Consider the following 72,089-nt stretch of genomic DNA (forward strand, 5'->3'; position numbering starts at 1 on the left):
AAATATAAATAATGTACTGGAGCTAAAATCCAGGTCTTTCTTATCATAGGTACATTTGATCTGGGGAGAAAATACATTATATTGGAGAAAAAAAAAGAAAAAAATCAACTGTCAGCCTATGAATCTAGCTCGGGCCCATAAGTTTGCTTTCCCCAGTCACGATTTTACTTGTGGTCTTAAGTCGTTCTTTCACTTATACAGACATAAGTCAAAACTTCAACTTCCCCCAGAAAGCAGTTCAGTCCTCAATAGAAAGTTAAATGACCAATATGCTTATGAAAGAATGTTTTAACCTAACTAGTTATAAAAGAAATACAAATACAATAATGGAATTTCATTTTTCACCCATAAATTGAAAACACTTTAAAAATATTGATTAAAGGTAAAGGGAAACAAAATTCTCAAACAATAATAAATAGGAATAAACCAAAAATCAGAGCCATCATGGAGAGCAGAATGGCAATGACTATCAGAGGTTTTGAAAATAGTGGAAATTAACATTTGTCCCTATAGTTCTGCCTGATAATTGTATCTGTTTCTGAAATAATCAGAAATGTGCACAAAGATTTACATGACCGGTCATTCTCTATTGCCACAATTATCATGGAGGAGACTTGAAAATAACCTAAAGGTTTAATAAAATGAAATTCTTGAGAAACTTAAATGTATAATTATATGATGAATATTTTAAAGTAATTAGAAGTAAAATCAAATATACTTATGAACATAAAATATTGAAAATATATGTTTAGTGAAAAGGGAAGTTACCAGACATATATACAACATGCTTCCAATAATATAATAAAAGGATAAATGCATGTAAACAAAAAGGATTCACTTCTTATATGGGTAAAAAATATTAGCAAATAACTTCTGATAAGATTGTGAATGAGTTGTTATCTTTGTATTTTTATGGTTTCCAATTTTTTAAATAATGATACAATATTTTACAGTAAAAAATTGAAATAATGTGTCTTTTTTGAAAGTTTTCTCAGATTTCTCAGTAACCTACCTCTCCACATTAAGTCATTTTGAACTCCAAAGCCTCAAAGCTAAAAGAAAGTAACTAAAATTAAGTTTATCTCTTTCAAACAATAATTCTTCATTAAATCAGTTGATACAGATAAAGTTAAAGAGAATAAAAACTGAATAGTAGCACAGAAAAGACCCACATACTGCAGATTACTATCATGCCATGTTCCCAGCAGGGTTGGTGTTAGAACTGAAATACCTGAAGCATTTGGCGAGACCTCATAAAGCTTGTGTTCCAGTGACAAATAGCAAGAGTAATCAGTTCGGATTTAGCAACAAACTCAAATAAAAGTTAATTAAGACAATAGAGACTCTTTACAGGCATTTAGACGTCAAACCAATTGCTGGATAATGGGAACACTAATGTAAACAAGAATCAGGAAAGAAGCCTTCGGATTGGACCCACACCCTCTGGGGAGGTATATAAGAGCCTCAAAGTGAGAGGAGACATTTGAACCTCAGAAAACTCATCTTCCTAAGAGACCCAAAGCACACCTGACTCCCTACACCATGGCTTGCTGTATCGCCCGCTGCTGCAGCGTCCCCACCGGCCCTGCCACCACCATCTGCTCCTCTGACAAGTCCTGCCGCTGTGGAGTCTGCCTGCCCAGCACCTGCCCACACACCGTCTGGCAACTGGAGCCAACCTGCTGTGACAACTGCCCCCCACCCTGCCACATCCCTCAGCCCTGTGTGCCCACCTGCTTCCTGCTCAACTCCTGCTACCCCACCGCAGACCTGGAGACCATCAACCTCACCACCTACACTCAGCCCTGCTGTGACCCCTGTGTCCCAAGCTGCTGCTGACCAGTGGCTGCTTTGCTCTGTCCCTGCCTTTGAAAGAGTCCACCCAGAAGCTCTAGCGTTCACCTGTCTCAGCACCTGCAACTGGCTCCCTCTGCTTTAAAACTGGAACCCAGGCAGCACTACCACTGATAACACAGCCACCACCTCCCGGCAAAAAAGAGGCCAAGAGATTTTCAATGACCATGTAGCTATTATCGGTAGCCAAGTGCCATTTGAATAAGCGGAAGCCTATAGCTTCCCAAAGTTTGATTCCTCAGTATTAAAGCGTACCTGTCTTTGGTTGTTTGGGAATTCTGTTTCCAGTCTTGGGTGGTGTCTTTCTAAAAAGTGAAGAACTTCCTCATGATCATCTTAATAAATTTCAGGTCTCTGGCATAGCACAAATGTCTATGATTACTTTTGTTTGTTTCTATGAATTTTTTAAATGTGTTTCCCAACTCCCAGTGTTGGCATTTGAAGAAAAGCCAGGAATATCAGTAAAACTTAAAATCGTAGTAGTACAGACTTAACTTCTGGCTTTCGTTGTACTTGCTATTTTAACAAGCTACAGCTGCATATAAGATGCATGAAGATGGCCCAGAATATTGGCAAACTTTAGAATATTCTTGACTTGTCCTCCCCTGAAAAAAATGTTTTAAGAGAGGTTGGGAAATAGTGAAATGACCAATTATGACAAACAATATCAACTAACCAGGTGACCTGATAGAATTATGAAAAAAATATTCATGATATAGCCATGTCATTCATTGAACTAACATTCACCAAATATCTCTTATGTATCCTGTGCTTAATTGTCCCTGCCAAAAATGAGCTCACTATGGATCAGGTTTGGAGGATACACCATGATTGTTTATTCCTTCACACAGTTTGCAATTATTTATTGAAAGTCTATGGCTGTGTTGTAATGAAAAGTTTGGTGCGCTCTACCAGTAGCATTAGTAAAGTGCGGCGGGACCACAAAGTGGAGAACAATCAAGATTGTTGCCATGGAGAGAAAGAGGGAAAGGACACAGTCAAGGGAAAATTGATGGGAAGCTGTGGCCAAAGGGATATGGAGGAGAAGGTTATCAAAGAGACCAGACCATTCCCTTTCGTGACCATTGCTGAAATAGCATTGGCTAAAATAAAGTTCGATCCTTTGGTGACTTCTGACCGAAGCAAGAACCCCAAAAGGCATTTCAATGCACCTTAACGCACTTGCAGGAAGATTCTATCCTTCCCTCTTTCCAAAGAGCTGAGACAGAAGTACAATGTTCCATCCTTGCCCATCCGAAAGGATGATGAAGTTCAGGTTGTCCGAAGACCCTATAAAGGTCAGCAGATTGGCAAAGTGGTCCAGGTTTACAGGAAGAAATAGTTCATCTGTATTGAATGGGTGCAGCGGGAAAAGGCTAATGGCACAACTGTCCATGTGGGCATTCACCCCAGCAAGGTGATTATCACCAGGCTAAAACTGGACAAAGACCGCAAAAAGATCCTGGAACCGAAGGTCAAGTCTCGCCAAGTAGGAAAGGAAATGGGCAAATACATAAAGAAGAAACAATTGAGAAGATGCAGGGATAAAGTAATCATATTTGCAACCTGCATTAAAAACTGCTAAAATGAAAAGAGAGAGAGAGAGAGAGAGACTGGACAATGGGGTTATGTCACCAACTGAGTTTGGAGCAGAGAAGGAAGGAAGAATTCAAGAGGGAGATGCTGTGTGCTCCACTCCAGGTACGTCAAGCTTGATAAGCACACATAGCTTATCTAGTTGGAGTTTGGACAGCTGTTCTGGAGAGGAAGATGTATGTCCATAGGAGCAGAAGTCTGTGTTAAAGCCTTGTTGAGTACTTGCAGAGGGCTGGGCTGCACTTGTGCTGGATGAAATTCCATGTGCACAGCAGAGAGCTGCTGCTGGGTATTAGAAACTGAATGGAGATACTGGAGTGTTATGGTTTAGATGTGAGGTGTCCCCCAAAAGCTCAAGTGTGAAACAATGCAAAAAAGGTTCAGAGGAGAAATGACTGGGTGGTAACAGTCTTAACCCAGTCAGTGAATTAACTCCCTGATGGGATTAATTGAAGTGGTAGGGAGTGCCTGGAGGAGGTGGGAACTGAGGTGTGGCTACGGGGTATATTTTGTATCTGGAGAGTGGAGTCTCTCTTGGCTTCCTGATGATGTGAGCTGCTTCCCTCTGCCACACTCTTCCACCATGATGTTCAGCCTCACCTCAAACCCCAAGGAATGGAGTCAGCCTTCTATGGATTAAGACTTCTGAAACCCTGAGCCCTGAAATAAACTTTTCCTCCTCTACAATTGTTCTGGTCAGATTTTGTAGTCACAGCAGCGAAATAGCTGACTAAAACCCAGAGGTAATTTGCCATTTATGAACATTGAAGTTCCAGCCCAACTAGAGTGGAAAAAACTCTCTGAGTACCTGAAACATCAATTGATATTCCAGAAAGGATGCACTAAAAGGATAGGATGACTACCTTGAATAAGGAACACACCAAATCACACCCAATCTAAGTCTAACACTAAGCCTGAGAGGATCTCAGTGCAGGTTAGCATAGTTGGTTGGTTGGTTTTGTACCAGGGATTGAATCCAAGGGCACTTAACTATGAAGTCACAGACGCAGCCCTTTTTATATTTTATTTTGATTCAGGGTCTTTCTAAATTGCTGAGGCTGGCCTCCAACTTGTAGTCCTTCTACCTCAGCCTCCCAAGCTCCTGGGATTAGCGGTGTGTGCCCCTGCACCTGACTGCAGTGTGGTTTTGATGTGCATTTCCCTGATTGCTAAAGATGTTGGACAATTTTTCATGAAATTGTTGGTCATTTGTACTTCTCCTTTTTTTCTTGTTTTTAATTTGTTCCTTATAGGTATACATGACAGTAGAGTGTATTTTGACATATTATACATACATGGAATATAACTTCCCATTCTTTCAGTTGTACCTGATGTGAAGTTACACTGATCCTATATTCACATACAAACTTAGGAAAATTATGTCCAATTCATTCTATCATCTTTCCTACTCCTAACATCACTCCCTTCCCTTCATTTCCCTTTGTCTAATCCAGTGAACTTCTATTCTTCCCTCCTCCTTGCTTATTGTGAGTCAGCATCAGCATATCAGAAAGAATATTCCACCAGTGGTTTTTTGGGATTGGCTTTTTTCACTTAGCATGACAGTCTCCAGTTCCATCCACTTACTGACAAATGTCATAATTTCATTCTTCTTGACTGCTAAGTAATATTCCATTGTGTATACTGTATTTTTCCTTTTGAGATGTGTCTGTTTGGGTCATTTGCCCATTTATTGGTTGGGTTATTTTTGTTGTTGCTATGGTTTGTTTTCTGCTTGTTGTTTTATTTTTGGTGTTGAGTTTTTAGAGTTCTTCATTTATTCTGGATATCAATTGTCTCAGGGAAAAGTCACTCACTGGCAAATATTCTCTCCCATTCTCTAGGCTTTCTCTTCGTGCTCATGTTTCCTTTGTTGGGCAGGAGCTTTTTAAATAGATGCCGTCCTATTGGTTCTTGATGTTATTTCCTGAGCTACAGGAGACCTGTTGAGGAAGTCGTGGCCTGCCCCTCTACCTTGAAGGATTTTCCACTGTTTCGTTCTAGCAGTCGCGAAGTTCCTGGTCTTATGCTTAAGTCTTTGATTCATATTGAGTTGACTTTTGTTCAGGGTGAAAGATGAGAACCTTGTTTTATTCTTCTACACGTGGCCCTCCAGTCTACCCTGAACCCTTTGTTAAAAAGGCTGTCCGACGTATGTTTTTGGTGCCTTGGTAGGACAGTATTCTTGGTCCTCCACCAAATTTCCTCCTCCTTGACTGTTAGTTTTTGTGGCAAAAAAAAAAAAGTGTCAAAACAGAAGTCTCCATTAAATTCAGTGGATGTATTTCTAGCAAACATCTTTTAACATATTGAATCCCATATATATCACATCCCATGCTTAGGACAAAAAGACAAATAAGATACACCTGTCTTAAAGGAACATTGTAAAAAAATGCACAGGAATTACTCTTTTAATTTTTATTTTTACAGACTGCATTTTGATTCATTGTACACAAATGATGCATAGGAATTTTAAAAGCAACATGAGTGCTCTCTAGTGGAAGCCTGTGCAGAGTGCTCTGGGGACAGCCCCCAGCTCAACAGGAGGGCGCTGAATGGCACTTCGACTGAGCCTTGACATTCGTGTTCATCCAGGAAAGGGACAGCAGGAGAAAGGTGCCAACCAGTCTGAACAGTGGCTGGAGTGTAAGTTAGTGAGACTGTCGGGAGATGAACCTGGAGGGGTCAAGTAGCACCTGGTGAAGGAAGGTCCCATTTGTTGATGTAGAAAGTTTTGACCTCATAGGCCGAGAGTAACTAAAAAATAGATTTGTATTTTAGAAAAATGATCTGGCAGCAGTAGTTGGTGCATGCTCTGGGGTAGAACTCATTACAAAATGAAACAATCATGTCTTTCTATCATGCCCTTTCAGGCAACTACTTATTTTCCTCTATTCCCAATGTTCCCCTCTTCCAAGGATGTTGTGCTATAGAAATGAATCCTGGCCAATTTCCATACTCCAAGATGAGCCTGCCACTATTGATCATCACACAACCCGAGTAAATTAATCAAGGTCAAAATAAATAGTACTACTCGGTGTTTATACACCTACAACAACCAGTAACCACGTTTTCCAGTTAGAAATTAGTTCAAGACAAAAGGAAATATTTCTTATTTTGCCTTAAGTCACTTTAAAATAATACTTCACATAGCACCACACCTTAATTAGCTGGAACATATGATGGATAACCAAGACATGGGTTCTCTTCAAAGGTATTTTTCTTTTGACTCATTAGGTTACCAAAAGGTTACAATTTTCTTTCAGAGATTTGTGATTTCCAAATGTGTTTTTGAATCCTCAAACTCATGTCCTTGACCAAACAACATTACTACATGAGAACCTCTAATAAATTTTAACATGTGTTGAAATGTAAAGAAAATCACTACCTTCAAACCCATCTCTGCCCAGTGAATAATAAATCCTAAGAAACTCCTTTAATCTACTTGCGTATGTTCATTGGCTTTCACTGCTTCATTTCTATTAGTGGCTACAAAGAAATAGTGCTCAGAGTTAGGGTGAAAATTAAATTTATTTTGGTTCATAAAATTCTTAACTTTGTCAGATTAATGGGGGATTATCCCCCCATAAAATTCTTGGCGTCAAATGTGGCCATAATCCCAGTGGCTTGGGAGGATGAGGCAGGAGGATCACAACCTCAGCAACTTAAGCAAGGTCCTAAGCAGCTTAGTGAGATCCTGTCTCAAAATAAAAATTGTTAGAAAGGGCTGGGGACATGGTTCAGTGGTGGTTAAACACCCTGGGTTCAATCCCCAGTTTAAAAAAAAAAAAAAATTCTTAGAGATTTCAGAGGCAATTTTTCCTGTGAATTTTGAAAATGAAATAAATACAATTGAAGCCAAGCAAAGTGAAATCGATTATGCTTTATAAGGAAGATGAATTCAAGAAAGAATGCAAAAAAGTTACATCTCAAGTCCCTATCCCCCTGATCCCTCTGGATCAGAGATTTTATCCAATAGGATTACTAGTTTGGGGAATTTTATTCTAATTTACAGAATTTCATTGCCCAAGTTTCAGTGTTTTTAATTTTCATAAAATCGAGGCCTTTGTAAGTAAATAAAACAGACTCCGCATCTCAGCACATAAGACTCCTGTGACTTCCTCATCTCTGCTTAGACGTACAAGCAGTCAGGTTTTCCCAGGACACTAAAAGATGGTAACTTAGAATTTGTTTCACCCTTAATAGGAACTAGTAAGGGCTAGGGGTACAGCTCAGTGGTAGATCATGTGCTTAGCAGGTGCAAGACCCTGAGTATGAGAAAGAAAAGAAAAAAGAAAGTGAAAGAGAGAGAAAGAAAGAAAGAAAGAAAGAAAGAAAGAAAGAAAGAAAGAAAGAAAGAAAGAAAGAAAGAAAGAAAGAAAGAAAGAAAGAAAGAAAGAAAGAAAGAAAGAAAGGAAAGAAAGAAAGAAAGAAAGAAAGAAAGAAAAAAAGAAAGAAAAAAAGAAAGAAAGAAAGAAAAAAAGAAAGAAAGAAAGAAAGAAAGAAAGAAAAAAAGAAAAAAAGAAATTAGTGTAACTCATCTAAAAATGAGACATAGGAAATAGGGAGAAGGCAAGTTTCAGGAATTCAAAGATCACAACCACAGGTCTTGATGAGAATTTATTCCCCTTAGATATGTAAAGTGACATTTCAATTTTCACATGCAGAGTTGTGGTTCTTACACACTCACACATACACACACACACACACACACACACACACATGCACACACTTCAAACCCAGTACATACCTTGCTCCTCATGATCACAAAAAAAGCATTGCAAGACTGCTGATCCGAGTGATCATCTTCATGGTGGTGGCACAAATAAATGTCATTTAGTGAGTTACAATATTGATATTTTTAAAAAGTAGACACAAGTAATCAATGCACAGGATCAAAATCTGGGGTATATTATTTTCCTTATTTGAAATGAGTTGTATCTCTAATTACCAATTGGCCAAATTTTCTTTTTTGTTCCTTATTCTGTCAAAGGACAATGCCTCCTATGTCCATTTACTGAAATAAGTCTTTTATCCTCCCAGCCTGTGGAAGTGGTATAAGTCCTGATTTAGTAACCTGAAGTTATCCCTCTTTTATGAGGCATAAAACTCTTCCTCTGTAAATAAACAACATAATGAAATGTTAGTATGAAAACTGGCACCAACAGTGATAAAGAAAACATCCGGTGCCGTCAGTAAACACCCATTTGGGGGGACTCTATAAAGGTCTCAGGAGGGAAGGAGAGGTTTGGAGACGAGGTACCCAGACTATTGCAACACACCTCTGTTCTTCACTTCCAAAAGGATGACCTCTGATGGTTCTGAAGCTTCCCCCGGGAGCTGCTCTTCTGAGTCCGGTGCCCAGGCTCCCAGCTGTGCATCCGCTTCCACCTGTTTCCCCCAACCCAGTTGTCAGACGCCATGCTTCCTGTCCAGGTCTCACCTGCCCACCGGTTGCCTCACACCCTGCTACTTTGCAGGGAGCTGTAACAGTCCATGCCTGCTGGGGAGCTGTGCTTGGTGTGAGGATGGTGTGTTCAACAGCAACGAGAAGGAGACAATGCAGTTCCTGAATGACAGACTTGCCAACTATCTGGAGAAGGTCCGCAGTCTGGAGCAGACCAACGCGGAGCTGGAAAGCAGGATCCAAGAACAATGCCAGCCAGATACCCCGTTGGTGTGCCCGGATTATCAGTGTTACTTCAACACCATTGAAGACCTCCAGCAAAAGGTTTGGTGTCTGGAATCTCTAATGCTCCACCTTTCCAATCTCTTAGTGGTTGTATCCCTATACTAGAAGGGGCTGTTCTATGGAAGTAAACCAAGGGAAGGCAGAATTCCAAGAGTTAATGTAGTACAGAAGCAAGGACCCTGAACTAACTCAGGACACCTGAGTCCCAGCCCCAGGGTGATCAACAAAGTTGAGTGACAGGTCAAGTCACATCTGTAGACTTGACCTTTATCATCTATAGGACGGAGGGAGACTACTTTTATATCAAAAATCACTTCCATCTGTAACACTGTACAACTAACATTGTGTATAAATATTCTTTTACACGTGGATGTTGAATGTCACCTAGTTGAATTTCACCTACCAATCATTTTCTTCTTTTACTGATGAATTTCTATTATTGGGGATGGGGATATAAAAATCTTTTTACTAATAAAAAAAAGTTTTTACATTTTCAACTAGCAAAGAATGTTGCAGAAAGTCTTAGATCATTTAAAAAATGAAACTCTGGGTTTCTACATTTTGTTTCTAAATTGGCACTGGTTTTTTTTTTCATGAAGTGACACAGTTAATAAGAAAAGCGGGCAAATCAATTGTATACTTTCTTACAAAGACTTTCAGAAGATAACGAAAGGCATGGTTGGTAAAGGAGTAGATATGCAGATTTCAAAGAAGCATTTATTTACATAACTTGCTTCTCAGATCTTATGCACGAAGGCGGAGAATTCTAGACTTGCCGTACAGCTTGACAACTGCAAACTGGCCACGGATGATTTTAGGTCAAAGTAAGTTGAATTTTAATTTGATAATAACCTAAGGTTCTCCCTCTCCACCTGCCTTGTATCTCTATCTCTCCCCCCAAATCTTCTCTGCATAATGATTTTAAGCTGAGAGTGCTTTAATAGTCTTGAACTTACCATTATTTGGGATGTGAAGGAAATCACAGCAAGTGGCTCCTGTGACCCCTGCGTCACTCACTGGTGCACTCAGCACTGTTCCGTGTGTGGCAAAGCAGCCACTGCGAGTCTCACTCTTGCTTGACAGGTATGAAAGCGAGCTGTCTCTTCGCCAGCTGGTGGAGACAGACATCAGTGGCCTGCGCGGAATCCTGAATGAGCTGAACCTGTGCAAATCTGATCTGGAGGCCCACGTGGAGTCTCTGAAGGACGATCTCCTCTGCCTTAAGAAAAGTCACGAAGAGGTGAGGAAAATGGCCACAGCACTGAAGAACTCTAAGAGTGATAGAGTTCAAGCATCTGAATTTTTTTTTATTTATTTATTTTTGGTACAAGGGGCGCTTAACCACTGAGCCACATCGCCAGTCCTTCTTTTTATGTTTTACTTAGAGACAGGGTCTCCCTGAGTTGCTTAGGGCCTTTCTAAGTTGCTGAGGGTGGCTTTGAACTTGCAATCCTCCTGCCTAAGCCTCCTGAGCTGCTGGGATCACAGGCAGGCACCACTGCGCCCGGTTTCATGTATCTAAATTGAACCTGAGATGTTGCTTATGCTGGACTAAAGTTTAAGGTGTCCTCACATGCATCTGGATCATTCCAGCGGGTCTGAATGTAGATGTACATCACTATATGCAGCATGATCCCTGGCCAGTGCCAGAGGTAGAGACCACACTCCTCCTCTCCATTGCTTTCCTGAAGGTGTTAAGTCACCCGGCACGTGGCTCTCCTTAGCAGCTTGATGCCACCCCTAACTCCAACCCACAAGGTATGAAAACTGAGCCAATCAACACAGACTGTGAGATCCCACTCCAGAAAGGAAATCAAGAGTCACACAATATTTGGACTCAAATTTTTAAATAGTCTGCATTTTTAAATGTTTTTAAATTATAAAATCTAAGAGTACCATATTGATGAAGTTTGAAAATGAAAAACTGATTTAACCAAGTATATTTTCTCTTCGAACCTTGGATGATGATTAAGAACTAAACCTCACTGAGACCTTGCTATGTGCCAGGCTTTTTTGACATTATTTTTGTGTGTATTAACTCTTCTGTATCCCACAACAACCCTCCAGAAAGGAGACAATTATTTTAGCCATTTCATTGATGAAGAAACAGGGGTACCAATAAGTCAGCCCAGGCAACCTGATTCAAAAGCCCACACCTTCATCACCTAAACCAAAAACTGAAATGGCATGGCACTGGTGGTCCACTTAACTTTCTCTCCCCTACCACCCTGTGACATTCTTTACTCCACCTCCTCTTTCAGGAGGTCAACGTGCTTCGGGGACAGCTTGGAGACCGACTCAGTGTAGAGCTGGACACCGCCCCCACCGTCGACCTCACCAGGGTCCTGGATGAGATGCGATGTCAGTATGAAATGGTGCTGGCCAGCAACCGCAGAGACGTGGAGGAATGGTTCGCCCTGCAGGTCAGCACCCGCAGCAGTCAGGGGGCAGCCTCCAGGGCAGCACTTTGCTGGGTTCTCTAACCCGGCCTGTGTTTCAGACAGAAGAGTTGAGTCAGCAGCAGCAGTCCAGCGTGGAGCAGCTGCAGGGCTGCCAGACGGAGATGCTGGAGCTGAAGCGCACGGCCAACACTCTGGAAATCGAGCTCCAGGCGCAGCAAAACCTGGTGCGTAAGGCAAACACAGGGTCATCTGCCCAACCCCAGGCAGGGGCAGTGTGTGTGGCAGGTCTGGATTTCTGGTTTGCAAGGACATCATTTCCTCACCTTTCCTAAGCACCATGTTAACCCAGTTGGAAGCAAAAGTGACAGGTCAACAGCTTGTATTGTCCCCCTAAAGGTACCTGCCTTTCCTTTCTGGGCCTGTGCATGATCCTGCAGTACCCTCCAGAGATAGGAAGAGGAGGGAGGTCAAGGCAGGGGGAGCCAGTAAGCAATTAAGCATGACAATGGACAATGGATTTTTACTCTCTTTTAATCCAGAACAATTTTTCAGGCTCGCCATCACATCTAAAACAAAGTATAGCTTTCGAACTTTTCATCCTACAACTATGGTAAAGTTTCCTGGGATCCACATCTCATCCTGACCCCACCCCACCAAAGCCACAGGAATTCCAGGCAGTTAAGGTCACATGCACCAGTTCCAGTCAAGTACTGAAGTCCCAGGAGAAACCCTAGTGGATAATAGCTAGGCATTCATTCCCTGAGAGGCACAGTGCAACGTACGCCTCACCGTAATGTTACAGGGTACAGACCTTTACTAACCCATTCACCGACGAGGAAACTGGGGCTCAGATTCAATAATTTACAGGGGTTTCTGCAATTTTTTTCTTTTTCTTTTTTCTTTTTTTTTTTTTTTTTTTTTTTTTTTTTTAAACCACTGAGCCACATCCCCAATCCTTGTTTGTATTTTATTTAGAGACAGGGTCTCGCTAAATTGCTTAGTCTTGCTAAATTGCTGAGTCTGATCTCAACATGGGATCCTCCTGTTTCAGCCTCCCAAGCCACTGGGATTACAGGCATGTGCAAACGTACCTGGGAAGCTCCTGCAATCAAAGGGGAGAAAGTGGAAGCTGAATCCAAGTGTTTCAAACCCAGAGCCTCTTCTCTTATAACCACACTATACCATCCCTCCCTGCCAGAAGCCCAAACTCAAGGTTTCCTCTCACATGTTGTGAATCCTCCTTAAGCTACACAAATAAATCTTAGGTGACAGTAGTCGTAGAGGTAGAATTACAGCTGACACTTTGACAGGCCCTAACATTGTTCCAGGTACTGTTCTAGTTGCTTTCCACATATTATCTCATGTAATCCTCAGAACCTTCCTATGAGGAAGGAACTTTACAGTCCCCATTTTATGCAGAATAAAACTGAGTTTCAACAAAGCTAATTTTCCTAATGTCATCTCGCTAGACGAGGGTAGAACAAAGACATGAAAACAGGCCAACTGGCCCCAGAGACCGTAGGACAGGATCCTTTTGACGGTATTTTCTGTCTGCAGACAGAATCTCTGGAAAGCACTGTGGCAGAAACGGAGGCCCAGTACAGCACCCAGTTGGCCCAGATGCAATGCCTGATTGATAACGTGGAGAACCAGCTGGCAGAGATTCGCTGCGACCTGGAGCGGCAGAACCAGGAGTACGAGGTGCTGTTGGACACAAAGGCCAGGCTGGAGTGCGAGATCAACACGTACCGGGGCCTGCTGGAGAGCGAGGACAGCAGGCAAGTTCCACAGTCACTTGCGAAACCCCTCAGAGTCACAAAGAGGCCAAAAGAGAGAATCCCATTTCCCTCAAGGTTGGACCAAGGTCAAACCTCCTTAATCTGTTAAGGGTTCTTCTTAAAAGAGTAAGGAAAGAGCCTGAAGCTAAGCTCACGACCGTGGATGTTCTAAAATATTCTGATGTTCTAAAGCAGAATGATTTTCATGTATAATATTTCATGCTCAGGGTATTTCTTTGCACCTGTTTTCGTATAATATTTCATGCTCAGGGTATTTCTTTGCACCTGTTTTCCACTGAAGGGAAATCTGGAACATGCATTAGATGGCATTTGCAAAACAAAGAAAATATATTAAATACTATTCAACAGACACTGCTATGGTGAATGTGTAATATCATTCTGGGTTGGGTCTTAAGCTGAAGGCTGTTCTGCAAGGAATTTTCTGCAGAACATAGTTAATGGGGAAAAATTTAACATGTCTAAGTTACATTTTGCCAAGATTTCCTTGTTAAACCCAGTTTAAAACTAATTTTCCCCAGGCTGGCCTGTAACCCCTGTTCTACAACATCCACGTCAAACAACACCTGTGAGCCGTGCTCAGCATTCCTCATTTGCACAGTTGAAAACTGTTGTGCTTGAACCTTAAACGCCCAGCATGGTGGATGGGAGAATGGAAGCCAGCAGCGTCCTAGGAAGGAGATGGGCCACCAGACCAGAAGCACGAGCCCAGAAACTTCCAGATCCTCTAAGCAGTCTTGGTGTATTTATCATTTCCTCTCCTTTAAGTTCATTTGTGGTATTCTGGGAGCTCATAAAGCCTTCTTGCCAACCTCCAAATAAAAGGCGTCTCCTTCCTTTAACATGGTAAATACAATTTTGTGGCTTGTTGCCATGGATATGATAGCCATTTAATGCCAAGGGAATTGTCTAAACCCAGGACTCGAGTTTGACTTTGTACAAAACCAGACTGAAAATATGATAACTCGTCAAATACAAACAGATTCATCAATACAAAAGGTTGTGTGTCATCAGAGACAGTTTCTTTCTCAGAGGAAATTTAGAAAGCAAATATAATAAATTATGTTTACTTTACTTTTAGTTTTTAAATTTGGCATATTAAGCCGGCTGCAGTGGCACACACCTGTAAGCCCAGGGGCTCGGGAGGCTGAGGCAAGAGAACTGAGAGTTCAAAGCCAGCCTCAGCAACTTAGGGAGGCCCTAAGCAACTCAGAGAAACCCTATCTCTAAATAAAAAATATAAAAGGGCTGGGGATGTCGCTCAGTGGTTAAGCACTGCTGGGTTCAATCGCTGGTACCAAAAAAAAATTTTAAAGTGTAAAATATTAAAGTGTAAAATATTCACAATTCCATTCCCTAAAAACATCCAATGTCAATATTTTGAGGAACTTCCAGTTCATTGTTTTTTCTTTTCTTTTTTTTTTTTTTTTTTGGTGGGGCTAAGTACTGGGAATTGAACCCAGACACTTAACCACTGAGCCACATCCCCAGCCCGTTTTTGTATTTTATTAGAGACAGGGTCTTGTTGAGTTGCTTAGGGCCTCACTAAGTTGCCGAGGCTGGCTTTGAACTCACAGTCCTCCTGCCTCAGCCTGCTGGGATTACAGGCGTGCACCACCATGCCTGGCTTCCAATTCATTCTGATAATTGGTTTTTCCACTTAGTTATAAGCATAACTACATATACATACAGTTTTCTCTTTTCACTTACATCATCTAAGTATTTTCAAACCTAATAAAAACATAAGATTGTCTTGAGGCCGTCATCTTAGTAAGTGCATAAAATATACCATACAGTACATTGCTCTGTTATTGGGCATTTAGGTTTTAAGAATAATTATACTCAAAAAAAAAAAAAAAAGCAACCAATAGAATTTTCACTTCCAGAAAGATGAAGTAGATATACATTTCCTTAGTCCCCTTCCTGAATACAACTAAAAAAAAATTACATAAAAAAACAAATATAAGAAGAAGTCTAGAAAGTGGAAAATTTTGAGGCTCAAGGAATCACACCATAGTGCAATCCCTGGATTTCCTTCTGATCTCTTATATCCCAAAGTGGGAGCTGGAAAGATCAACCATCCAGAAACACCAAAAGGTACAGAGGAAGAAAAAAAATAATTGCCCAAAGAGCATCCTCTCATTAGCTAAAGAACCAGAAAAGTAGTCACCCAGCAAGGCAGAAAAACTTTAGATAATAACCACTCTACCCAGCCAAACACCACAAAATAAAATCATTTTGCCCACTACCGTCCCCACCAGGAAAGGCCAAGAGGGACGTCTAGGTTTCCATCCTTCCCAGACTGTAACAGGGCACCCAAACTCCCCCACCTGAGAGGAGTCAGAGAAGGCTGAGTGGAGAGACTCGGGACTTGCATTCTCACTACAAGATTCTGAGACCCACCACCACCACAGTGTCAGTGGAGACTCTCTGGGGGGCATGGACATAACACCACCCAGTAGCAGGGAGGCACTTCTTTCCCCTGGGTGGTGTCAAAGAAGGCCTATTGGAAAGCCAAGGTAATGGGGCCACTACCATGCAGTGGAAGCCACATGGAAAGCAGTAACCAGACACCCTGTCCAGCCCATCCAGGTAGTATCCAAGGAGGCCAGGTGAGCAGCCTAAGTCCTGTACCTCCCAGCAAGAGTGCCCGTGGGTGTGAAGGAGGTGAAGTGGAGAACCTGGACTTCCACTCCCACCTGCCCGTGTGAAGCAGCACCCACCTCCCCTTACCAAAGCAGGGGCAGGGAGACCTGCTGAGAGCAAAACTGAAATAATATCCAGAGTTGCATAACCTAATTCCCCAAAGGCAGGTTTCTAAAAATCGCTCTTCATACTAGGAAACCAAAAACTTAACTTAAAAATGAAAAAATAAGGGCTGGGGAGATAGCCCAGTTGGTAGAGTGCTTGCCTCACATGCACAAGGCCCTGAGTTCAATCCCCAGCACCAAAAAAAAAAAAAAAAAAAAACATGAAAAATAAAAACAATCAACAGATCCTAACACCAGATGACACAGAATTAGAATTAGCTGGCAAGAATGTTTAAACAGTCATCATAAAAATACTTCAACAAGCAATACCTCAATGAACTCTGGTAGCAAATGAAACAAGTAGAAAGTTCTCAGCAAAGAGGTACAAGATATGAAGAACCAAATGGAGGTTTCATAACTGGAAAATGCCATAAAACCAATGGATGGGCTAAACAGCAGAATGGAAATATCGGTGGAGGGAAAATATCAGTGAACTTCATAATAGAATAATAGATATCACCCAATCTGAAGATAAGTCTTAAAAAACTGAAGCATCTCAGGGAACTTTGGGACTATATCATCAGATCTTATATTCTTGTCATCAGAGTCTTTAAGAGGAGCAGATGAAACCTTAAGAGTTGTTTTAATTTGCATTTCTGTAATTACTAGAAATGTTGAACACTTTTTCATATATTTGTTAATCACCTGTATATCTTCTTTTGTAAAGTGTCCAGTTCCTTAGCCCATTTATTGATTGGGTTCTTTGTATTTTTGGTGTAAATTTTATAAGTTCTTTATAAATTTTAGAGATTGGTGCTCTACCTGAAGTGCGTGTGGAAAAGATTTTCTCCCACTCTGTAGGCTCTCTTTTCACATTATTGATTGTTTCCTTTGCTGAGAAAAAGCTTTTTAGTTTGAATCTATCCCATTTATTGATTCTTGCTTTGATTCTTGTGCCTTACTCCAATTAAATTGGCTATTATCAAGAACACAAACAATAATAGATGTTGGTATGGATGTGGGGAAAAAGGCATACTCTTACATCGCTGGTGGATTGCAAGTTGGTGCAGTCACTCTGGAAAGCACTGTGGAGATTCCTCTGAAAACTTGGGATGGACCAAATCTACATTGTGTTGGCTTAGGAACTGACTTCCTTAAAAAGACTCCTAAAGCTCAAGAAGTAAAAGTGCAAGAAGTATCAATAAATGGGGCTGTATCAAACTAAAGCTTCTTCGCAGCAAAGGAAGCACTCAAGAACGTGAAAGGAGAGCCTGCAGAATGGGAGAAAATCTTTACCACGTGCACCTTAGATGGAGCATTAATCTCCAGGATATAGAAAGGTTTCAAAAAACTTAACACCCAAAAGATTAAGTAACCCAATCAATAAATGGGCAAAGGAACTGAACAAACACTTCACAAAAGAAAAAATACAATCCGTTGAGAAATACATGCAAAAATGTCAACATCACTAGCTGTTAGAGAAATGCAATTAAAACTGCACTGGGCTGTGAATATAGCTCAGTTGGTAGAGTGCTTGCCTTGCAAGCACAAGGCCCTGGGTTCAATCCTCAGCACCGCAAAAAAAAAAAAAAAAAAAAAAAAAAAACTGCACTGAGATTTCATCTCACTCCAGTCAGAACGGCAATTATCAAGAATACAAGTAACTGTAAATGTTGGTGAGGATGGGGGGCGGGGAAGGCACACTCATACATTGCTGGTGGGACTGCAAATTGGTGCAGCCACTCTGGAAAGCAGTATGGAGATTCCTCAGAACACTTGAAACAGAACCACCATTTGACCCAGTTATCCCACTCCTTGGTCTATATCCAGAGGACTTAAAATCAGCATACTACAGTGACACAGCCACATCAATGTTTACGGCAGCTCAATTCACAATAGCTGGATTTTGGAACCAACCTAGATGCCCTTCAACAGATTAATGGTTAAAGAAACTGGCATTTGCAGGTAAATGGATGGAACTGGAGAATATCATGCTAAGTGAAATAAGCCAATCCCAGAAAGCCAAAGGTCAAATATTTTCCCTGATAAGTGGATGATGATATATAATGGGGTGGGGGGTGAGGGTGAGAGAAGAATGGTGGAACTTTAGATTAGGGAGAGGGAAATGAGAGGGAAGAGGGGACGGGGGTATGAAAGATGGTGGAATGAGACAGTCATCATTACCCTATGTACATGTATGATTACACAAATGGTATGAATCTACATCGTGCACAACCATAGAAACAATAAGATATACCCCGTTTGTGTACAATGAATCAAAATGCAGTCTGTAAAAATTTTTTAAATAATAATAATAAAAGAGGAGGAGAAAGAAAGTAAAGCACAAAATGGATTCGAAGAAATAAAGACTGAATTTTTTCCAAATTTGACAAATGAAAAAAATCTACAGATGCAAGCAGCCATGCCAACCCACAAAAGGATAAATCCAAAGAAATCCACACCAAGACATACCAGGACAATTTTCTGAAAACTAAAGCCAATTTTTAAAAAGTTCCTGAAAGGAGTCAGAGGGAAACAATAGCTGACCATAGAAAGATAACAAGTCACATGATGGTAGATTTGTCACCTTAACCATGGAATACAGTAGGAAGAAGTACAAGTGCCAAGAGGAAAGAAATTGTCAATCGTATTTCTCTGCCCTCTGAAAACATCCTTCAGGAAGGAATGATCAAAAGATATTCTCAAGGGAAGAAAAGTTACAAGAAGCTGCCACCTGAAGACCTACCCTAAAAGAATAAATTAAAAGAGTTCTTTGGACACAAAGGCCATGATGAGATAAAGAATATTTATTAGAACATTGGGAGAAAAATAACAATGACAATTAAAATATGAATAATATAAATAGATTTCCTTCTGAGGTTTCTGAATTATGTTTCATGATTGAGGCAAAAAGTATAGCAGTCTGATATGGCGCTCAATGTATAGAGAGAAAAATTTTAAGACATTTATATTAAAATGGGATACAGTAAAGGGGGTAAGGTTTCTACAAGATATCAAACTTCCCATTCTTGTGATCGTACATGATGTGAAGTCTCACGGTCATGTGTTTATATGTGAACATAAGAAAGTTACATCTGATTCATTCTACTCTCTTTCCTGTTTCCATCCCCCTCCCTTCCCTCCATTCACCTTTGTCTAATCCAGTGAACTTCTATTCTTCCCTCCTCCTCACTTATTATGAGTCCGCATTTGCATTTCAGAAAGGATATTCAGCCGTTGGGTTTCGGGGATTGACTTATTTCACTTAGCATGGTAGTCTTAAGCTTCATCCATTTACTGACAAATGCCATAATTTCATTCTTCTCTATGGCTGAGTATTATTCCATTGTGTATATTTACCACATATTTTTATCCATTTATCTGTTGAAAGGTACATAGGTTGGTCCCATAGCTTGGCTATTGAGAATTGAACTACAAACATTGATGTGGCTATATCTCTGTAGTATGCTGATTTTAAGTCCTTTGGGTTTATGCTAAGGAGTGGGATAACTGGGTCAAATGGTGATTCCATTCCAAGTTTTCTGAAGAATCTCCATGCTGCTTTCCAGAGTGGTTGCTCCAATTTGCAGTATGACCAACAATGTATGAGTGTGCCTTTTCCCCCACATCCTCGACAACACTTATCATTACTTGTATTCTTGATAATTGTCATTCTGATTGGAGCGAGATGAAATCTCAGTGTAGTTTTAATTTGCATTCCTGTAATTGCTAGAGAGGTTGAACATTTTTTCACATATTTGTTGACCAACTGTATTTCTTCTTCTGCGAAGCGTTCAGTTTCTTTGCCCATTTGTTGACTGGCTGACTTGGTTTTTTTGGTGTTAAGTTTTTTGAGCTCTTTTTGTATCCTGGAGATTAATGCTGTATCTGAGGTGCAGTCTGCGACCTGTTCTCTGCCTTTGCCATGCTTTTTCTGGTGTTAAGAGTGTAGCCAAAGCATTTCTCTAACAGTTTTTCAGCACATACAGCCCTTTCAAATGAACTCTATTCCATCTTCTTATCAAAAAATACCACCTCTACCTTCCATTATGTATGATATTTTGTACAGTCGGTTTATCTTTTTGTACATAGAAAGTTAAAACTATTTTCACCATGGGTTTATGTAAAGTCAAAGTGGAATCAAAGTAGGAAAATATCTTTAATATTAGGTAGCCACCTGGGGACCCCTCATGTTTCCTTTAGCCCTTTACAGCTATCTTTGCATAGTATTATACTAGAGATTACATTAAAGACAGGTTAATTCTAAATCCGACAGGTTCTTGGGTTATGCACCTGCTCTAAATGGTTTTAAGGTTGGGGCAAAACCGTTTTGGCTGTAGTCCACTAGGACAAGCCAAATGACCTTTACCTTCCATACTAAAATACTAAGGCCATTAGACATATTTCTACTTTGACAGTAGTATAATATATTTATATTTATATGCCAATTCCTATATGTTTTAAGTTTGGTTATTGGAAAAATATAAACCAAAATTATTATTGATATGAATCTGGATCACTGGGTAGTTTTTTTTAACCTTTTTTGTTGGTGCATTATAATTATACTTAATAGTGGGATTCACTATGCCGTCTTCATACATGCACATAATATAATTTGATCAATTTCATTCCCCATACCGTAGTTTTAACTAATCCACAATACTTTAATTGATGATGGCAAACCAAAAATAAATTGAACCCACTGAAAGCTTTCCAGATTGGAGAAATTGTCACTTTTTCCACGTAAGTATGTGGAGTAGGCATTCCTCTGAGTTGTCAAGTGTTGAAATGGCAATTGCACTTCTTGGTACAGTAACGAGACCTCATTCAGTAAAATCTAGAGAAGTCCTAATCTTTTGGTTAAGAACATAATATTTTCATGGCATTCATAATCCACCCAACAAGAAGTCAATGATTTTAGCACTTGGTGTCATATAAAAATGCTAATCACTCACAGCCAACAACAACAAAAAGCCTTGTATTCTAGGCTTTGTGTACAGCCCACCATGAGGACTCTCATGGAAAATAGAGGCCTTGAGCCTCACTTGCAAGAAGCATCCGTGACTCATGGGACTGTTGCTCCCCACAGTGTGTATTTAGTATCTCCCTGTGCTCCTTAACGACGGGGATACCTTCTGAGTAATGCGTCATTAGGAGATTTTTGTCCTTGCAGGAACATCATAGAGGGTGCTTACACAAACGTAGAGGTACTGAGCAATCACTCAGCATAGTCTCTTGACGCAATGAAGAGATGCAGTAAACGTGAGATATGAGGCTGCTTCCAGGGCAGCATGGCGTGCGGCTTTACAATAAATGTTGGGTTTTTTTTTTTGTTTTGTTTTGTTTTTTTTGGTAAGTAGAAGAAACACATTCTAAAATAATGATGAAGTGCATAGCATAGTACATACAACCAGGAACAGGTGTTTATTATCATAACAAATACCATACTTAATTGTAGGTGATATAATTTTTAAGGCTAACAGTGGAGTAGGTTTTTTTTTATACCAGCATCGCCAAAACACACAAGGAACACTCTGTGCTATGACATTTCGAAGGCAGCAATGCACTAGACAATGGGATTTTTTCAGCTACAATATGACCTTACAAGACCACCATCACACATGCCATGCATCATTGACTAAAATCTCCGCATGCCGCACGTGACTCTATTTGCCCTTCATGGAACCCTCGCTGCATCTGCGGAGACAGATTCCCTCCCTAACCCTCAGCTATCAGTGACAGGCTGGGCCCAAAGTCTTCTTCCTCTGTGCTGCACAGTCCCGTTCCCAGAAGGCTCTGTCCAGGACAAAGAGAGAGAACTCCTCTCCATCTCGCCTAGACTTGCTCTTTTAGGAGTGAGTGTGAATTTAAGTTTTATAGCTGAAAAATACCAAAATAACATTTCAGAAAGCAGAGAAAAGCATTGTAACTGCAGCATCTGGAACGTGTTCCCTTAGTCGCTGGGGCAGGGAAAGAGTAGTCAGAGGATCTCAAACCAGAAATGAAAGGCTGGGAAAGACCCTGCCCAACTGCCTGGGGATGAGAGAGCTCATCTTCCCAAGTGCCCCCAAGGAGAGCAGCACCAGGTAAGTGTGAGTCCTGCAGTTTCTCCCAGAGCAGCCCCGGAAACCCACAGAGGAGCCCAGGTGGAGGGAGCTCCAACCAGCAATGTGCAGTGGAGGGACAAGGCGGGGAAGCCTCATGGATGGCAAAGGAGACAGTTTTGCTAACAGTATACAGCAGGCACAAGATCCATGGATACGAGGTGAAGCTGGCTGGGTCAAGATTACAGGGGGCTTTCATTGCCAGGCAGTCGAGAATTTGAAACTACGTGGGAGCAGTAGTACCTCCTTAGAATCCCAGTGACTCAGGAGGCTGAGGCAGGAGGATGGCAAGTTCAAGGCCAGACTCAGCAACATAGTAAGGCCCTAAGCAACTTAGCAAGATCCTGTCTTAAAAAAAAAAAAAAGTACTGGGGATGTTGTTCAGTGGTTAAGCACCCCTGGATTCAATCCCAGGTACAAGAAAAAAAGAATTTGAACCTGGCTCTGTAGGAGGCATTGAAGGTTCTCTGCAGGAAAAGGGGGCTATCGTAACATAAATAAGAAAGCTTTTCAAGATAGATTATGTGGAATGGCCACAGGATAGCCAGGTTGCCAGAAATTAACAAATGAGTGGGCAGTGCAAAAATGAAGGTTACCCACTGCTCTATCAAAAAGTTCAGTAATGAAAAGAATGCAGAAGCTTCTTCATGCAGAATGTGCTTCATAGTTAAGGATAAGACGTACTTTAGGAAACAAATATGTTTATAAGGAAAGGAAAGTTGATCAAGAGTAAAGAAGAAATGAAAGAGGCAAGAAAAGGGGAATATAGTTCATGAGTCATGCCAGGCCTGGTGGTGAACACCTGTAATCCCAGCCACTCAGGAGGCTGAAGCAGGAGGATCACAAGTTCAAAGGCAGCCTTAGCAACTTATTGAGGCCCTAAACAACTTAGTGAGAACCTGTCTCAAATTATTTTAAAAGGTGGGGGTACTGGGCATATGGCTCAGTGGTTAAGTGCCCTGGGTTCAATTCCCAGTACCAAATTATTAGTAATATTATTAGTATTATTAGTATTAATGACATGACCCTGAAGGTATCATAGGGAACCAAATCAATGGTACAAATAAAGAAGTTGGTAGCAGAAGAAAGGAAGAGCTCTACCTGTGAGATGCCAGAGGAGAAGAAAAGTGAAAAGACAGAAAGATGTGGAAACATGAATGATTTTTAGGCTTTTTTTCCCCTGATTTTGAAAGTGATACAATTAATTTCTGGAACACATAAAAGCATACAGAAGAAAATAATCATCATTATTAATAACTATAAATGCAAAAAATTCAACTCTTAACCTTGTTACATATTTACTTCCAGTCCTTTATTTTATGGAGTCAAATTCCTCAATTTTTATGGTTTCTTAATTTCGAATCACTGTTGCAAAGACCTGCCTCGTTCTGCAATTTTAAAAGAAGCACACTTATGATTTTTCCATTTTTCGTGACAATGCTTGATCTATTTAGAAGTTAACCTTAGGAACAAAGTAGTGAAGCTTTACATAGCTACCCAGCTGCATGAAATCTTAATTTTTAGGTCAACTATACTTTATTAAGGTTTAATTTTCATACAATAAAATACATCCATTGAAAGTACACAGTCCTGTGAGGCCTGAAGCACACCAGCCCTGCTGTAATCATGAACAGATCGAGACAGAACAAAAGATGGAAATGGAGAACATCGGCCTTGAAGCTTCCTTCACGCTGTTTCCAGCCAACCCGCCTCCCCCACTTTTCTGATGTCCAACACCTCGGACAAGTCTTGCCTGCCCTCGAAGCTGGTATAAGTGTACACCACACTGTATTTCCTTGTGCCTGGCTTCTTCGGCTCAGCACGTTCCTGAGATTCTTCCATGCTGTTGTGAGAGCGGTGGTTCCTTCTTTATTGTTGTTGGGTGCTAGTCCACATTATATAAATACGCCACAGTTTGTTGATCCATCGTCCTGTTTATAAGCAGTTGGGTTAGCTCCATGTTGATGCTATTAAGAACATAGTTGCAATAAGCATTCCTGTACAAGTCTTTTGGGGTATGAATGTATTCATTTCTCTTGGCCACATTCCTAGGAATGAAATTCCTGGGTGTTGGGAGAGGTCTTCTGTTGTCAGGTGTGCATGTGTAGATAAGACAGATAGATAGATAGATAATAGATAGATAGATCGATAGATAGATGATAGAATATGAATATACTGAGAGGGTCACAAAAGGTTTAAAACAATTTTTATGTAATAACTTTTATATTTTATATTAATAATATATATATAGAAAAGGAATGCTTTAACTCAGACTGTGTCTTGCCTTTTTGCTTTCTTAGTTGTTTATTTGGATCAGCAAAAGGTTTTAATTTTGATGATGTCTAATCTGTTTTTAACAGTGTCCTCCATGTGCTAAGAAATCTTTATCTAGTATGAAGTTATAAATATAGTCTGTACCTTCCTATAAAAAATTTAAACTTGCAAGTTTCACACTTAAAGTGATTCATCTTTTTTAAAAAATATTTTTAGTTGTAAATGGATATAATATCTTTATTTTATTTACTTATTTATTTTTATGTGGTGCTGAGGATCAAACCCAGTGCCTCACACATGCAAGGCAAGTGCTCTACCACTGAGCTACAAACTCAGCCCAAAGTGATCTACCTTAAATTAAAAGAATTGTTGAACATTGGTGAGGTTGAGATCAAGATGTAATTTTTCGGGGCTGGGGATATAGCTCAGTTGGTGGAGTGCTTGCCTTGCAAGCACAAGGCCCTGGTTTCAATCCCCAGCACTGTAAAAAAAAAAAAAAAAAGATGTAATTTTTCCTATATGATTACCTATCTGATTCAGCAACATTTATTGAAAGGGCTTTCTCCTTCGCATTGACTTGCTTTGAGAATTTGTGAAAAATCAACTGACCCGAAGTATAGACACCTATAATCTCAGTTACTCAGAATGCTAAAGCCAAAGGATCCAGAAGTTTAAGATCAGGGCAAATGAGACCCTGTCTCAAAATTTAAAAAAATAAAAAGAGCTGGAAATGGAACTCAGTGATAGAGCATTGCCTAATTTGCCCTGGGCTTATTCTCACTGCCACGAAAAAAAAAAAAAATCAACTAGACCCTATATTCTTTCTCTTTGATCTATTGCCAATCTTTATGCCAATATCCCACTCTCTTAATTATCGTAACATTATAGTAATTGTGTGAATTTATATTCCCACAAGCAATACATTTGTTACCAAACTTTGATTTTTCCCAAACATTTTGATCATTCACAACCTTTTATTTTCTCTAATACAAAAGGTGAAAGATAAAATAATATCTCAGCATAGTTTAAATTCACATTTTCCTTCATATGAGTGACATCAAGCACTTTTTCTTGTTTTAAGCATCTTTTGTATTTTCTCTCCGGTCACTCTCTGTAATATTGTTGCAAATATTCTTTCCCAGTTCTTCATCTTGTCTTCTACTTTATATGTCGTGTTCAATCACTTGTTATTTTATATACTCAAATTTGTCTGGTTTTTTTTTTTTTAATTTCCTACTTTTCAGTCAGTCATTATTGGAAAGTCTGACTGTAAATTTATAAACGTCCTGCGTTTTCTCTGAACACAATCATTTTTTCACATCTGAGTCTTGGATCCACTTGTAATTTGTCCTGCGATAAGGCTTGAGGTGTGATCTTTTCATTTCCTGCACCCTAGAGAGTGATGTGGAATCATCCCCAGACCACATATGATGGTCTACATTTTCCAATTGATTATAAGTGTTCTGTTTATCATATACTAAATCCCAATATGTTTGGGAGTCTTTTTCTAGACTTTTCACTCTATTCTTTTGATCTGATCTGTCCAACAATTCATGCATCAATATTGCACTATTTTAGTTATTGAAATTTCAAAATATGCTTTAATATTTTGAAAGGACTATTTTATCAGAATTTTCCTGGCTATTCCTATTCGTTTAATTTTCCTCGTAACACTTCAGAATGATCTTGGCTAGTTGAAAAATGACATCTACTTGTGGAGGATCTTAATATGTTATTGGAACCTAAGTTAACATAGAGACAATTGGTATTTTTATAATGATGAATACTGCATTTCCATCTTAGAACACGATATATCTTTCCACTTATTCTAGTTTTCTGTCCTTCAGTCTATTTTAACATTTTATTTGCATAAATCTTAGACCTTTCTAACTACATTTATTCCTACATATTTCATATGTGTGCAGGCAATCATAAATTGTGGGGATCATGGCAAAGAGGAAGCAAAGCTGCTAATCAGTCGACAATAGAGGGAGATTATACTGAGTTATCTGGGTGGGCCCAATGTAGTCACAGGGGTCCTGAAATGTGTAAGAGGGAAGCGGAAGTTGTCTGTGTCTGAATGATGTGATGTGATAAGGACTGGAGGAGTCCTTATTGGCTTTTTAGATGGAAGGGAGTCACAAGCCAAAGACTTTGTGTTAGCTTTCCATCACTGTCAAAAAACACTTGAGATAAACAACTTATAAGAAGGAAAAGTCTATTCTGGGTCATGGTTTCAGTCTGTGGTCAGTTGCCTCCATTGCTTTTGGGCCTGAGGTGAGGTAGTACATTATGGTGGGAGAGTCTGGCAGAAGAAACTACTTGCCTCATAGCAGCCAGGAGGTTAAAAAAAAAAAAAAAGAGTGAGTGGAAGAGTTCCAATATCCCATCCAACAGTATGCCCCCAGCGACCTTATTTCTTCTCAGTAGGCCCCACCTCTTAAAGTTTCCATTTTGAGTCATTATTGGTAAGACCTTCTGACTGCAGATTTATAAAATAATTATCTTGTGTTTTGTCTGAACACATCGATGATTCATTTTTTCACATCTGAATTACCTCCCACTAGCACCAAAGGCTGGCCTTTGGGGAATACTTATCCAAACCCAAGCACATGGGCAGCCTCGAGAAGCTGGAAAAGACAAGAAAATGATGCCCCCCTGAAGCCCCCACAAGTGATCAGAATCAAGTAATTTTTTAAAGAAAATGCTCAGAAAGAACACATATACCTTTCAACAGATCATATTTAAACATCAACTATAAACCAACATCATGACAATTGTAAGCTCATGGAATACCCCAGCAAACACTGAGCACTAAACGTGCTATAAAATGTGGGCTTTGGACAATCAAAAAGTAGTTAGCCTCTTCCAAGAAATATCTTGTTAACCTTCAAAGCCTACCTAGAAAGCTAAAACACTAATTTGACAAGGACCTTTAAAAAGAGCCTAATTTAAAGGCTGGCAAGGTAGCTAGTATGTGTAAGGTGCTGGGTTCAATCCCCAACATTGAAAGAAAACAGCAAAGACAAAAACAAAAAAAAAAAAAAAAAAAAATTTAAGAGCCTATTTAAGATTAACATTTTAATCTACATTTACCATGTCCTAACAATGAAAATGGAAAAATCAGCCAGGCAGAACAAACTAAAATCCTATTTTCTAAGTTCACAAATTATTATTAGATATTATTAGTTTCCCTTTTCTGCTAAAGAAAGGAAAAGAAGGATGGACTTCTTCCTGGTCAATTCCAGGTGGTGAGGTCAACAAGGATTTAATGAACTTAATATGCTCACACCTGCTTAATAATGGATGCTGTTGGGACTGTGACGACAGTTCCTTTTGAAGATACAATGTAAAGCTCTGGATCCAATGACAAGTAGTAGTTGCGATGGGTAATAACTTAGTAACCGCCTAAATGCACAATTTTATGAGACAAGTAACTCTTCTCAGGCAAGTAAAAAGCAGACTAATGAGATGTTCGTATGGGATTTGATATAAACATTAGAAAGGAAAACATCCCACCTATTGTGACACCACCTCTAGGGAAGGCTATATAAGCACTTCAAAGAGGAAAAGCCAACAGCTTGGAATTTAGACTCAGTCGAGGGTGCCTGAGCTGGTGACCACAGACTGCAAAACAAACTGAAGCTGGACACACGCCGTGGATACCAAGGGCTGAAGAACAACTCTTTCTTCTTCCACCCCACCCCAAAACTGCCCTGGGATTACAAATTTTAGGACCATGTCTTCTAACAACAGCTGCCATCGTGGTGGTCTTGAAGCCAACAGCTGCCAATCAAGTGGCCATGTTCCAAGAACTTCCCAGAGCCAGGTATGCCAATCCACTCTTCGCCTTTGTCGCACCCCCATCTACCTCATAAGCAACTTCCGGGTCCATCCCTCTCTGGAAGACAGCAGCTGGATCGGTGAAGGTATCAACAGTAATGAGAAGGAGACCATGCAGATCTTGAACAACCGCCTTGCTAACTTCCTGGAAAAGGTGCGAATGTTGGAACGAGAGAACTCTGAACTGGAGTGCAGAATCCAGGAAGAGTGTAACAAAGAGCTCCCTGTCCTATGTCCTAATTACCTGTCCTACTACACCACAATCGAGGAGCTCCAGCAGAAGGTAAGACTCTCAGCCATCTGTTTAATCAAGTTGTGAAGGGATGACCTCCAAGCAATGGTTATTTGCTAAACTTTCACATTTTTAGTTCCTTTTATTTGGGGGAAAAAAAAAGTTGTTTTGAGGAATAAGAAAAGCCCTTGAGTTAAATGTCATCTTCAGAGAACATTCAGATTTTACAGTTTTTCCTTTTTCCAGAGATAGTTTTGACCATTATAACTAGATAGCTCAGGACCCAATCAGGCTAACTACCAGTGGTTATCATTTCTTTTATACAAATAAGAAAGCAGGGCTCTTAGAAAATAATTTTTTCCTTAGTAAGTTTCTAAACAGTTTAGTTTTTAATCCATGTTGGAACCATTCCACCTTTTTCTCCTCTTGTTTTGTCATCTTTACATTATTCAAATAGTTTGTTCCGACACCTAAGTTTCTTACTCAGAGTGATATGCTGCTGTTACTACACATCTGGATTTATTCAGTTTTATCTGTTCAATAAATATTTACAGAGCACCAACAATGTTCCAGACATTGTTCTAGGTTCTGGGGAAAATGTTGGTGAACTGAAAATATCCCTCCCTTCATGGAATTTACATTCTAATGGGGTCTGGTATGTTAGGCATATTTAGGATAGATTTTATATTTTAACAGAAAAACATAGGCAAAAGTTTTTTTAATTCTCCTCTGAGGCACCAGGGATTCGAACCGCGGCCTTTGCGCATGCTAGGCGAGTGCTCTCCAACACGAGCTATTTCTTCAGCTCTAGGCAAAAATTTTTACTTAAGTAATTTTTTGCTGATCTTTTAAGAAAATAACAAAAACTTTGGTTTTCCCGATCTCTCAGGCTTCTTGAACATAGCTCTGGAGATTAATAAAAAGTTTAAATTGCCTTCCCCTGTTAATTGAAACACACACAAATCCCTTGGTTCTTAAAAGAAGAAGATCCTGGTGTTTGTCTCATTTGTGTGTACAATTTCTTAATTCTAGATCTTGTGTACCAAGGCTGAGAATTCCAGACTGGTCTCACAAATTGACAACACCAAACTGGCTGCAGATGACTTGAGAGCCAAGTAAGCCCACCCAGCACTGTCATGGTGACAGAATTCACCCTGAGTCGGACCTAAATACTCCCAATACGATTATCCCTGGGTCTACTAAGCCTTCTACTCCAGAGCATGTAGGCACCAGCCCCAAAAAGACCTTCAAATTCAGTAAATAATTAAGATTGGGAACCCTCACATGTATATGTGGTACCTACAGTTCTAACGCAAGAACTATCGGATTACCTGCATAACGTCTTAGTAAAATAGGTAGAGTAAATATGCTGTTCTCTAGTTTAAGGTGAGAAAACTGGTTTCATGAGAAAGTTACCTATCCAAAGACATACAAATAATGGAAGACACAGCCGAAATGTAGACGCCAAGTCCCTGATTCCTAACTCAGTCCTCTTCTCACTAACACTGAACTGCCTGCAGGGGCAGAGGAGGAAGGATAAATTCCCTCGTCTCAAAGAATAGTACTGTAGCATCACTCCGACCAGCTAATTTAGGCATCATAACTAAGTTATGATATTTACCCAATGATACTTATCACTTCTAAAGAGAATAAAACTCTCCCTAGAAATAGAGTGAATGAGAAGCCCAGGAAGGCGTGGAAGGGAGTTCTGCCTGGCTGGATCTGCACTATCTGCTTTTTAATGCCTTTCTTTTCCTGTCTGGCTTTTGAAGCTATGAAGCTGAGGTGTCCCTACGCCAGCTCGTGGAGGCAGACGCCAACAGCCTACGGAAGATCCTGGACGCGCTGACCCTGAGCAAGGCCGACCTGGAGGCACGAGTGCAGTCTCTGAAGGAGGAGCTCCTCTCTCTCAAAAAGAGTCACCAAGAGGTTAGAAAAAGGCCAAGAGAGTCGCCACACGCTGAGCCTCTAACATTAGCATGAGTTCCTTTGGACTGCACTTGACAAAGGGCATCCCCATTAGATACTACCCTGGCTTGTAGCCTGATCATCCCAACTGTACCACGAGTTCAATGTACCTCAAACTCACCAGCTGCAGCACAGTATCTGAAGTCACTTGGATAGAAAATTCTCTATTGTTGCAATTTTCCTTTCCCCATATATAGATATCCCTGAACAGACTTCTGCCGCCTTTCATTGGTACAAACCCAACTGGCGCAAACCCACATAGGTATCATAGAGACCATGGGCTCTCGTTATCAACCCCACCTTTCTGCTGCTTCCTCCATTACCCATCCCTGGAAATTATCTAGATTTTTTGGAACTATAACCTTGTTAGTCAATTCCTTTTAATTTTGGCCATACTTGAATATATAGTCATGTTTGAAATAGCTGTAAACTGTTTTATGGCACATCAAATACTACCTATAAGTCATGTCTTCCTTTATTGTATTGACTGTACTTTAGATCAAGGCAGTTTAGCTGAATTCTTGCTCTTGGACCAAAAAAAGACATAAGCAGGTCATCTATTCACCAAGTAACTTCACATTCTTTTTCTTTTCGTAGGATATTGATTCCTTACAGGGCCAAATTGGGGACAGACTCAACATTGAAGTAACCATGGCCCCTTCAGTTGACCTAAACCAGATTCTACAAGAAATGAGATGTCGGTATGAAGCCATCATGGAGACGAACCGTAAAGACGTGGAACAGTGGTTCAACACACAGGTGGGGAGGATAGAAAAGTCAAAAAGCAAAAAGCTGATGCATTTCCAGAGGCTCTTAGTCCGTTAAGTTTTCCTTCCAAAATTCCCGTGGACGTTTGTGTTTCAGATGGAGGAACTGAATCAACAAGTGGTGACCAGCTCTCAGCAGCAGCAGTGCTCCCAGAAGGAGATCATAGAACTGAGACGCACCCTGAATGCTCTGGAGGTGGACCTGCAGGCCCAGCACCGAATGGTACCCAGCATGCATGCTAACCACGCCTGGCACAGCAATGATGGCAAGAACACCTGTGTGCCGCACTGCTTCCCAAACTGTGCCCCTCAGAACAGTTCCTCTGTGGGTTAAAGGATCAATGGCTAAGAAAGGACTTCATGGTCAAATAAGTGGGAAATGCTCACTTAAGCAAAGGTTAATCAGAGTGGCTTCCTGCAAGCCTTTAATAAGCTGATAAACCCCATGAAGATCCAAGAAAGGGGTGTATGATATTGAGCATTTCAAAACTTATTTGACTATGGACCCTCTTTTTTTTTTTTTTTAAAGCATTTCATGGTAATGATGGAGTACACTTTGGGAAACAGTAGGAAAGCATTTTATTATATGCAAGGCGTTTTTACAAGCTAACATATTAGAATTACAAAACAATCTTATGAGGGAGGTGGTATAATCATTACCTGACTTTACAGATGAGGTTCTAAGAACTAAGGTGATTTTTCCCAAGCCAAACCTAAAATAAGTGTCATCTCACCTATTTTACATATTAAGACACCGAGACCCTCAGGCATTAAGTAACCTGTCCAAAGTCACAAAAGAAATGAGTCTGAGCCACAATTCAGATTCCACAGCCAATACCACTTCCGCCCCATTATGCTGCCTCTCTGATGTAGGAAATTACTTAAATGACCTACTAGGAAAGGTATTACAAAGACCTTGCCCCAAGCTGGTTTTGTAACCAGCGAGTCATATGATCTTGGGCAACTCATTTAACCTCTCAAACCTCAGTTTTCTGAACTAAAAAAAAAAAAAAAAAAAAAAAAAAAAAACCTGGAGTATAAATATTTGGTTACTAAAACTGAAAATCTCACCATTATCCACATGTTTACAGAATGATAATACAGGAAAGAACTTTACTCATCAGACTTTCAACTCCTATATTTTGCATAAGGAATCCATTCAGTGTGGGAAAATATCTGTGGTTAAAACATTGTTCACTTCATTTTTCAGCACGAGAACTTATTGAATGAGGTCTCAAGGTGATGCTTTTTGGTTTTTTTTTTTTGGTCCTGGGTATTGAACACAGGGATGTGTAACCACTGAGTCACACCCCCAGCCATTTTTATTTTTTATTTTCGGAAAGGGCTTTGCTAAGTTGCTGAGGCTGACTTTGAACTCATGATCCTCCTGCCTCAGCCTCCCAAGCCACTGGGAGGTGATGTATTTTTAATGCCGGGGTGTGTAATGATATTTTTTCTCCCCTAAGTAGTAATGTGGTAGGAGATTATCAGTGATCCAAAAATAAGAGGAAGAGAAGTAAACATGAAGGGGTGGGGGGAGGAATGGTGATAAAGGAAAGAAAGCTTTAATATAATTGATCATTTTGCTTTTGGGTTTATTTGGTTAGGAGGTAATAAAAGGGCTTACTAGTGTCACAAAGAAATCATTGTTTTAAATGTCCTAAACAATGGCCTGGGCTTAAAGGAGTCATCATTTGTAAATCCTACTTTCCTCTTCCGTGGCAGAGAGATTCTCAGGAATGCATCCTGACAGAGACTGAGGCCCGCTACACAGCCCTGCTGGCCCAGATCCAGAGTCTGATCCATAACCTGGAGGCTCAGCTGACAGAGATTCGCAGTGCCCTGGAAAGACAAAACCAGGAATACGAGATTCTGCTGGATATCAAGTCCCGGCTAGAGTGTGAGATTGCCACATACCGCAGCCTTCTGGAGAGCTCAGACTGCAAGTACGTAAAATAAAAACAACTTGTATGAGGAAAAAATGCTAAAAGGCACACATGTATGTTCTGCCACTGATATCCAGGGGACAGCACTTTGAGCTTCTTGCTGGGAAGCTCTGAATGGAGGCATCTGCACGCTGTCTTAAACTGTGCCCTGGGAGACCTACAATTAATTATAACCTAGTTCAAACTTGAGGTGTTGGCTGAACTGAGTTGCTTTGTAAAGCCTGTATACCAATTCCTTATAAGTTGCTTAGCTTCTTAGAGTTTTAAAAATTATTAGAGAAAAAGGAGTTTTCCCAAAGATGTACATGGCTAGCCACTCTTACGGCTTTCCCCCGACTGAGATGAATGTCTGACTTTGCCAAGTTGAAACAAGACAACTCTGGTGTCTTTGGGGAAACTCTGCACTAGTTGAAACCCCACTGCGTCCAGTTATTGGTCCTTGATGCCAATAACAGTATGTTCTCATGTGTGTTTCAGCATCTTTTTTTTTAAGTTGTACTTTTTAAATGATGATAAGCTAACAAACCCATAAACAACTCACCTAGAATATGAACATTTTGAAGTCACTCAGTCCAGAAGAACACAAATGCATACTCAACTGAAATCTTAGTTGCAATTGCAAAGGACACCAATCTGCCCCAAATTGTCACGTCAGTGAGCTCTGTTCACAGCTCATTATTGGTGTTGTTGCTCTGGGGTTTAGAGGAGGCTTTTTGGTTTCTTGGGTTTTTTTGTTTTGTTTTGTTTTGTTTGTTTTTGGGGTTTTTTTGTTTGTTTGTTTTTGGGGTTTTTTTTGTTTTGTTTTGTTTTTTGGGTACTGGATATGGAACTCTGGGGCACTTAACCACTGAGGCACATCCCCAACCCACCCCATTTATTTCTTTCTTTCTTTCTTTATTTGTTTGTTTTTAGACAGGGTTTTACTAAGTTGCTTAGGGCCTAAGTTGCTAAGGCTGGCTTTGAACCTCTGATCCACATGCCTCAGCCTCCCAAACTGCTGGGATTATAGGCATGTGCCACTGCACCCAACTCACAGCATTCTCCTAATAGGTATGTCCACATTACGCTAGCGTGATGTTAACTGACGCTGTCACCTTAATATATCAAAGTGCCTCCCATTACCAAAAGAAAGATCATGTATTACAAAAGGTGTCTACTTTTAGTTTTTAACCATTCATTTATAGGCACTTTGAAACTTCCACATCTAAAGATTCTTCCATAGATGGGATGCAGATGACCACTAGTTATATGACTTGCTTCCCAGGAGAAAAATATCTAATTCATTTCCATTCATCAACTTGCTCCTTAATCACTGTTGACCTGTGACTTTAGTTCCCATTATGTCCAATTTAGTTCCCATTATGTCCATTCTACAGATGAAAAGCTAAAGCTCAGGAGAGTTAACTGACCTACCTGAGGTCCCCAACTAGTATATGACAGAGCTGGGCTCCGCAGCAGTCTTTGACTCTGGCGCAGTGTGGTTCCTACGATGCCCTGACATTGACCTTAGTGGAAGCTGACTTAACATAATACTCCTCAGACACGGTGCTGTTTTCCCGTGGATCTGACCTGTTTCTTTTTTCTTCCACTAACTACAATACAAAGTGAACAGACAGACATTTGGAAGCACTGATTTTGAGTGACAAGTGTTGAAAACTTATCCCACGCCCATTTTCCTTCATAGCCATCATTGCTCTTCCTCAATCACAGGTTAAACTCTGTTTTCTCCTTAGGCTTCCCTGTAATCCGTGTGCCACCAAATGCGAGCCTTCCACTTGCACGTCCTCCAAGCCCAGGGCCATGGAATGCATTGCCCCTGTTTTCACATCCTCGGCCCCCCATGGAATACTCAAGCCGTACAGCGTCTGTGGACCCCTGTCCCGGATACTGGTTAAAATATGCACCATCACCAAGGAGATTAAGGATGGGAAGGTCATTTCTTCTCATGAACATGTGCAGCCTTGCTTCATCCCCAGACTTGCCAAAGTCTAACAACCCAAGGTGATGTGAAGGACCCCCGTTCATGAGAGAGAGGCCAATACATGCTCCTGCCAGAGAGGTTTAAGGACTCCCCGGGCCCTTAAGGTACTTAGTCTCTTACTACTACAGGGGGTCCCCATGGTTAGACAGAATGTCTTTTATTCTACTCCTTCCCTAAGTCACTGCTGTCAATGTGATAATAAATTACATTTCTCCTGAAGGACATTTTGCATTTATCTGAAGGATGGGAATGGATTAGTAAGCACCCAGGAAGCCTGCCTCTGTTGCTTGACTCCCCGGGTGTTGAGCTGGCAGGTTTTCCTTTTGTTTATGCAGGCCTTATTTACTTATGTGCCTCCTTGGAGCCAGTCAGACAAGTTCCAGGATTGTTTTTGGCCACTGGCATATGAAGGTGAAAAGTTCCAACCTTCCCTTCCAAGCTCCTTCTTTGGATATAGAAGGAAGCCTATACAGAAACAGAGTAAACAAGGAAAAAGATCTTTGATGTTTAGTCTCCTTGAATAGATAATCACAGGCCTGGATCCTGTTGAACTCTGCTGCCTGGATCCTGTTGAACTCTGCTGCCTCAATTATTTTTTTATTGGTACTGACAGATTTGACCCTCCCGAGGATATTTTTGAAGATGTCCATGTTCTCTAAAACTTTGTGACCCATGAGGCTCTTCTCCAAATATTTTCTCTGAGAATCAGGAATAGTTATGGGGAATGAATTTAGAGCTATTTCTTCAAAATAACTTTGAAGAAACCGAATCCTCTCATTAAATGTTTGCTATTTCTCTTTCTATTCTTTAGGGAATGGGAGTTTGATCTGATTGTTTGAGAAGGGACATGTAGCTGGAACTCTCAAGACATAACCCCCGATGGGTGACCATGAAAAAATAGCTTAGATTCCTGCTTCAATCTCTCCATCAGAGAGAAATGGACTTAATACACAAGCTTTGCAGAAAAGCAATAGTGAATCATTGTACTTGAAAGCACAAGGGAATCCCCATGTGCGAAGGCATCATTATGTACCAGCCAGTACCATGGCTTCTTGACAGTAGAACTCAGAGCACATAAATCATTCCCTCCAAAAATTGGACATTTCTGGAGGTTTTAGCAAATAATTCCAAATCAAACCTAGAATGTGGAGTCCAAAGGCCTGAAGTTCTAAACTTGCCATTTCCAACTGTGACCCTGCACAAAACATTTAGCCTGCATCCATTTAATTTCCTAAACAAAGAAATCGCCTACTTCACAGGGCTGTTGTGAAGAGCAAATGAAATTGCTTATGTCATACTGCTGTTTGATGAAAAGCACTAGACAAATGTGATCTTTAAATGAGTTTTTCTGTTAGCTACAGCTCTGGACATAATTCTGTTCATTATTATCTTCTTAAAATTGTTTCTTCATGAATTATTTATCTAGTCATGATTTGGGAGTTTTAATAGTGTTTAGCTTTGGGGGGAAGGGAGAGAACAAGATGTCCTGTGATCATGCCTACAATCCTACTCAATAAAGCATTTTTTAAATTCTTAGGGTGAGTATCAGATGTCAGTTGATGCCTGGTGCCCACATCACAGACGCTCACAGTAACTCAAAGCTCAAAGATTTACTTCCTCCAGACAAGTAGCAACTCACACTAACCAGTGGAATGCAGAATTCCCAGAATGAATTCTTGTCTATTGACAATTTCTCATCCGAATGAGCAAAGTACACCCCGTCAGCCCTTAAGTGCATACTGTCTCAGACTACAGGATGGAAATGTGGAAAGAGCCAAGAACATGGACTAGAAATATGGGGACAGAGTCTCAACCCAGTCTTTGTGTGTGACTTTGAGTAAAAGGGGCTTAACAACATAGTCCCCACCTAACCAGGAGCTGGAAGGATCAATGATGGTGATGGAGCCTTGCAAGGTGGTGGTGGTATGCAGAAAGGCGTCCTTATTCCCTAAATTAAAATTTCCATCCACACCTTTCTCCTTTCTAATTCAGCGCTAAGCCAGGTGGATCCCGATACATACCATCAACACTTACTGGAAAACCAGTTGGCGAGAGGTCAGAGCTGCTTGACCTGCTCAAGCTTCTGATCCCAGCTAGATCGAAGGTTCAGAGGACTCAGGCTAAACCTGGGCTGATGCAGCAATGCCATTATCAGTTTGTCCGAGAAATACAGCATCTTCCACAAACTTACAACAAAGTATCCCTCATTCCTTCCATAGTAAAATAAGTTACTATGAACTGCACGGTCGAGAGGGAATTGGCCATTCGAGGGCTCGTAGATTTCTTAATTGTCTTCTTTGTATAAGAGAACATAAACCCATCTGCAGGTTTTTATCTACATGTGGTCACATATTTTCGAGACAATATTAATTAAATCAATAGTCTGGATTTTACTAGGAAGCTAAATAAGTATCCTGTACAGCCACAGGAGGGAGTTAAAGCGTTTTTATATAGCATAGGTCAGCAGCTGGAGTAGAAAAGGGGCTTGGAGATAAAGGATTCCCTAAAAGTATAATTCTAGCACAGCTCAAAAGAGCCATGGATCAGGAAACACAGCATGATCTCTGAAGCTTGAGCTTAAATCCTATCTCTGCTTCTCACTGTGAGAGTCCATAATTACATTTCTTAATAAAGGAGTTATTTTGGATGTGTTTTTTTTTCTAGACTGTGTCTTTCTTCATGCCGACTCAGTCTAATGTCATAGCTGGTTTCAACTCTCCCAAATGCAGAGAGAACCACGCTTCCCTCTCCCCTTTGCTTCCTGCCTTTTAACTGCTTCACGTACCTACCACCAGCACAGGGCACATGGCCTCTTCCAACAATTGTGGTCTAGAAACTTTTCCTCAAGAGCTCCTCAGTGGTAATCCCTTTCATGATTTCCCTCCGGGATTTCCCTAGTGCAATCCAGGAGCCACCTGCAGTCACATTCTCGGGGGAGCTTATAAAATTCAGGTTCTTGGGAGTTACGCCAGACTTCCTGCATTAGCATCTCCAGGTGTGGGACCTGGGAATCCAGTTTTTAACTAAACCCCCAGCAGAAGTACATATTCTGAATTCAAAGCCACTGCTTCCTAATTGACAAGTGGTGTTCGGTTTAAAGATCTGGATGACTCCATGTCTTTTTTTTTTTTTTTTCATCTTTTTTATTAATGCATATAAATTGTGCACATTAATGGGATACATTATAATATTTCCATATATACACACAGCAAGCATTGGTCACATCCATTCACCCTTTCTTTCAAGTATCTCTTTTAGATCTTTGTCACTAGCCTCACAGATGACCACATTTACAGATAGTTCCTCTTCTCCATGTCAGTCTGCCTGTTTATGAAAGGGAATTAATCAACAATAATCGATAATTTAGCAAGCATTATTAATTCAGTTAATCCTCACACTACCAATATGAAGTAGCTACTATCGATGGTCCCATTAAAGAGATGAAACATCTAGACAGAGAAGTTCAATAATTCATCCAATGCCACACCATAATGAGATTGAATTTTAAGTACTTTGATTTCCTTAACATCTGATATATAATCAGTCTCCCAAAACAGAAATGATCCATGTAGCAATGATTGCTTTTCAAAGCACCCTTCTGTAGTTGCTTATCACTCCTTCTAGTAAGATACCGTCAAGGAGTCTTTATGTTATTGCCACTAACCATTCTCTTCATCCTAAATGCAGAAGCCAAGTGAGTTTTAAAACTAGAAAGGTATTTTGATGGCAGCGAATAGCCGTTTTCATCCTATACCGATAAACCAGAGCCCAGAGAGAAAGGTAATTGAACCCTGATGACCAGTGAGAAAATCCAGCTCTCTTTGTTCTCACTCCCACCCCATCTGCAGTGGACAGCAGTGGAAAGAGGTTTAATGGAACCAACACTGGACCACAGGACAGTGGCCTTAGGTTCTAGTTCTCAGGAGCATCACTTGGCTTCCCTGTGCGTGGGCCCTGAGTGCTCATCACCGACTTCCTCAGCTCTGATATCCTCAGTTTCTCTTGTGAGTGCTAATGTCATGTGACTCACCTTATTACTTATTGTGTCTAGTCTTCTACATCCATAAATATGAAATGACACCCAAAGTAACAACTTCAAAATCCCTCACCCCAGTGACAAGGCAGTGAAATGGGGCCAATGGGTTCTGTATGTTTTATTAGAAGCGAACTACTGTATGTTTTTATTATTAATTCCCATAATTTCCACTTATGAGGCAATAGGGAATGCATCTAGGCAGAAATGAACTTCTGGCCTGAGTAGGTTAATCTTCGTTCTGTCCATTTTGATTTTAAATCAAAGTTTTAATAATAAAAATCCTTTTCAAAGAAAACGTCCTCTCTAAATCTAGGGGAAGAAGAAAAACAAAGTTTCAGGAGAAAACGAAAGTGTCCTGGAGAGAAGGGAATAGCGCCACCCACCCATATCAGGGTGTAGGCTGAGGCACCGCCATGAGGAGATGTGGGTTAGTATCGGGGCACACAGGCATGACATGCATTCGTTGTTTCAACACTGCAATCAAATGTCTTTTATAGGAAATGAATCCTTGGCCTATTTGGCTGGCTGGAAATATCTGGTCAGTGTGTTCATACATGATTCACAAGCTTCACGGGGCAACCCACGCACCCAGTTCAAATGGGAACAACCCTGTTTGGCAACATTGAAAAGGTTTATTCTAATTGGAATTAACCTTTCAGGTTGAGCGTTTTCTTAGGCAATATTTTTAAGCCACAAGCCATCATTTAACATTCACATAAGAAAATTGTGTAAAATGCCAGTGTTTAGTAATTTCTCCATAGTCACAGCAGGACAGCTCTCTTCTCCTCTCTTTCTCACTCTCTTTATCCATTTCCCTCCCTCTCTCCATTCTCCCTCTCCTATTTCTCCTCCCTCTTTCTCTAAAACGACATAACAAATTGGACGGATGGACGTGTGGTACCTTAGAGAAAATGTCTTAGATAATGAATTTCTCTTACTCTTTCCTAGGAAGGAAGCAGGTCTGGGAATTCTTTCTCTGTGTTCTACTCAGAAGAACAACAAAGAAACTCAAGAAGGTCTTTCTTCTAAGCCAGGGGCAAAATTTTCTGACATCATAGCTCCTTACCGTGGTCAGGACTGTGCTACCTGTACCCATTTGGTATCTGGAACACTTGAAGAAGTCAATCTCCTGACCCAGAAGACATTGAGAGAGATCACAATTTGAGCTAATTTCTTTCGATCTGTGCAGTTGGCTGTAGAAAACTACCTCTCCCCAACTCTATGTAAGGGTACAAATGTCTTCTCTCTGTGTCATTTGGGGGTTGTTTGTTGGCTCATTTTTCACTGATCCCACCAGAGAAAAAGAATAATAAGTAACTTCCTCCTTTACTGTCACTGTTCAAGAAACACCTGCTCCCACCTCCCAGCATGGCTTCTATGGTTTCAAAGAGAAGGTTGGTGGTAGAAGGCACCAGACTACAACCCATCAAACAGGACTCTTTCACTTGAGGGGAGACTATAATTTTCTCCTTTTCTCCACCAAGTGGTCCAGAAAGTCCAGAACTAAAGCATTAGGAAAAGCTAGAAAAAGCCAGACCTAGTGGTACAAACTTATGATCCCAGAAACTTGAGAGGCTGAGGCAGAAGGATTACAAGTTTGAGGCCAGCCTCAGCAACTTAGCAAGGCCCTATGCAACTCAGCAAGTGTCTCTCTCTCAAAATAAAAAATAAAAATAAAAATAAAATGGATTGGGTATGTAGCTCAGTAGTAAAGTATCCCTGGGTTCAATCTCCAGTACAAAAAATAAAATAAAATAAAAGTAAAAGAAGAGAACGTTGGCCATTTCTGGCCAAAAAAAAAAAAAAAAAAAAAATCATATACTGCTTAAGAGCAAATACTTAAATCTAGACCAACACTGTCTGATTTCCAGCTATGAGATCTTGGACAAATGACTGAAACTCTCTAGCTCCACTTCCTCATCTGTAAAATGGGGCTATTAATAGCATCTGCTTCATAAGGTTGAGATGATGACATTAATTAATGACTGCAAAGCTCTGAGAACATGCCTGGCACCCAGTAACACTGGTAGTAAGATGCCATTGTGCTGCTTAGAGAAGCTTACAAGTCAATTGGCAAAAGAATCACACTTGAGCTAATGAATTATTTCACACGAGCTAACTGTAAATAGCAAGAGTCATCCAAAGCTGTTCTAATAACAAATGAAAGTAGTAGATTAATGTTAGAACCTTAATAGTTCAGGGGCATCCTGGACTGTCAGAAACACTCTTAATTCTATGTAATGTTTTTTCTTTCCAATAAAAATTAAGTGCTTAATTCAAGTGATTTAAAACTCTACAATTTTATGAAGTCCATTACATAAATTAACTTGCAAATTTAAAAATGCCTATAATTTGGCTAACTTGGGGTTTAGGAACTATATTCACTATAACTATCTTTGCTGCTTTACTCATAAAGTTTCCTATTAAATGTGATGTGTTGAAAACACATCTTACAAATGACATGGAAAAATATTCTATGCATCTTCGTTTCATCTTCAACAAAAACCAGTCCCTGGAGCTCCTATTCCATGCCGCACACACACTTGCTCTGTTAATTTTCTACTGCTGCTGTAATAAACTACCAGGAACTTAGTGACTCAATGCAGCACAAATTTATTCGTTATCCTTCAGTTCTCTGTGTCAGAAGCATGACTTAGGGCTCACAGGGCTGAAATCCTTACAGCTGTGCTCCTTCCTGGAGGAGGACCTAGAGGAAGAGTCCACTCCCTTGCCTTGTCCAGCTCAGAGGGGCTGCTCCTGGGGCTCAGGGACAGTGCCCTTCCATCTTCAAAGTCAGCAATCTCAGCGGCCTGCACTCTGCTTCCTCACATCTCCTCCTTCCTCACGTCTCCTCCAACATGATCCAAATCCTCCACTTTCTTCTTCGGCTTTTAAAGACATTTGAGATTGCATTGGGCCCACCTGAATAATTCAGAATAATCTCCCCATTTTAAGGCCAGGTGATTGGCAACCTCAATTCTAAAATCCCTAATTCTCCTGTGTCACCTGACATGGCCTATTCACAGGTTCTAGAAAATTAGGATGTGGATGTCTTTGGGGAGTCGTCATTCTACCTAATGCACTTGCTTATAATACACCAAACGAAAGCCCAAGAGAGGGAGAGGGAGACCCCATATATATCTTTGTAAAACACCAAAGACCCAATCTGAAGATTGATATGCATAGTAACAAGGTCATGGGTATTTAAATCCACCATCCAATCAAGTTTCGGTGTTATAGTTCAAGCCTCAGGGAATACAACTGATATAAGGGTACGAGAGATTTTAGACTATACCTTAACTAATAGTTTGAAGAAGTAAACATAGTCTATAACCTTCCAGGGATCATCTCCTTATAGCAACAAAAATAACAATTAACATTTACTGAGCACTTACATTGTACCAAAGTGTTATGTCCTCTCTGTGTGCATTTTCTACACAGTTACTCATTTTACAGATGAGGAGCAAGAGGTCCAAGGGGTGCATAATTTACCAGGGACATGTGAATAGTTAGTTACAGAGGCAGGTTTCAAGTCCAGGCCTGTGGGACTCCAGACCCTGCCTTTTTAACCATCATGCAAAACCACCACTTTCTGTTTTAACCAATATGCACTTTGGAAGAATTTATTCACTGGTTGACTGGCTGTGATCTCAGTGTGAAAGAAGAAGGACCACTAGCTGGTAGGACTCTGACCCTCTGGCCAATTTTGGCCACTCTCTGCTGAGCTCTCCTGTAACTCTGGGACAGAAAGGAAAGAACATACAGAGAAGAAAAGAAAGAGGCATGTCCACGGGAGAATGAGGAAGACAGAAAGAAGGGGAGTAAGATCTAACCAAGGGCACACGGAAATGGATTTCACCTGCTCAGAGGAAATAAGGCCAAGTCAAATCTTCCTAGGGAAGAGCTGTGGGGCTGGTTCACTGTGCTCTACTCCACCCTAAGCCCCGGTTAGGATACCATGTGGAATGCTCTGGTAACTTTCTCTGGGTGGAGATAGCACTCATCCCAAAATACAAATACTTTTAAACAGAGAACATAGTAACCATAAGAATAAAATTCACCAAAACAAAGAAATTTGAAACTATACTTAGGATACAATTTTATATAGAAAAGTGAGAATTCAAACAACTCCAACAATATTAAATTAAACATTTTATAAAAAAAATATATATATATATATATAACTTTCCAGCAATTTATACTCAAGACCAGAACAAAGAGAAAGATGGGGGGCTGGGATTGGGGCTCAGTGGTAGAGCGCTTGCCTCGCACACGTAGGCACTGGGTTTGATCCTCAGCACCACATAAAAAATGAATAAAATAAAATAAAGGTATTGTGTCCATCTACAACTTAAAAAAATGTTTTAAAGAGAAATATGGGCTTTTTTTCTTTTATTTTAATTAACACATAATAAGTAGACACATTTGTGGGTGGCACTGTGATATTTCAATACATATATACAATGTTTAATGATCAAGTCAGAATAATCAGCATTCCCACCACTTTATCATTACTTTATCTCTGGAGATATCAAGTTTCTCTCTTCTTGTTTTTCTCAAATATATAATGCAATAAATAGATATTCTAATACACACACATGTATTTTTTAATTTTTTTATTTTATTTGTTCTAATTAGTTGTATATGACAGTAGAATGCATTTATACATTTTGATAGATCATACATAGATGGAGTATAATCTCTCATTTTTCTGATTATACATATTGTAGGATCACATCGTTCATGCAGTCATATATGTATTTGAATAATAGTACCGTTGCTATAGTTTGGATCCAGATATTTTCCCATAGGCCCATGTGTTAAAGGCTTGGTTGCCAGCTTATAGTGCTATTGGGAGATGGTGGTACCTCTGGGGTCCACTGGAAGGTACTTGGATCATTGGGAGCAATCCCTTAAAGAAACTATTAGGTCGTCGGTCTCTTTCTCTTTGCTTCTAGGCCACCATGAGTTAAACAGCCTTCTCCACCATGTTTTCCCACTGTCACATATTGTGCTGCCACCAGCCTCAAACAACACAGCCAAGTGACCATGAATTGAAACCATGAGCCAAAATAAACGTTTTTTTTTTCCTTTTACGTTGATTATCTCAGGTGTTTTGTCACAGTAGTAGGAAACTGACTAAAACAACCACTGAGTATAACGCATAAATTATCTGCTTTAATTCCCACCATCGGGGAGAGGTTTTGGTGTTTGTCTTTTTTTGTTTGTTTGTTTGCTTGCTTGCTTGCTTGTTTATTTGTTTGCTTTGTTTCTGAAGCTTGCAGTGAACATTGCCAGATATTAAAAATTGACTATTTATGTTTTTGCTTTGGTTTTGGTGCTGGGAATTGAACTCAGGGTCTGATGCAGTCTAAGCAAGTGCTCTACCATTGAATTCTAAGAGATGAGGTTAAATGTCAGTTCACAGTTGCAGAAATCCAGGACTAAGGAGTTGGTAGCAGATGGCAGAGTCAGGATTTGAACTTAAGTCTGGTAACCAGAACATTCATCAACATAAATCTAGACTGACCTTTACATGAACTGTGTTTATAAAACACAAACTCCTACAGATAAACTTTCTTATAAATTACAGGGAATATTATTAGTAGTGTCATTTTTATGATAAGAATATTGAGACCGGAGAGGTAAAGTTTTCCAGGTGGGTTAATGGCAAAGCAGAAACTTAAACCCCCAGTTCCCATATTCTTTCCACAAGCCTACATTGCAACGGAACTAAATGTCAAGCCATGAATAGTAATTTATAAGCTGTGAATAGGTAACAAAAGAGTACACTCAAGATGTCGCAACCACGCGGACCAATCTCTTGGTCCGTCGAGAGGCAAAGGGGGTCTGGAAAATAAAGATTCAGAGACACAGATCTTGAAGATTAAGCTGGGATCAGGTAGAGCCTGCTGTCTGATGGAGATGCAGGTCTAAAGAGTTAACACCAACAATCTTATTTATATACATCTCATTATCAGGTTAAAGACTATGCAACCATTATTCTTTGTATTCAGGAAAGTTACAGAAACTAGGACACCTATGTAGCTTTTCTACAGTTGCAATTCACAGTTGCAAAGTGCAATATTAGGAGCTTTGTGTAGCTCTCAAGAAAGTTCATTGTTTAAAGTTACTGTAAGGCAGGCAGGAACTGGAAAAGTAGAGCTGGTGAAACATTGTGATTGTCTAGCATAAGAATTCCTTCCTTTCCAGGAGCATGCCACAGCCATGAGGGCATCAGAGACCCCTGATCTCAGTAACTGCTCTCCCATCCTCCGTCACTGCATTTAACAGAAAGAAAAGATGCACCTAGAAGCAAATGTGCAAAGAACTACAAACACACACACACGGAACCTCCACAAACACACGGATAAAACACAAAGCCCCAGTCACTGGAAGCCAGGCTCCACCACCCCCTGTCACTGTGTCACAGGACAAGCTCAGGAAAGGTTTTCTCTTTTCACTGTTTTAATTCATTCATCTAAATAAAAAAAAGTCTATAATAATAGTTACTTGTCCATAAAACAAGGTGAGAACCTTGAACCAAAGAACATTTCAGCAAAACAGCGGATTATTTCCCATCTCAAAGCATACTGATTGGGGTCTGTCAAATGGGTACAGTTTCAGCAGCATAATCAACACTGTGTTTATTATACAATCCTGTCAAACAGACAGTCGCAATAGGCACACACTATAGGTGCATAAAATCAATAATAAATCGAATTTTATTATGACATCTTTTTACAGCAGAAAAGTAGTTAATGTGGTTCTACCACTCCTCATATCCCTGCATGTTTATTAAATCATTCCTCCACCAAAATGATAAGTACACCAGCAGGTCTGTCCTTGGACAGGCGCAGTGGCCTCCTCGCTGTCTCCACATGCCTACTCCTGCTCTCCTTCATTTTCTCCAAGGCTATCTTTTGAACAATCAGTATGCTGGTGGCTCAGCGCTCTTGCTCAAAACCTCTCTGTGATTTTCCATGGTGCTCCTGTTGAAGATCAGAGTACACAACAGGGCTGAGAAAGCCTAGAGCAACCGCACGTCCCTGGATTCATCTCATCTGCCTTTTCACCTTGCTCTTTCTGCACACTGAGAGTGGGTATTCAAAAAACATTTACTGAACAAATGAATGAATGGGTGAACAATGGAGCAAGGTTTCATCTCTCATAAGAAGCAATATTTTGGTGAATCAAACAAATGAATGGTTGAACTTCAGATACCAACAACTGTCACTTAGGGAAGAATGGCAGGGCAGAGGGAGCAGGACCACCCACAGCCCCGGATACACTGGCCCTGCTGCAACAGAAATGTCGGGCTAAGGCAAAACCTACAAGGACAAGATTTCCGTGAATGGCGTGAGATGACACCTCAGCCAGCCAACGTCACTGTTAATCAAAATGTGACAAAATAAAAGGAAAGTAACGCCAAGTGAGTACTAAAGGTAACATGCAAGTTGATTCAAGGATTATGAATGACAGTAGCTTTTGTATTTGGATTTATTTGATTACCTATCTTGTACATTGGACTAAGACCATATGAGAGTGAAACTATTTCAGACTTGCCAAACAGCACTCCCCACCCACTAGTGGGGATCTGTTTTTCTTCTGTTCTCTCCAAATGAACAAAATCACCCCAATAGGCCAAAGTAGGACAAAAGGACTTAAGGGTCTTTCTAAAGCCAGGCTTAAGGCAGAGCGTCCTGGCAGTCCTTTCAAAGAAGTCATTCAACTGTACCATGGCTTGTCTTCCTGGAAGAATTTGGTGTCAGCTGGGAAGAAAGCTGCAAAGGGAAAGGAGTGGGCCTCCTTTTAGGAAGGTGACGATGATAAAAGAGGTTCAGCTCCCAGTATCATGGGATAGGCCAGTCTATTCCTCCTAGGCGTAGGTCCCGGTATTGAGTGACAAGCATGTCACTCAACTGATGACTTCATCACCAGGCAAAAAGACCTCAGCAACCAGGAAGAGGAGCCTTTCTCTGTTGATGATGGTGGTGGTTGAATTCTGAATTTGAGGCAAAGACCTGTTGGCTGCTGCTGAGCACCCCAGACCAAGCCCTCATGTGACAGGTCATTTGGTAAATATTAAACCAGGGTGAAAAGAAAAACAGCAAAACTCTTCAATTCAGACACTAAAGAATTCTTAAAAATTGGGTGCATGGGGCTGGGGATATAGATCATTTGGTAGAGTGCTTGCCTCCCAAGCACAAGGCCCCGGTTCAATCCCCAACACTGAAAAAAAAAAAAAAATTAGGTGCATCTTATTAGCCTCTGTGTTCCCAAAACCTCTCAGTTTAAATTAATAATTAAAAGAACTAAGTTAGAAGGTTTTAATTGAGTTATGGGTGGCTATGGAGTTTAGTTGACCATGGATTTAAAGACAAATGGATTGTCTGGGATATGAGAAAAAAACAACAAAAATAGTTTAAACATAGCTGGCACACCAGGCATGGTGGCACACACCTATAATCTCAGAGACTCAGGAGGCTGAGGCAGAAGGATTGCAAGTTCAAGGCCAGCCTCGGCAACTTAGTAAGATCCTGTCTCAAAATTTTAAAAAGTAAAATAAAAAGAAATGAGGGTGTAGTTCAGTGGTAAAGTCCCCCTAGGTTCAATCCCTGGTACCAAAATAAAGTAAAATAATATAAACATAGCTGGTCAGTGTGTAACCAAACGGATGCTTGAAAAAACATCCACAAGAGGTAAAGATTTAGGTGAACTTAAGTATCATTCTATGGCTTAAAAACAAAAGGTAGAGGGAATAAGGAGCTCAATCACAACATGAGCAAACATCCCAGCTCTACCAACTTGCTCTTGCCTCTCCCCTTTTGGTGACTGTTTATTTGCCTGTGAAATGAAGTGCATGAAATAGTTTTAAAATGTGGCTTATTTCATGGATCCATATTATATTCCTATAAAACATGAAAATCCTGAATGTTTTATTGGTCATTAAAAGCCAACAGAAGAAAGGAACCTTTAAAGTTTACATCCTTGGATCCTAACTTTTTCTTATTTTTTTTTTATTTTTTACAGCCTGCATTTTGATTTCTTGTACACAAATGGGGTACATCATTTCATTTCCATGGTTGCGCACAATGCAGATTCATACCATTCATGTAATCGTACATGTACTTAGGGTAATGATGTCTGTCTCATTCCACCGTTTTTTCATACTCACCCTTCTCATTTCCTTCTACGTAATCTAAAGTTCCTCCATTTTTCTCTCACCCCTACCCCTCCACCCCCTTTATTATGTCATCATCCTCTCATCAGGGAAAACATTCGGCCTTTGGTTTTTGGGGTTTGATTTGTTTCACCTTAGCATGAAAGTGAAATAAGCTAACTTTTTCAATATTACACTGTTTTGAAAAGTCAAGGAAACCCCAGGAAAGGAGCAACATGCACAGACAATTTCTGCATGTAATTTTAAAGATTTGACTAACTTCTGGAAGTCTACACATTGGACACCAAGTTAAAACCTCAGCTTATACTAAAGCACTGTTTTGAGTTTTTCAGTTGGGAAAATTTTCCCATTGAGTGAGATGCTATAAGAACTTATGCATTAATAGATATGAAAAGTTTTCTGGGTATTTTGTTCCCACATGAACCACAAGAAATACACAGCATTCTCGGTAAGGTATTCTTTTTTTTTTTTTTTTTTTTTTGCTTAAAAGGACCTTTGCTAACTTTATGCACTTTTTTTAATTTTTATTGTAAACAAATGGGATATGTCTTTTTCTCTGTACATGAAGTAGAGGCGTACCATTTGTGTAATCATACATTACATAGAGTAATAGTTTTTGATTCATTCTGTTATATTTTCCTTCCCCCCCCCCCTCCCACCCCTCTTTTCCTCTATGCAGTCCCTCCTTCCTCCATTCTTGCCCCCCTCCCACCCGACAGTATGTGTTACATCCGCTTATCAGCAAGATCATTCATCCTTTGGTCTTTTGAGATTGGCTTATCTCACTTAGCATGATATTCTCCAATTTTATCCATTTGCCTGCAAATGCCATAATTTTATTACTCTTTATAGTTGAGTAATATTCCATTGTGTGTGTGTGTATATATATATATATATATACCACAGTTTCTTTATCCATTCATCCATTGAAGGACATCTAGATTGATTCCACAATCTGGCTATTGTGAATTGAGCAGCTATGAACATTGATGTGGCTGTATCTGTTAAGGTATTCTTACCATTAAAGTCCAATGTGAACCTAATGAAGTCTTTAGATCTATTTACTACCTTACAAAAAAAATAGAGGGGACAGAAGAATATGTGTTTTAAAAATAACTTAGGGATACAATCAGCAAAATCCAAAAGTGGAGAGATTGTCTGGGATCTGTCTTTCTTTTCCAGCTGTTCTTCCCGGCTCTTCCCAGAGCCACTTGGTCCTTCCCAATTAGAGTTCCTTGAATATTGGTTTGGGGCCTTTTTTTTTTTTTAACTACCCTACTCATCTTCATTTTCTTCTCATTTCTATCTCATGAAGTCTAATCCACACAACTCTGCTTGATATAGTTTCTAAAACCAAGTCTAACTAACATTTTCAGAGGACCTGCCCTAGGTTGGAAATGATAGGACAGAGATGAGTCACCCAGAGCCTTGAATAAGTGGTGAGATGTCTAGGTTTGCCATGTGGTTGTGCAGCCAGCATCTTTCTGGAGTGTGTGTATGCATGTGTGCGTGTGTGTGTATGACTTAGAACTATACTAATAAGGACCTTCATAAGACTTCACTTACTGGATCCTGTGAATACAGGTCATATTAGATTGAGATCTGCTTTCTCTTCTTTTATTCTAATATCTTTGACTTTTCTAATTTCTGGATGCTTGAAGTCCCAAATGCTATTCCTTGGTGGTCTATAAGCTTATTAAAGCCTTGTTGATCTCTGCCTCCTTTCAAATCCTTTCTTGCTTTTAAAAATCAAACTAAGAAAAATTCCTACTATGGGTGCATCATTACCTACCATTTGATCAAATTTCTTCCTAGGGTCTTAAAAACATTTTGATTGACCTGTTTTAATTGGTGCATTATAGTTCTACATAAAAGTGGAATTCACTCTGATAGGTTCATACATGCACATGACACCGTTGGGTTCATTTCGTTTTGTTATTCCTCCCCTTTCACATCCCTCCTCCCTCACCCTTTGTTCCCCTTCTTCTACTCCACTGTTGCCCCATCTATTTTTATAGAATCCTTCCCTTTTTCTTTAATTCTTATTTCTCTCTAGCTCTTTCTGCACACAAGAGAAAAATTTTCACTCAACTCTTCATTTTCTGAGTCTGGCATATTTCACTTAGCATCATGTTTTCCAGTTCCATCCATTTACCAGCAAATTACATGATTGCATTCTTCTCTATGGCTGAGCAAAATTTCATTGGGTATATATACCGTATTTTCCTTATCCAATCATCTATGGAGGGATACCTAGGCTGGTTCCATAATTTGGCTATTGCTAATAAATATCAATATCCTTATATCACTATAGTATGCTGGTTTTTGTTCTTTTGGGTAAATTCCAAGGAGAGGAATAGCTGGGTCATAAGGTGGGTCCGTTCCTAGTCTTTTGAGAAATCTCCAAACTGCTTTACGAAATGGTTGTAACTAACTTGCAGTTCCACTAATAATGTATAAATGTACCTTTTGCCCCACATATTACCCAGCATTTATTTTTTAATATTTGTATTTTTGATGTTTGCTGTTCTAATTGGAGTGAGATGAAATCTCAGTATAATTTTGATTTTCATTTCTCTAATTGCTAGGGATATTAAACATTATTTCATATGTCTTGGTTATTTTCATTTCTTCTTTTGAGAAATGTCTGTTTAGTTCACTGTCCACTTATTGAGTAGGTTATTTTGGGGAGGGTGTTAAGGGGTTTTTTTGAGTTCTATGAATATTCTGGATATTAATCTCCTGTTGAAGCTGGCAAAGATTTTCTATCATTCTGTGGGCTCTTTTCACACTCTTGTTTCTTTTGCTCTGCAGAAGCTTTATAATTTGAAGCCATCCCACTTATTGATTCTTAGTTTTATTTCTTAAGCTTTAAGGGTCTTATTAAGAAAGTCAATGTTTGTGTCACTATGTTGGATATTGAGTCTATGTTTTCTTCTAGCAGTTGCAGTGTTTTTGGTCTAATTCCTAGGCCTTTGATCCATGTTGAGTTGATTTTTGTGCAGGGTGTGAGAAAGGGAACTAGTTTCATTTCTCTACATATGGACATCCAGTTTTCCCAGCACCATGTGTTAAAAGGCTGTCTTTTCTCCAGTGTATGTTTTCAGAACTTTTGACAAGGTTTCAGATGACTTGTAAGTATGTAGGTTTGTCTCTGTATCTTCAATTCTAGCCATTGGTCTTCCTGTCTGTTTTGATGTCAATACCATGCTGGTTTTGTAACTGTAACTCTGCAGTATAATTGAGATCTGGCATTGAGATGCCTCCAGCATCACTCTTATCATTCAGTATTGCTTTGTCTGTTCTAGGCTTTTATTCTTCTATATGAATTTTAGAATTTATTTTCTAGTTATATAAATAATGTCACAGGGATAACAAGGAAGGTCACTTCATACTATACTATGCTTTAGGACACAAAGCATGTCTTAGCAAATGCAAAAAAAAATCAAAAATTGCATCCTAACAGAAAACTACGTTAACACATGGAGATTGAGTAATACACTTTTGATGAGGAATGGTCAGAGAAGAAATCGGGAAGAATTTTTAAAATTTTTAGAATCAAATGAACACAGAGATACAACATATAAAAATCCCAGGGACACCATGAAGGCACTTATAAGAAGAAAGTTCATAGCACGAGTGGCCTAAGAAAATAACAGAAAGATCCCAAAATAGTTTCATTTTATCTCTCAAGGCCTTAGAAAAGTAATCACAAACTAATTTCATGCAAAATATCAAAGCAACAAAGAGTTGGTTCTTTGAAAAGATAAACAAGATTGATAAACCCTTAGCCATACTAACCAAAAGAAAGAGAGAAGAACGCAATTCAACAAAATTACAGATGAAAAAGAAGGTATCACCACAGACATTGCCAAAATCCAGAGGATCACTAGGAACTGTTTTGAAAACTTATACTCCAATTAAATGGAAATCTAGATGATAATTTCCTTGTATATAAGTCACTATATACCAGAACTATTTAGAAGCAACTTTAAGTTGACCCTTCTTTTCCTCCTAGTCCAATATACTATACAAAACACTAATCAACTCAAATCTTCTCCTGTCCATCATCCCCTTTTTTCCTGGACAAATATAAATATGAGAAAATTGGTTATTTTTTTTAACTTAGCCATAGTTTGATAAACTGAAGCACTTTAAACTGTTCAATCTGGTATGCTGTAGATACAATGTTTTATTCCTATAAACGTTTTATCTTTTATGTAACCCTCCATATTATCCTATTATCATAGGATAATGACATAGCAATTTGGCCTGAAGATCTACTACTCATCTGTTCTGAAATGTCATGCATAGTAAAAATATATTTGGGATTATTTGGCCATTCCTCTGTCACTATAAAAAACAGGGTGCTTATAAAATGCTTCTGTGATGGGATTACTATCTTTTAAAGGCACAGACTGTGCTCAGGAAATAACAGCTAACTGTCAACAGGACTCCCTGCTAGATCCTGAAACACCTGCTCATATTCCCATTCATCCCTCACCACCTCTCCTCTCCTACAAAACACCTACTCCCTTTTCATGACAATATCTCAGTTCATCAGAAAAATGAATTGAATGTGAGAATACCAATCTTTTAGCTGGAAAGTCAGGCAAAGAGAAATCACTTTGATTCTGAACGACTGGAACTCCTCAGAAATACAAAAAAGAAAATCCTGAAACCATATTACAGGCAAATGCTCACTGAACAAAAGCATGATTAAAGGTTGAACACCCACTGAAAACCAGTGGGAGTCTTCATCCCTTCAGTTCTTCCAACATCAGTTTAAATATAGGCTGGTAAACATGAAAATGCACAGCAAATAACTTGTTAATGTTCTTTCCTGTTTGAGAGTCGACAAATATTGAGATTTACAGATCATTTTACTCTTCTTAAAAATGTAAAATTTAAAAATGTAAAATGTGATGAAAGTTTAAAGTCTTAGTAAACAGGTAACTAAAGTGAATTCATTTTCATTTCTTATTTGTCAATTAAAAAGTTTAATTAACTCTTTCTAGAATAAAATAAACTGTAAGAGTTCATTTTTCTAAAGTTATTCTAGCTCTGCATGTGTCTTGCAACATACATTCATACATAGAGTACCTCCAAAATGCCAAATCTTGCCAATGGTTACATCTGTGTAGGGGAATTAGGGTGCTTGTTTTTAAGTCTTTTCTCTTGTACTTTCATATATTACTTGAGTTTTTATAATAAGCTTTATCATTTTTACCAAAAAAGGCATCTTTTTTAAATCTAATGGAATCCCACACATTAGAAGTTATAAAGAAAATCATCATACAATAGTACTAGAAAAAAATTGCCTCTCCCTGTCCTCTCAAATTTCACCACTAATTTTTCCCCACCCTGGTCCTGTTGTACAATACAAGAAACATCTTGCTCGAGGTCTACTCCTATAAATCTAAACTCCCACACACTAACATAAAATGAGACATGGGCCAAATTATAGGGCTAATAAGTCACTGCCTCTCAGACACACCTGAAATGAGTAGGGAGGTGATGGTTTCATTGTAGATTCTGGTGAGAGAGTTTAGGAATAAGGAGTTCAGCCTGACCCTGCATGTACTGGAGTGTCTACTCTCCTTGGTAAAGTGGGACCATGGCAACAGGAACCAGAGCCAACTACAACCCTGAGACAAAACCACAATCAGGAATCATCCACGTCCATCAGAACACAACTTCCTGCCAGACTCTTGACAATCTCTGTGGTTCCCTCACGTATTCTACTTTATCATGTCTCCCTGCCTTAGTCTGTTTCTGTTGTCTATACAAAATACCTGAGACATTTACATCTTACAGTTCCAGAGACTGGGAAGTCCAAGGTTGAGAGGCCATGTTTGGTGAGGGCCTTTTTGTCTATAGGGACTCTCTGCAGAGTCCTGAGGCAGTTCAGGGTATCACATGGAAAGAGGGACACATAAAGAGCCAGAGCCAGACTGACTTCTATAACAGATTCACTCTCAAGATAACCCACTAACCAATAAATCTATTAATTCCTGGATTAATCCATTCGTGAAGGCAAAGCCCTCATGACCTAATCATCTCTTAAAAGTCCCACCTGGTCCCACCTCCTAACATCTAATGATGGGGATTAAATTTCAGCATGAGTTTTGCAGGGGATGTTCAAACACAGTTCAAACCACACCCTTTGGTCTTTTTCTCATGTCAGAGGATGCAGGTGGCCACAGTCAATCCCAAGTTTCCATTAGTCATGGTTACTTTTTTCTAGCATGTATGTAGTGAGACGAGGACAATCCAGAGGACTTTCCTTGGTAAGGTTTTGTTGCAGCAGCAGGGAAGGCAGAGTTGGTGGGTTTTGATGGCTTTACTTACAATTGGAAAAATGGCCTCTGTGAATGACTTGTGAACCCCAGAGAGAGACTTTTCCCCTGGTTCTGTAACTCACACTCCTACAGGAGTAAGAGGTGGTGGCACTCAAGGTCCTGAGTTAAAAACCTCACTATGAAAGTTCTTGACAGAGTTAGCAACCATTTATAAAACAGCCCCAGGAAACTAGACTTGGGTGCTTGGAAGTGGAAGACTGAAGTCTTTCCAGAAGGTTGTAATAAATGTGGCGTACAATATGGTAGGTAAAGAGGAGGGCTGGACCCAGTCCAGTCACAGAAGGTGGCTGGGCCCTGTGGATCTGCTCCACCGGAGGGTCTTGGAGTCAGATAAGACAGTTTCCTACTATAAGGGGCACCCAACTCACGCAGGAGAACTTAGAAAATGATTGTTGAAGGAGGTAACCCTTGAACTACAGGGAAAGCAGGTGAGTTTCAAGGCTAAGGGGACAACACAGACCAAGGCAATGACACCTACAAATTGGTGTGCTCATTATACTGTATGTGCAAGTCAGCTCTGAATCATTTGCCTCAATGACCCCTGATTCTTTATCTGTAAAACAGGGACAATAACACTTGCCTGGCTACAATAAAAGTTGTAAACCATTAAAAAAAAGAATAGCGAAGGGCTCTGTAGACTGAGAAGTCCCATTATGATCATGAAAGAGAAGGGTCATACAGGAACCCATAGTGACTCAACTCAGGAACAGTGCCATATGGCAGAATCCTACCCTGGCTTTACTACTAACTCAAGGTTTGTCCTTGCCATATTCCCTTCAGACTGCAGTTTGCCTCTTCTGTAAAATTCAGTTCATCTCTTCCGAGGCTGACACTTTATTTCTAAAAAATAAAAATTTAAAAATTCTTTTAAATCTATTCACCAGTCATCAGCACACTGCGCCTGCCTCTAGACTCTATCTTTGTTCATTCCTAACCTTTACCTTGGCAAATTCACCAAGCGTGTCAAACAACCCAAGGCATGTTTCCTGCTTTCCACCATTCCCTCTGCAAGTCACAAATGCACAGAAGCCAGTCTCTCCAGGGCTCAGCCAGGAACAGGCCTATCAGGCAGTTGCCATCAGCTGTTCCTCCCAGGGTTCAAGGGAAATCCTGGGTAGAGGCCAGAGTGTTTGGTTTGGAGGTGTGCTGGGATAAAAAAGCAGCTGGAAGAGGAAGGCTCGGTCATTCATTAATTAATTACAAGTATAATTGAAGGCTTGTTCTGAAGAGTGATTCCTTTGAAATTACTTTCCATCAAACGGCAACTGACACAAAGGAATCAGATATTCAGAACCTTCTCTATTTCCTCAGCATGCATAGTTTTCTTCTCGGACTTGAGATTCAGTTCTGATCTGGCTCCACCTTTATGAATCTCTCTCACCCTTGCTTTAGAGGTAATTTGTATATCTCTGTGTGTGTGTGCGTGTGTGTGTGTGTGTGTGTGTGTGGTGTGTGTTGTGTGATTAATGTCTCCTTTAAAAAAAGAAAACCTGTACCATATCAAATAACCTCAGTGTGGGCTTTTTCAGATGAATGGACAATGGAAACATTCCTCAGGAGATTAGAAAGACACCCGAGACGAATACCCACCCACCTGATGTCGTGGGCCACACCTCCAGGTTCAGATGGAAAGGAGGAAGCAAACTAGCATATTGATGTGGTTCTAAACAACAACAATGTGTGCTGACCTGGGGGCACTGTGGGATTGACCAAGAGGAAACACACCATTGCACAATGATATGATCTTGCTGGTACAGTGTCAGAGAAGGGAACTCCCACAGCAAAGGGCATAAAACCATCCAGAGCTGTCTGGGGCGGCTCAGTTCTTTGGTTCCAGGGAGTGGAGCAGAGCCCGGCCCAGCCCCAAACACAGATGGGACCATGAACTCCAGGCACAGCTTTAGCCAAACCAATTCAGCTGCTCTCCATGGCCCCAGAGGTGCCAGGTTCAACCCGGGAGCTTCCCCCGAGCCCCCAGCATGCACGGTGGCGCAGGGGGTGTCCCGCATCTCCCTTTCTTCACCACACCAAGCTGTCTGCCCCCTGGAGGGTCTTGGGGGTCTGGAAGAGGTGTGTCCCTCCTAAGTGGAAATGGGAAAGAGACCATGCAGAACCTCAACAACCGCCTGGCCTCCTACCTGGACAAGGTGCGCGCCCTGGAGGAGGCCAACATGAAGCTGGAGAACCGCATCCTGCAGTGGCATCAGCAGAGAGATCCGGGCAGCCAGAAAGATTACTCCAAATATGAGGAAAACATCAGCCACCTGCAGGAACAGGTAAGATGCTGAGTGACCCTGCAGCTTCCAGGAGGGGCTGCACTGCCAGGGGACCCTGGGAAGGAAAAATCAGTACAAAAGACAACTTCCAAGACAGTGACAGAAGAGCTTCCTAGTAATTACTCAGAGATATTTGAGGCTGTCTTCTTATTACACCTTAAATATGGACTCAGAAAAGTCTGTTTTGTATAAATGATCTCCTCTAGGTCAGCTATGTAGACAATGAAGGCAGACAACATTACAGAAGTATTATAGACTATTTTTTAAAGGGAGACTCTGATACTTCACACAAGAAAATATCTAAAAAAAGAAAATGTGAGGCAGCCAGTCACTGCGCAGTATCACTTATGATCAACAATGTCACGGTTATGATAAGGGTTGGTATGTATGTTGCACGCTCAGTACACAAGGCACAGGAGAGTATTTACTTTCTCATTACATCAGTTCTGCTCCACCTCAAACTCCTGGCGACAGTGTGACAATCCATCAACCAAAAGCTGAGTTACACTATTTTGGAGCTCATGCCTAAAAGCACTAGCCTATAATATCATTGTGACATCCCTGAATATTCTCTCTGGGGGCTGCTAGATGATAAAGTTGCTCACGGTTCTGAGAAGAGGATATTGCTAGAACAAAATAGTAAAATGAGCATAGTTTTTTTAAATATGAGAGTTGGGTGGGTTATGGACATTCTTCGATAAATAAATAACATACAAACATCAAAAAGTAAAGCTCAAATATTCTGGGTCACTCAGTTAAAAGTAGAGGGAACCCAGTCATCTCACCAGTTACTTTTTGAAGCTACTTAACTTCCCTCTTACATAAAGCAGTCCTAGAAAATCCCTGCAAGATCATGACTTAACCTACCCTAGAAAGGCCATCACAGGCTTCCAATAGTTATACCATATTATTTCCCAACACTCGGTCATCCTTGCAAGCATGTAGGAAGGACCAATCAAGATAATATAAATCTGTCCTTGTAATGAACCCTAATTATTGAATAATCAGCCTAATAACTGACTGTGTAATTACCTTAACTATATAGTACATGGTTGTCTTTACCAAAAAAACAAGGTGAGTCAACAGTCCTCCTCATGTTTTTCATTTTAAAAAAATTGCTTTGGTTTGAGAATAAAGGGAACAGAAGACACTCGCAATTGGAGAGCTGAGAACATGAGTCCCCAAAGAAATGTGAGGTTATACCTGATCAAGGAAGAGAGAAGGGAGGAAAGGAGAAGAGAGAGGGAAACAATTAGTGAGCACTTCTTGTTCTCCTGGCATGGTGTTGAGTGTTTACTATACCTATTTCTGCTAAGGGCTTTCTGCTATGATGGGATTGTTCCAGGTCATTTGATTTAATTCTGACAGAGCTCTATTAGGAAACTCAAGCTTATAAAAGTGAAGTAGCCATCCAGAGCCGCTGGCAAGAGGCATCAAAGGCTTCATGATTTCCATGTCATCCTGGGGTTGACTAGCCTACCTCATGCAAAACTGATATTAAGAAGTAAAATTCATCACATTTGCATTATTATTCATGCAAAAAATACTTTTATATCCATCTCATTTAATCCTCACGACTGGGTGAAGCAAGTATTTTTATTCCCAACTGAAGGAGACTGAGACTGAGCGTTTAAGTTCTTTAGAATACAATCAAGAAAAGTGAGTGGGTGTGATTTTCAGGAGAGGGCAACTTGTCCACTCTCCAGATGGCCCAGAATTCTGGATTTTAAGGTTAAATAGGAAGCCTCTTCAGCTTCAAGGTCCACTCTTTTCTGAACTTTTACTGAGATGTATTTTCTCCAGCTTTGAAGAAAGCAACTCTTTCTGTCCTGACCTCCATTTGCACGTGAGGAAACTGGCCCAAAGAGATTCCCAATAATGTTGGGTTTGGCACCATCCGGGTTTTAATGAAATCCTCCAAGTAGATACAGCCCTCCGCCCCACTTTGGAGTGTTAAATATTACTCATAAAGTCTATAAGAAGTTGAATTCAAAAATTAATCCAGTCCTTTTGAAACACAAAATTGGGTTATATTCCTAGGAATGCCCCACATAAACTCCCTGAGTGATTCTTAATGGTGCTATATTTGGCATTTTGTTTTATGGATAAAAATTCTATTTTCCTCTCCCTGGTAGATCACATACCCTGGAGCAACAATGTTATGGAAGCACATCAACTAGATTTTAAAAGAATGAACCTAGGGCTTTGGGGAGAAGCCAGGTGATTATTATAACATATAAAGTAAAACCTGTGTCTCTTATATTATTTCTCAATCCATCCTCATCCATTTATGACCATGGGGGATGTCTCAGAAATAGTGGCACATAAAGGGAAAATAGTTTTAAATCTGCTTTATATTAAGTACACTTCAGAGCCTACATTCATGAACCATGAGAATGCTAGCTGGTGGGATTTGCAACGAGTAAATTATTGCTTTAACTCTGAAAAGTCAAATAAGCCTACCTATGGTCTTTTTGGTTTTCTGATGCTGTGTTCTGTATAGTACAAGATTTCCTAGTTGTCCTAGGTGTGTGTCAGATAGATAGAATAAATCAGCACACAGAAAGTAAGGCTTACCCAGAATCCCAGGCTTTGGGGGATGGAGCTACTTTTCATTTTGCATGAGTTTAGAGAATGCAGAGAATAAGGGTCCTAGAAGAAAAAGCACAGGTAAGAATGCAGCAAAGCAGCACAATGGGCAGGAAACAAAGAAACGCCTACAATTTCCCTTTTAGAGCAAAGGAAGAAATCATAGGACCATTTGGAATCCCACAATGGGAAGAAAGAAGTTCAGTGAGGCGGCCAGCCTGGCAGTGTCTACCATGAGCAACAGTTGGAAAATGTGTCTCAACGCATAAAACCTGATGCTTTATCTGATGTGCACATCAATTCTAATTATGAAAGTTGTAGATTTATAATAAGAAAGTCATACAATTGACATTTTTCTGAATTAATTCCATTTCAACTAATTTTTTCAGTATCTCTAGTATACCAGGAATATGCTATTTGATAACATTATTTGGTTTAATACCTTCTAATTCTCATGACTCTTTGCTGAAGTGGCTATTCTTATTGCCATTTTATAGATGAAGAAACAGACTCAGCCAAAGCATACTTAGCTAGTAAATGCTGAAGTGGAATCCCAGGGACTGCTCATGGAGTCCAGATCCAGGGTCCTCACCACTTCTGAAGGCAACTATCGTGCATTCGTGATCCCAAATTCCAAGTAATCAGTGGAGCTTTAAAAGGACCAGATTTTTTAAAGGTCCTTTTGTATCGAGGTATAGTTCTGTCCAAGAAATGCTTTCTAAATAAAGGAATTAACTATAAAAATACAGGGGGGATATCACAGGATTTTCTGACTCCAACTAAATTGTAAAAGTTTAGAGCAAGCACCTCTAAGGTCACTCATTTGTAGTGCAAACTTCTCATTTAACAAATTGTGAAACTGAAGCATAGGGAGTGGAATGTCTCACCCAAGACCTGTGAATCGTCAGAAAGAGCCAGAACCAAAGGACAGCCTGATAAAAATTATTAGAATTCTTTGGGGAAATGAGGTATCTTCTATCCCATTTCCCCAAGGACAGTGACATACATCAAATGTTCACTATTTCTCTGATCATAACACTGTATACACAATTGCCCCACATAAACACGTTCAATGGCATCTTTAAAGTAACAAAAACTATATAAATATCTAGTGAAAGTCTTTAACTGGAGGCTTTAGCACTATGGAAGCTTATTAAGCACCTTCATTAGACAGTAAAGAAATAGTTCAGTTAATGTTTTAATAGCTACCAATGGGATGTTCTCATGATGAAATACATTACAACAGCACACATGCCTGTGAATTATGTACATGGCCTTAGCACACTGGGAAATAAAAATTGTGCTATTGAGGATGAAAATGAAATGCATTTAAAATCAGGTTAGTATTGCTCAATAACACTGATCAGAAATGTGACAATATCAGAAGTAATCATGATGCTCAGCTAAAATAATAATTATTGTGCTTCAGGAGAGCCAAGCTAATATTCACAGTAAGAAACAACTCAGAACCTAAGTTCTTTTAACATCTTCTGATGTGGGACCTGAAGCAAAACTATAGGACCTGTTCATCTCACTGAAAGCTAAAAGACATTTTGAAAGATCACTGTCCTTCCTCTTCCAAAATTATTTTTTAAACAGTTGCATCAATCCCAGCCTGAAAAAACTCAGTGTAAAAAAAGGCAGTGACACTGGCTGCAGATTATGTCCTTACTAAAAATCATTTGTGCTTTGTACCTAGTATGTGCTCAATAATTATGTACTGATTTGATTCTCATTGGTCCACTGAGGAAAAAAGAAGTTGTCTTTGCTGACAAGTCACAAGCCCAGGAAATTAGAGTGCAGAAATACAGCTGTCAGAGCCAGGCACAGGAGAGCAAACCTGTAATCCTAGCAACTCGGGCGACTGAGGTAGGAGAATCGCAAGTTCAAAGCCAGCCTCAGCAACTTAGGGAGGCCCTAAGCAACTTTGTGAGACCCTGTCTCAATCTAAAAAATATAAAAAGGATTGGGGATGTGGCTCAGTGGTTAGCACCCCTGTGCCAAAAAAGAGAGAGAGAGAGAAAGAGAGAGAGAGAAGAAGGGAGGGAGGGAGAGAGGGAAGAGAAAAGAAAATACAGCAGTCAGTTGTGGTCTGCCCACTGAAATAATTCTCGGTGCATGTCTTACAGATAGTGGACGGCAAGATGACCAATGCTCAGATGGTTGTTCTCATTGACAACGCCAGAATGCAGTGGATGATTTCAGTCTCAGTAAGTTCCTTTTCCACAGGGTTTTGTGGGGTTTTGTTTGTTTCCTTTACAAAAGGAAACTCACCCTGCCATTACTCACACCTGAAATCTCACTGGGTTATAATTAAAAGCCAAAACGACAACAAAAGCCAAGTGCAGTACTTGAATGGACCCTTGTTTAAACAACCAGATATAAAACACACGTCATACATGGGAGAATATGAATACGAACCAAGAATTAGATGATTCTAGAGTTATCATTTTAGGTATGATGTTATTATGCTTACTTTAAGTGTCCTTTTCTTGAAAGATGCATTCTGCAGTATATAGGGTTAAAGTGTCATATGTCTGATTACATGAATGGTATGAATCTACATGGGGCACAACCATAGAAACAAAAAGTTGCACCCCATTTGTGTACAATGAATCAAAATGCAGTCTGTAAAAATAAAAAAAAAATTTAAATGTCATATGTCTATAAATCTATAATTTACTTTGAAAAACTATAGCAATTAATATAGATGAAGCAAGTTGGTAAAAGACCATTGCTAAAGCTAAGTGATGGGTGTGTGGCTGTTTATTATTCTATTCTCTCTACTCAATTAAAAAATGGACATTGAGCCACCATCATAGAAAAGCAGAGTATGAACTAGACATGCAGAGGACATCCCGTGGGCATTCATTTGTTCCTGGTAAACCTAAAAAGTAAATATTCATGTCTAAGCAAAGTTTGCAAATCCTTACAAAGCCCATGGCCTTCCAACAACAGGCGTGTTCTTCCCTTCCTTCCAACCAAAGGTATGAAAATGAACATTCCTTTAAGAAAGACTTGGAAATTGAAGTCGAGGGCCTCCGAAAGACCTTGGATGATCTCACCATCGTCACAACAGACCTGGAACAGGAGGTGGAGGGAATGAGGAAAGAGCTCATCCTCATGAAGAAACACCATGAACAGGTAGGCCTGCCTCAGAACTCCCAGTGACCAGCTCAGCTCTCTCCCTGCACAGCTGGAGGTAACTGCATAACCACAGAAGAAATCATCACCCAAATGCCAGTCCTTATTGTCCTTCCACCCAAATAACTATAAAAGAATCACATAAGTGTCTCGTTTTTCCAATTTCAAGGTTACCTACTCAGATGTCAAACACAACCACCAAAATGCAAGCAGAATTAACCATGAATTGACCAACAGTGTTGTTAACACACAATGTTTACCTCGACCTCTTTGTTAATATGATACTGTAAGAATAAACGTGTAAGACTGAATTTCCTTGGCCGAACATGCAGCAAACTGGGGGAGGGTAGAATGAAGAGAATCTGCTATGAACCAAGGTAAAATGACTAGTGGCAACAATTAGGGATCACAATTTCCAAAAGTATTTAGCTAACTTTTAAAGAGTTACCATTCATTTCAAGTCCCTGAGACTGATAAAATGATAGAAAAACAATCCCCATTTTTGGAAAACAAAATTGCTTCTGAACATCAAAGAGTCCAGTTTCCTAAGAGCTGGGTAGATGATGATTATTAATTAAACCTTTCCTGCAGCTGCTTGGCTTTTAGGAAATCTACCAGCATCAGCCCTACAGAGGCATAACACAGAGATCTTAGAAGCCTATACACCTTTCAACTACTGAACTCCACCTTCTGGTTACTGAACTGCTTCCCAAAACCTTTGAACTAAAACCTAGAATATTCCATTGCTTAGCTGTACAGTCACTTCACCAATGAACAATTCCTGCAGAGGAATTGATGTTCTATGTGGGCATAATTGTTTCTGAAATATTTTCCACCAGGGATTAAGTCAGTAATTACAGAAGACATTTGATTATCTGTCTTGAGCTATTCTTTATTTTATAAAAGTATTAGGAAAAAGTAAATAGTGTTTTGCCATCAACAATAATTGAGAAATCAAACCACACCAGGGAAAGCAGAGCAACCACATCAGCTGAATGTTTTCAAGACCCATTTACCTCTGCCAATCAACACAACATTCCAGCCTTCTGGTTGACATAGCTGGCTGATTTTTTTTCTCTCTATTGTTAAACAGGAACTGGGGGATCATCATGTGCCAAATGACTTCAAGGTCAATGTGAAGGTGAATACAACTCCCGGAGAAGATCTGATCAAGGTCTTGGAGGATATGAGGCAGGAATATGAGTTTATAATAAAGAAGAAGCATCAAGACTTGGATACTTGGTTTAAAGAGCAGGTAAAAGAAAGGTGGCCAGACTCCCCACAGGTTCAATTCCGTGTGGTCCCAATGCTGATGTCTCTGCCTATGCTTGGTCTCACAGTCAATGGTCACATCCCAAGAGACAGCCAGTCCAGCAGCTGTGCAGGGCAGCCAAAGTGACATCCACGAGCTGAGGCGCACTTTCCAGGCCCTAGAGATTGATCTGCAGACACAGCACAACAGGGTAAGTGGGAGCCAGGAAAACCCTGGGTCCTGTACCACCTCCTCCTCCAAGTCTTCCTTGACCTCTCTCCTGGGCCCCAACTCCCCACCTCCCCTTGGGACACCTCTCACTCTCTATCTTCCATCCAAATTATTCATGATGAGAATATTAAGAGCTTCATTTAGAGTGTACCGATGATGCCAGCTGTCAGACTAGGTGACTCATATTTTAAATGTTGCTAATCCTCACATTAGCCTTGGTAGGTCTTAGTGTCTCCATTTTAGAGATGAGGAAGCCAAAGCTCTAGGCACTTGAGCAAGTTGTCCAACAACTACTAAATTGACAGTGGTGAAACCATGTGGTTTTGGAAGGGTAGAGACTCTAGATCCCCATAATCTCTGTCAGTGCTCTCTCCACCTAGAACCAAGCCAACCCCCCAAACTCCAAAATAGGGAAATGCCAACATGGTAGGTAGTGAATCCAGGCTTCGCAATTCCAAAGTACTGCTCTATTATTTATGTATTTGTCTTATCACCCAGCAAATTATAAGTTATTATGTCTAAGTCATTTCTATCATCTTTATGATTTTGTAAAATGCTTTGTACGGGGGTCACATTCATTCAAAATTCATTATACACATTCTATGATTCCCTTCATAGCCTACTGAAGTCTGCTCATTCATCAACATAACTCCTGAGTGCTACTCGCCTGTCAAGAGCACCTACCTAGTTCAGTTGTCTCACAGGTTCATATGGTAAATGAAGTCATGTTTTATGAATCAGTGATGGTGAGCAGACATTAAAAGTCTCCACTGTTGAGATGACAATAATGAGCTCAGCAGTATGTGTGGCACAGTGCTTTGCAGCTTTCTAGACATTTTAACCCACACTATTTCACAACAACCCCGTGAGTTCAGCAGGGTATTCATACCCATTTTTATGCGTTCTGACACTTTTTTTAAAATCTGAGGACTTGGTAATGGAGGAGTGATGGTGACAGACAATAGATGTGCAAATCATCAATGTCGGTACTTGTTAGGGGGACAAAATTGCAACAATGAAATCAAGCATGCTAGATGTGGCAGAGCTAGATGTTTCCAGCTGCTGTGTTAAGCAAGGTGGTCATGAAAGGTTTTACTCTTCAGGTGATGGGTTGAGCAAAGACCTAAAAGACATAAAGAGGTACTTTATGTAGCTATGGGATGGGGTCAGGGGTCAGTATCCCAGGAGAAGGGAACAACAAATGCAAAAGACACAAGTATGTCCTGTATGTTGGAGGAATAATGGAGAAGTCAATTTGGCTACAGTGACTGAAGGGAAGGAGAAATTTAAGAGAGTGGAAAGAAGAAGGGCAAAAGGGAGGGGAGGCCATGGTATCACAACGAAGCCCGACTCTTAGGGCTTTGTAGGCTACTTTGGAGCGGGGCAGACAAAAAGAATTTAATTCAGCTAGTACAGGCAACTCTTTGAAGAACAGAGAAACTGGAGGGTGGTTGGAAGAAGACCGACATCTAAGAGAGAAAAATAAGGTGAAAAAACTCTTACAGAGCAGAGAACAGGGATGATGCAAGATGGCGGGCCATTGCTGAGATCATGGAGCATGAACAGTTCATGCATCATAACAGGAGGAAAGTGAGTCCCTGGACACAGATTGGTTGGACACAGATGTGGTTGGAAGTAATGTTGGGAGCCTCTGGGAGTGCTCTTCTGAGTGCTTTCATCTCCTTAAGGACTTTAGGAAGTGAGTTCGTGGGCTGAGAGGAAGGTTGCAGAGAAGGAAAGTTTGAGAATAGAGAAGGAAGGAAATGACGATCTGTGAGAAGAGAGGGTGACTACATCAGGAACCTATGGTTTCTTATCCAGACAGCATGAAGGGCCCCCCTGAAAATTAAGCAGCCATTAAAGTGGGAGTATCCAATGTAGTTATAATTTTCCATCCAAGGCTAAATTTATGTGCTCCAGAAAGCTGGTATTAAATCCAAATAGAAAAGGGACTTGAGTTCAGTCTTTAGTATCCTGGCCCAGAAACATCATTCTGCATTTCTGGAATTTCCTCGAAAATGACGATTTTCCACCCCCGTCAGAATCAAAAAGTTTGACACCAGGATTATTAGCTGCACCAAGTTAAAATATAGGACACTTCATTTAATTTGAATTTTAGATACACAGTTTTTTCTAAGTAGAAGCACGTCCCATGTAATATTGCATCAATATTTGGGACGTGTTCCATCCTAAAAAGTAATTTGTCATTCGTCCATAATTTGAACTTAACAAGGTGTCCTCTATTTTATTTTTGGCTCCCTTCTCTGGAGATCAAGGAAACATCAGTCCCTATTGCTGCCTCTCTCTGCGAGTTTCCTGTTTGACCAGAGATAAAAGGTCAGCAGAAGGCAGTAAAGAACAGTTCAGAGCAAGGCAGTGCCTGTCCAGTCCCTAATGTGTGGTGGATACCACCACCACTCCAGGAGTGACGGGGACTTGCCAGGACCTCCCTGACCTGTTTTACAGCCAGAAAATGACTTCAGAAGTCCCAACACTGACACCCAAGCCCCAAACCTGTAAGTCAAACTGTTTCTCACCTTAGCATCCCCAGCAGCTACCAGGACTCCTAGCAGAGTGGTTGGCATATGCTAAACACTCATCGAGCCCACGCTGCTGAACCTATCAAGCCATCAGTCAATGAGCAAAAGAACTATCATTTCCTCTTTCAGAAATCTGCTTTGGAAAACATGTTGTCGGAGACCCAGTCTCGTTACTCCTGCCAACTGCAGGACATGCAGCAGATCATCTCCCACTATGAGCAGGAGCTGATGCAGCTACGCCATGACCTGGAGTGTCAGAACAATGAATACAAGGTGCTCCTGGGCATCAAAACCCACCTGGAGAAGGAGATCGCCACCTACCGCCAGCTCCTGGATGGGGAGAGTGAAGGGTGAGGCAAAGGCGGGATAGAAATGTGCAAATGGCATGCACAGGACCTGAGTGTGCAAACGCATGTGCACATTATGGGTTCTGTCAGCAACGGTCACACTAGAGGAAAAGGGCTAATGCTGACCTTCTCTGGAAGATACCTATGTCAGGTTCTTTTTATTAAGCAACAAATGTGAACTAGTCAGCTAATGCTCCTTGGGTGCTAAGATTTGCATTCAGAACAGTTTACATGAGGATGTTAAAGTATCTAGAATATATATATATATATATATATATATATATATATATATAAAAGCCAAGGTTTGGATTATTGTGTTTCCCAGTGGGAAGGCACACATTTTGGCTTAAAAGGACGGGAGTGGGAAGTGGGGATGTTGGGAATGTTTTAGCCTAAAAACAAGAAAAGATTGATAAGAGATAGAGACATCTAGATTTTCTATCTGATATTTCTGACAGCTCCAGGAAATAATAGCTGGCTATAAAAAAAGGCACATACAAAGCAGGCAGGGTGGCACACACTTTTAGCCCAGAAACAGGAGGCTGAGGTAAGAGGATCACACATTCAAGGCCAGCTGGGGCAACTTAGACCCCGTCTCAAAAATGAAATAAAATGGGCTGCAGATGTAGCTCAGAGGTAGAGCACCCCTGGGTTCTATCACTGGTACTACAAATTAAGGAAAGGAAAGAGGAAAGGGAAGGGAAAGAAGAAAGAAAGAGAGGAAGGAAGAAAAGAAGGAAAGGAAGGAAGGAAGGAAGGAAGGAAGGAAGGAAGGAAGGAAGGAAGGAAGGAAGGAAGGAAGGAAGGAAGGAAGGAAGGAAGGAAGGAAGGAAGGAAGGTGAGGGACTCATACATTTTATGAACCCCTAAAAAGAGGTGCTTTCAAAATACATTAATAAAATGTCATTGGACTGACCAGTTTGAGAAGTTCAGGGGTTCCTGGCTTGAGACTCTGGGAGGGACCCTGGTGGAGGCAAAGACTTCGTGGGCTGAAAGGAGGGAGGTGATGGTTTAGAAGACTTGTCCTGACCCCAGGGTTGGTAGGAGGCGGTCCTCACTGCCTTCTGGTTGGCAGAGGGTTCTCCCATGAACTCATGACCCTGAGACTGCAGAGCTCGATTACCTTCATCAAAGGGCTGAGAAGTTACAAGCAGGCAAAGGAAGTTGGTTCATCCCGAGGTTTTATGATCACTATTAATACTAATGTCCGCTTTAACCTTTCTCACGTTTATAGGACGATGGAGGAATCTAAATCAATCACAAAAGGTAAAAAGAATTTTTTTCATTGTTTGAATTTGCTTTTTTTAAAAATGAACCTGTATGTTTATCCACTCTGTACTTTGTCAGGATCCTCAGGTGTATTCCCAAGTGTCCTGTGTTCAATTTTTATTTTGCTCCCAAATAGCCAGGAATTATCAAAGAACTTAACAAATTAAGTAATACAGAACAAAGTGAATGCTCATATGTCCTCAACAGCTCAGTTTTAGATAAGTGTCCCTTATCTAAAATGCTTGAAACCAAAGTGTTTTAGATTTCAGATTTTTTTTGAATAATTATATACACATAGTGAGATATGTTGATGAGAATAAGTCTAAACACTAAATTCATTTATGTTTCACATATACCTTCTACATATGGCCTGTAGGTAATTTTATACAATATTTTAAGTAATTTTTACAAAACGACGTTTTAAGGTGTGGAATTTTCCATTGTCATACCATGTCAATGCTCAAAAAGTTTCAGATTTTTGAGCATTCCAGATTTCAGATTTTTAGATGAGGGATGCTCAATCTGTATATGAAAAGCTCTTTATAAATAGTGAAGTAGATTAAAATGATAATTAAGAGTATTGTGTCTCTATTAAGTCATGGAGTCTGTATACTAAACTCCTAGGAAGATAAGTCACCCTCTCCCAAACTCACTTCTGTTGAACATTAGTGCTCCATGACATTTGAGTGGTGTGTTATGAAAGACAGGTCCTATGGCAGACAAGGCTGGGAGTGTTATGGACCATTACCCTCTGGAAGAGTCAGATTGCATTTCAGGATGTTAAAGATGGGACAAGCCCTACTGTGAGGGAAAAAAGGAACAAAGAAGAAAAATAAATAAAAATAAATAACAGAAGTTTTACTCCAGCTCCATAGTCCCAAACATCTTTAACCTGGAAAGATTATCATGAACATCTCACAGAAAAGTTCCAGGACTGCCCAGTTGGCAAGAAGTAGCACTTTCTAACTAGTTCATGATAAAATTGTTCTAAGATGCTAGCGATGCCTAAGAGCTGGACTAACCATCTCAGAACAGTTGGTCTAACTGCTACCCTTCCGCAATATTTGATAGATGGTCCCTCCACCTCTCCCTACCCACATCCAGGGATGGGAAACTCAGTACTTGAGGGAATAATCCAATCTACTGTAGGAAAAGTTCAATTTTAGCAAAAGTTTCCTTTGTACCCCTATTAATAATTTCAGCTCTTCCCAGTGGTCTAGAATTGCCTTATTTGAAAAGTCAACAAGGTAGTTATTCAAATATCTGTGAGAAGAGATGCCATGATAAACATCCCTACTTTCTCACTCATCTGTCACGTGGCACGCTGCCTAGAGCTGACAATGAGGGATCCCAAAATGGCATCGAGTGTTCTGTAAACTCGCAGAGAACTACAAAACCTGCATGAACAGAAACCACTCTTCAGGTGCCTGTGGCCAGAGACCAGCTTCTGTATCGGGTACACACAGGATGAAAGTCCTGATCTCCAGAAAGTGATATGGGTCCTAGAGGGCGGAGGGAAAACACTCCTTGAGAAGATCCATGTTCACAGCAGCAGAACCCACCATATTGTTTAGTGATCATTTTGGAAGGCACAGAAAGCTTTCGGGAACTGAGTGCAGGGGACTAAAAATTAATACAGTTCAGATGGTGGTGGGAAACATGGCAATGACCTCTTCAGTGCTTTTTCCTTCAGCATCTGCAGCTCCAAAGATCAAGGCCATCACACAGGAGAGCATCAATGGAAGAATAGTTCTTTCTCAAGTGAATGAGATCCAAAAGCATGAGTGAAGCCAATGTAATTTCTGCCCATTGTAAAAACAATTTCCCCCCAATGGAAAGCCCTTGCCTAGACACTAACGGGTGAGTCTTAAACAGTATCCTCGGAGTTATGAAACTCCAGAAACTTTTTTTTTTCTCTGTATAATCTCACCAGACTTCTCCTAATGTTCTTGATAAACTGCTGAACTTCACAAAACAAAATATGAGTTTACAAGATTAAAAACTCTGCTTTTCTACTTACCGTCTTCAGATTCCCATCAATGTGCATCTGGTTTATAGCCAATAAAACTCCACACAAGCTGCATCCTGTCTTTTCTTATGTCCCAAGGCAAGATAAGACCTCAAGGTCTCATTCTAAGGGGAGGTTCTCAGAGCATCGTCCTTGAAAGATCCCTGGGGATCTTACAGATTCTGATGTGTCCACAGCAGCCAAACTCCAGGCAAAATTGCTACCCCGAAGCTGTGCAGTCCAGGGATGAGAGACGGTTCACAAGGTTCTCTGGACTCTGTCAGCAGAAAGAGTGGGAGAGAAACAGAGAAAGGAGACCCAGAAAACTTCACCGAGAGTGTGAGATGACCAGAACTTATTCTATCTCCCCTTTAAAAGAAGAAAACAAGCTGAATGACCTAAGAAAGAATCGAAGCTATGAAAGGAGATTCTGGGGGTGAGGGAAACTTGTTACAGATAGACATTAAAGAAGTGACTCATTTGAGATCTAAATTGCAAATATGAGGATCTAGAGTAATATATTGAGCTGTATCAGTTGCTAAAGACTGAGACCATGTACCTCTGTCCTCTGAGAAGATGCCACCTTCTCCAATTCTAGGAGTGTGGGTCACTATTCTGAAACTTGTACAGAGGAGCACCACTGGGGAGAAGGGAGGTGGAAATCCACATTGTCTTTAAGACAGTCAGAATATTGTCCATGGGATCATAATGATATCAACCACTTAGGAGACCACAGGCACAGGTTAATCAAAATCTCCCATTTTACAGTCAAATACACTGAGGTTTAGAACAATAAAGTCATTTACCCAAATCCTAGCTTGGTGTTGCTGGGTCTACATTCTTGGCTCCTCCAACAGTTATTGAACTAAAAGTGAGCATAGTCTAGTTCCATTACCATCTAACACATCTTAAAATCCATGTCTCAGTACTCTGTTGGAAAGGGCTGTCTTTGGTACTTCCTGAGTTGAACATCTGTTAAAATTGGATTCACCCTTCCTTAAAGACAACTGGTGTTTCTAATGCCTAACACTCAAAAGAATAGAAAAGCAGCCCCTAACAAGCTGATGCTGGGCAAAAGGAACCCAGGATAATTACTTCACTGCAAAAATGTGTCTTTGATTTAACTAAAATCTGTGAATTCCCTGGTGCAAAATTATGTTTACTATGTGACTATTTCAAAGAGGATCAAATATAACAAATACACAAACATGAGTTTTCTCCATGCAATATTTGTCTGTGGTGACTTTTGATATTATTTGGGGTACGAATGGATTCAAATGAACTCCATTAGTTCTCTTTTTCTATTTTAGTTTACTAAAAGAACTTCTTTAGATTGATAGGGTACCAAAGTTTCCAAGCAGATCTAAAAATTGATTTTTCTTTATTTCAGCACCCACTCATTCTACTATCTTGGATGTTATTATCACTTTCTTAAAATCCAGAAAAATGTGCATAAAATATACAGTCAACCCTCAATATTCTCATATTCCATATCCATAGATTCAACCCAACCACAGATAAAAAATTCTTGGGGAAAAAAAATGAATTTGTACTGAACATGTGCAGACTTTTATGTCTTGTCATTATTCCCTAAAAATGTATAGTTTAACAGCCATTTACATAACATTTACATTGTATTAGGCATT

General features: G+C 40.2%; 4 protein-coding genes and 1 pseudogene across 5 annotated transcripts; all 5 read left to right on the plus strand.

The window, feature by feature from the left end:
* The first annotated feature begins 1,533 nt into the window (after positions 1 to 1,533).
* LOC306657154 (keratin-associated protein 3-2) lies at positions 1,534 to 2,290 on the plus strand. The gene has a single exon (XM_079132898.1). It carries the CDS (start codon positions 1,543 to 1,545, stop codon positions 1,837 to 1,839), a length of 297 nt encoding a protein of 98 aa, XP_078989024.1. The 5' UTR covers positions 1,534 to 1,542; the 3' UTR covers positions 1,840 to 2,290.
* A 453-nt stretch (positions 2,291 to 2,743) lies between these two features.
* LOC306655678 (large ribosomal subunit protein uL24-like) lies at positions 2,744 to 3,402 on the plus strand (annotated as a pseudogene). Its single transcript has one exon. The product of its transcript is annotated as a large ribosomal subunit protein uL24-like (transcript).
* A 5,248-nt stretch (positions 3,403 to 8,650) lies between these two features.
* Positions 8,651 to 13,961, plus strand: KRT40 (keratin 40; the record flags this gene model as incomplete). The annotated part of the gene is made up of 7 exons (XM_079132855.1): positions 8,651 to 9,181; positions 9,884 to 9,966; positions 10,226 to 10,382; positions 11,404 to 11,565; positions 11,643 to 11,768; positions 13,102 to 13,322; positions 13,862 to 13,961. Exons 1-7 carry the CDS (start codon positions 8,756 to 8,758, stop codon positions 13,959 to 13,961), a joined length of 1,275 nt encoding a protein of 424 aa, XP_078988981.1. The 5' UTR covers positions 8,651 to 8,755.
* An 8,168-nt stretch (positions 13,962 to 22,129) lies between these two features.
* KRT39 (keratin 39) lies at positions 22,130 to 35,492 on the plus strand (the record flags this gene model as incomplete). The annotated part of the gene is given in 9 exon segments (XM_079130334.1): positions 22,130 to 22,176; positions 28,114 to 28,141; positions 28,145 to 28,594; positions 29,576 to 29,658; positions 30,316 to 30,472; positions 31,109 to 31,270; positions 31,376 to 31,501; positions 33,004 to 33,224; positions 34,958 to 35,492. Coding segments are annotated over 9 exon segments (1,533 nt in total). The 3' UTR covers positions 35,217 to 35,492.
* A 21,161-nt stretch (positions 35,493 to 56,653) lies between these two features.
* Positions 56,654 to 70,516, plus strand: KRT23 (keratin 23). Its single transcript, XM_079132903.1, is given in 9 exon segments — positions 56,654 to 56,732; positions 56,735 to 57,063; positions 61,782 to 61,882; positions 62,640 to 62,796; positions 63,890 to 64,051; positions 64,137 to 64,259; positions 66,949 to 67,169; positions 68,401 to 68,432; positions 70,129 to 70,516. Coding segments are annotated over 9 exon segments (1,284 nt in total). The 5' UTR covers positions 56,654 to 56,668; the 3' UTR covers positions 70,224 to 70,516.
* The last annotated feature ends 1,573 nt before the right edge of the window (positions 70,517 to 72,089 follow it).

Source organism: Sciurus vulgaris, assembly GCF_902686455.1.
Source record: "Sciurus vulgaris genome assembly, chromosome: 3".
Classification (NCBI taxonomy): Eukaryota; Metazoa; Chordata; class Mammalia; order Rodentia; family Sciuridae; genus Sciurus; species Sciurus vulgaris.

Coding starts and splice junctions, on each gene's coding strand:
- LOC306657154 (XM_079132898.1), top strand. CDS start 1,543: ATGGCTTGCTGTATCGCCCGCTGCTGCAGCGTCCCCACCGGCCCTGCC.